This window comes from Miscanthus floridulus, chromosome 9, assembly GCF_019320115.1.
Source record: "Miscanthus floridulus cultivar M001 chromosome 9, ASM1932011v1, whole genome shotgun sequence".
NCBI classification, from domain to species: domain Eukaryota; kingdom Viridiplantae; phylum Streptophyta; class Magnoliopsida; order Poales; family Poaceae; genus Miscanthus; species Miscanthus floridulus.
Window position 1 is genome coordinate 135,136,854 of NC_089588.1, and position 72,089 is coordinate 135,208,942.

The following is a 72,089-nucleotide window of genomic DNA, read 5'->3' on the forward strand; positions in this document are numbered from 1 at the left end:
TGGCAGTGATGGGGTCTTCCTATCCCTGTCTGTTGCTCCAACCTAGCAGTGATATCAAACATCACTGTCAGTTAGTCTCCAACCGGTAGTGATATTCTAAAAATCACTGCTGGGTTAAGACTAGAACCGGCGGTGTGGATTTGAGCAACATCATTCAATGCTTCATCTATCTTCTTTGGTTCAATAGATGACACAAATGAGAAGTACTCATAAAATGAAGCCAATCTTGATCTTGTTTGTACACCTCTATAAATATCTTCAATTATAGTGTCCAAAGGATGATCCCTTGCAATATTAGTTGGTTGAAGTATTAAAACTTGATTGCTTGCACTTGTTTGATCATTTGGTTGAGATAATGCACTAGCCACTTGATCTTGTTCATTATCATGAGAGCCACTTGTACTAGTTTGATTTGTATCATCTTGCATATTTGAGTTAGAGAGCACTTGCACTTGATCATATTCATCATCATTCACTTACTTATAATTAGGTCTCAATTCACCAACATCCATGTTCTTCATGGCATTTAAAAGTTGAATGCCTCTAACATCTTTCAAGTTGTCATTTTCTTCTTGTGAACCATTGGTTTCATCAAATTCAACATCATGAACTTCCTCAAGAGTAACACTATCTAAATTCCAAACTCTATATGCTTTGTTAGTAGTTGAGTATCTAAGTAGGAATCCTTCATCATATTTCTTGTCAAACTTGCCCAATCTAGTGTTTTTCTTCAAGATATAGCATTTGCAACTAAAGACCCAAAAATATGTAATGTTGGGCTTTCTACCATTCAAGAGCTCATATGGTGTTTTCTCTTTCAATGGGTGACAATAGAGATGGTTGCTATAATAGCAAGCCGTGTTGATAGCTTCGGCCCAAAAAGATTGACTCACATTGTACTCATTAAGCATAAACCTTGCCATATCAATGAGTGTTCTAATCTTTATCTTAATAAGACCATTTGATTGTGAAGTGTACTTGGTCAAGAATTGATGTCTAATTCCAAATTCATTACACAACTCATCAATTCAAGTGTTCTTGAATTCACTACCATTGTCACTTCTAACTCTCTTGATGGTTGTTTCAAACTCATTGTGAATGTCTTTGACAAATGATTTGAATGTTGCAAACATATCACTTTTGTCCAATAGAAAGAATACCAAGTGTATCTAGTATAATCATCCACTATCACAAAGCTATATTTGTTACCACCAATGCTAGTGTATTGAGTTGGCCCAAATAAGTCCATGTGTAATAACTCAAATGCTTTACTAGTGCTCATCATGATTTTCTTAGGATGTGTGTTTCCATCTTGTTTTCTAGCTTGACAAGAGCTATAAAGTTTGTCTTTCTCAAACACTACATCTTCCAAGCCTCTAACCAAGTCATGCTTAACCAATCTATTCAATTATTTCATTTCAACATGACCAAGCCTTCTATACCATAACCAACCCATGCTAGACTTAGTGAATAAACATATAGATAGTTGAGCTTCACTAGCATTAAAATCAACCAAGTATAGATTCTCATATCTAAACCCTTTGAAGATCAATTTAGAACCATCTATACTTATGATCTCTACATCATCTACCCTAAATATATATTTGAATCCAAGATCACACAATTGAGCCACGGATAGCAAATTAAAGTCCAAGCTCTCTACAAGCAACACATTTGAAATGCTCATATTATTGGATATTGTAATCTTACCAAGCCCTTTGACCTTGCCTTTACCATTGTCATCAAATGTGATACTATCATAACCATCATTGTCATTGGTGTTGATTGAGTTGAACATTCTTGCATCATCGGTCATATGTTGAGTGCACCCACTATCAAGAATCCAATGCCTTCCTCTGGCTTTGTAATTGACCTACAAAAGAAGATAAATTCTTTTTAGGTACCCAAACTTGCTTGGGTCCTTGAAGGTTAGTCACTAAGCTCTTTGGTACCCAAATGGTTTTCTTATTTGAGCCCATCCATGGTGCACCAATGAACTTAGCATTCACACCATTTGTATCTTTAGTAAGCATATAGAAAGAATTAATCTTAATTGAGGATACATTAGCATTTTTGCTCTTGTTCTTGCATTCATGCTCTTTATGATCAACTTGCTTGCAACTAGTGCAAAACCGATCATTGTTCTACACAAAACTAGTCTTGTGAGGAGCAAAGACCGCCTTGCCTTTTTTGGGGGTATATCACAATCCCTCATTGTAGAGAGAAACTCTTTGGATACCCAAACACATAAGAAAGCGGTTCTCACCACCATAGGCCTTAGCCAAGGTGTGAGTGAGCTTATTGACCTCCTTCTTGAGGGTCTTATTCTCAACCATTAGTGAGGCATCACAAGTGAAACCATCACTACTAGATGAGATAAAAGTAAAAGTGCTACAAGAAGGGTTAGTGGGAGCAACAATGATAGACTTATAGAATGATTCATCAATTATATCACAAGTTAAGCCTACATCACATGTCTCAACATGCTTCTTCTCATTTTGTTCATTAAGCAAAGAGGAATGAACTTTTTCAAGCTTCTTGTGAGCCTTGCCAAGCTTCTCATGAGCTTCCTCTAGCCTCTCATGAGATGCATTGGGCTCATCAATGGCTTGCTTAAGGGCTTTTATTTTCTTATGCAAGCTTTTGCATTCTCTTCTCTTAATATCAAAGTGTTCTTTAGCATCATCTAGCATGTCATGTAGTTTATCCTTAATTGGTTTATCATCATTAGTATCACTTTCATTTTCATTTTCATTATCATGTTCTTCATCACTTCTATCATCATAAGTTTGTACCTTAGTGGCCTTAGCCATAAAGCATGATAGTGTCAAAGAGAAAAGGCTTCTTATTGATAGCAATACTTGCAAGTGCCTTCTTCTTGGTGGTCTTGTCATCATCACTATCATCATCATCACTTGAGGAAGCATCACTATCCCAAGTGACCACATATGAACCACCCTTCTTTTTTTAAAGGTCATCTTGTCCTTCACTTTCTTTTCCTTCTTGTCCTTCTTCTTGTTCTTCTTGTCATCATTATTATCACTATTGTATGGGCATTGATCAACAAGATGATCTTTGCTTCCGCAATTAAAGTACCTTCTTGACTCTTCCTTGTTCTTGGATGATGACTTCTTTCTTCTAGCATGGTAGCCCTTCTTCATTATAAACTTGCCAAATCTCTTGACAAAGAGAGCCATCTTCTCATCATCCATCTCATCAAAGCTCAAGTCTTCATCTTCACTTGATGATTCTTGCTTTGCTTTGTCCTTGAATGATGTGGCCTTGAATGCCACACTCTTCTTCTTGTCACCCTTCTTCTCCCTCTTTTCTTCCTTCTTATCATCATCTCTATAAGCATCATCGGTCATGATATCTTCCAAGATTTGGTTTGGTGTTATTGTGTCCAAACTGGTCCTCACTAGCAATGTGACCAACATGCCAAATCTTACGAGTAAGCATTTCAAGAACTTATGAGAGAAGTCCTTGCCCTCCACCTTCTCACCAAGTGCTTTGAGATCATTGACAAGCACTTCCATTCAATGGAACATGGCCGGCACACTCTCATCTTCTTTCATCTTGAAGCTAGCAAATTTCTCCTTGAGAATGTATGCCTTTGCACCCTTCATTATCTTGGTGTCCTCGAATGATTCTTCCAACTTCTTCCAAGCCTCATGAGCTATCTCAATGTTCTTAATTTGCTCAAATATTCTCTCATTAATTACATCTTGAATGGCACTTAGAGCAATATCATTGTTTTGAAGAAGCACTTCTTCGGCCATGGTGGGATTCTCTAGATCGGCAATCTCAATTTTGGTTTCCAACACCTTCCACACCCTTCTATTGATTGACTTGATATGTGTGATCATCTTTGACTTCCAATATGGAAAATCTGTGCCATCAAATTGGGGTGGCTTCTTGGTGTTGTTGATTTGAGCCATTTTTATATCGAAGGTTGTTAAGCCTCAAATCACGGTGACCTCGGCTCTGATACCACTTGAAAAGATCCTAATGGCTAGAGAGGGGTGAATAGCCTATTAAAAATTTTTACAATAACACTAAGACAAATGATTAGTCAATAAGATGGCGAAGCGAATTTTGCGCTAACACTATACTTGGGGTTGCAAGCCACCTACCCAATTCTATTTTCTATGATCTCTAGTATATCACACATAGCTATGTCACTAATATACACCTAGGTGATTAACCTAGTGAGAGTATTATAATTAAATGATACACTATCTAGTCTTAACTACCACTAGCTCTATCCAACTGAATGTATAATGAAATACAAGAGAGTGGTAGAGAGGTATACCACCGTGGCAGGTGACCAAAGAGTGAATACTAATGAATACCAAGGATACAATCAAGACACAATGATTTTTCTTCCGAGGTTCACTTGCTTGCCGGCAAGCTAGTTCCCGCTGTGGCGATTCACTAACTTGAAGGTTCATGTGCTAATTGGCATCATACGCTAAACCCTTAATAGGGTGCCGCACAACCAACACAAGATGAGGATCACACAAGCCACGAGCAATTTACTAGAGTATCTTTTGGCTCTCCACCGGGGAAAGGTCAAGAATCTCTCACAATCACCGCGATCGGAACCGGAGATAATCACCAATCTCTACTCGACGATCCTTGCTGCTCTAAGCCATCTAGGTGGCGGCAACCACCAAGAGTAACAAGTGAATCCCACAGCGAAACACGAACACCAAGTGTATCTAGATGCAAACTCTCAAGCAATGCACTTAGATTCTCTCCCAATCTCACAAAGATGAATCAATAATGGAGATGAGTGGGAGGGCTTTAGCTAAGCTCACAAGGTTGCTATGTCAATGCAAATGGCCAAGAGAGTGAGCTAGAGCCGGCCAAACGATATTTATAGACACCCCAAACAATAGAGCCGTTGGCTAAATTATTGGGCTGACTGTGGGACGATTGGACGCGCAGGTCGTGTGCATTGGACGCGTCCGGTGGGTGATCGGACACGTTCGGTCACTACGTCCGATCACAGCGTTTGATCGCAGCCAGACCGAGATGTATCCCTTTTCAAATGTTTAGCCATTGGCACCCAACGGCTTTCTCTGTGCACAGTAATACCACGTGATCGGACGCACTGTTAGAAAACGACCAGATGCGGGAGACGCAGTGGATGTGTCCGGTCACAGCGGACCAGATGCTCCCAGCGTCCGATCAATTATAGCACTAAAACCCGAGACTTGCTGGTTCACTCCGGACGCGTCCGATGTGGCGACCGGACACGTCTGGTCGCTCTCTACAATCCTGAATCAGGCTATATCACTTTGACGAGACACTGAATAGTAACTCGCCAGCGTCCGGTCACTCCGCTAAGCCAGAGTCTGGTCGCTCTCTACAATTACTATATTCTTTTATATATTTTGTTAAATTTGAGATTTATTGAATCGTGAGAGCGAGATGGATATTTTTTTGGATATAATAATGTAAAACCACGCACCTTTGCAGTTGCTTGGTCACGTGTGTCTTGGTAGTCCTCTAGCACGTCGGAGATGTCTAAGGCGACGTCCTTGAGCCGCTTCAGCAATAGCTGCACGAGTTTCTCCTTGACCGACCGCCTCTCGGCGTCCTTCATGCCCTCCAAGTCACCGCCGAAGTTCCACAGCAAATTAGCCTGCTCCGCGACGGCAGAGCCCAGCTTATCTTTCGCGATACTGACGAAAGCGGATGCGAGCAGTCCAGCTACTGCTTCCGCCATGGCTGCGGAGCTCTGAATCGCTCTCACAAGAAGACTTGTGTAGAATGATGGTGTGCGCAGGTCGTCTGCGACTGCGCGAAGGACAACGATGAAGTATAATAGTATGTAGGAGTAGTTAGTGGCATTACAGACAACAGTTTTTTTTTTTTTGGATGGAATTACAGACAACAGTTTAGTTGACTTAAGGCCATATTATTGTAGGAATCCCATATAAAAAAATTAGCACCGACAGCTGGGTACAGGTATGCCGACATATATATAGCATATAGTATATATACGTATTATATACACATTCATGTTCTGCATGGAGGGAAATCAGTAAGCCAGTATACAAAGTGCTTTATTTTTTTTTATTTTTTTTTCGTGACGAACCTTTGAAGATATTTTAATGATGTCATCATCTGCCTATTTAACACCGGCGAGGTCGATCCAAGTTGTACATTGGCCGCATGCCCAGCATGTTACCCTTGGATCAAATTCTGCTACTGGCAACATTATCATATCATATTACGATATGGTATTAGATTGGTACAGGATGCAATTTTGCTGGCTCACATGCACATGTACGCTTATATCAAATTTTACCATGCCACTAGTTAAACAAACAAAACTTTGCAAAAAAAAAAGAACACCAAAGGTACTGTATGTATGTATGTATGAAATTTAGGGGCTATTTCTAGATCTCAATTTTGTGCCATTCAATTGCAAGGTATATGTAAGATTGAATGACTATGTTGTTAACCAATTACCATAATCTCAATTCTTTCCAACAAATACAAGGACCATTCTCTTCTTTAGTACTGATGACAATAAAATCAAACAAACACAAAGAAGCCAAATTCAACAATCATCTCCCCTCCCAATAATGTTCGCTTCAATGCTTACCATTATCCAAGTTTCACTACCTCCCATGTTCGACCGTGTGCTTCCTACCTCTTTTTTATTTTCAGAAATGAAGTACTTTATTAAAATTTCAAGAGCATACATCAAGTTGATACATAGTCTTAAATAAAACTTCCGCCCTCTCACTACAACATACAGAACAGATAGTCCTTTTTAGAATCCTAATTTTTGAAATAAAAAATACCTTTCATCACATATCTGCTCTTCTTCTTTGGTGCCATCGTTGCACTTGCAGGCGGTCAGGCGGAGCCACACAGCCGCCGTCACCGCGTGGGCCGTGGCTGCGTCGAGTAGTTGCGCCGCCGTCCGCCGGCCACCACGTTGAGTCGTCCCGCCGCCGGGCACCGGTTCCGCGTCGAGTTTAGGTACGAAGAGTCCAAGAGACGGAGAGGCACGGTCGCAGGGAGCAGACGAGCGTGGATCCATATTCCACCAGGCCGAGCTTCCCTCCATTGTGGACTTCTGCTAACTGAGGCCCATCATTAACCGGAGCCCACCAGGCCACCAGCACAGGCGCCAAAAGGTCCAGCGGGCTTGCCATATGTATTGACGTATTACATATGTATTTACTGCTATATTTTCGTCAAAAAAACTACTGCTATATAATACATACATATATTTAGTATTTTGTACAGGTTTTAGGTATGGTAGCTGCCAAAATACCTGCCTCCGCCCTGGTCATGGAGATATATACGCATACATGTTTTGGAGGAAAGTCGGTATACGAAGCGATTAATAGCATGTTTCGTTTCGTTGCTGGTTCGAGAAGAAGTACTACTGGCTGGTTTGTATGAGAGAAAAATACTGTTCCAGCTGAAAATTTATGATCGTTTACGACAAGCCACAGCCAAACCAAGGCTGTAAACCTTTTATTTGAATATACTTTCATGAAATCATCAGCAAATTTTATACCGGCGTGGTCGATGCAACAGCTCATCCATATTTCCTCTATTGTTTTCCTGCACCAAATTCTGACGTGGAGCAAGATGTGCAAGTTGTATTGTATACTGAACACAATTACACCATGCCACCGGTAGAATATGAATACAGCTGGCCACTGCAGCCCACATGTGCATGTTACCTGCACCAAATTCTGATGCTGGCACGTGATCACAGTACAAAAAGCCAGTGGGTGGAATAGTGCTGGTGCACATGGAATTTTTTTTAGAAAATAGAATAATGGCCTCTACAACCGCAAACAGTTAATTCTTACAGAGTCGTTAGCTTACTTGCTGATCTATATAACATTAGAGAGCAAAATTTCTTTATTTGGTCTCTCATCCTATCACGTGTCCACATGTGTCTCACTCCTCTTCCATCGTCTCTCGCTCTAACCCTTCAGGCTTTGAATTTAGAGTTGTAAAAACCTTCATCAATACCACACTACTCATATTATGGTCTGTTAGTTGCCTGAGCACACACAAGCGGGTATGTGCTCGCCTTTCACCTTTTTTAACCTCACAACAAGTGCACGTAATAGTTACATATATTAAAGTTGAATCAATCTACTATTAATTTGCCATACATGATTAATCATTTATTAGACTGACCTGTATTGTGGGCATTGAAATTTTCTTTAAGGGTCGTTCGTTTCGCTGAAATTTAGCTTATACTGATTTGTTGTGAGAGAAACCACTCTGCTAAAGTAGTGCTACAAAACAGGGTACGAAACCAAGTGGGGGGCATACCACCATACCCACCCCCATCAAGTTTGAAATCCCCCACCCCAAGCACCCGCCCCATCACCCATGTTAGGTGCATCATATTCATATATATACTGAGAACTTAAGCCGTCAAACCCCTACACCCGTGCACTGGTGTCAGTATTTGACAACTAGAGTTCTCTGTGTATATAAGGGGGTGTTTGGTTCTTTAGCCGTTTCTAAAATTCATGTCACATCGAATGTTTAGGTATTAATAAAGAGCATTAAATATAGATTAATTATAAAACCAATTACATAGATGGAGGCTAATTTACGAGACGATTTTTTAAGCCTAATTAATCTATCATTAGCACATGTTACTGTAGCATAACGTTGCCAAATCATGGACTAATTAGGCTTAAAAGATTCGTCTCGTAAATTAGTCGCAAATTGTGTAATTAGTTTCGTAATTAGTCTATATTTAATACTTTATGCATGTGTCTAAATATTCGATGTGACGGGAATTTTAGGAGACCCTGTAGAAACCAAACAGGGCCTAAGGCACATAGCACACTACTACATTCTAGACCCATCTATTGTTTGCTACTAGGGCCTTGTTTAGTTTTCAAAAATTTTTGCCTCCTACAGTAAAAGAGCATGTTTGGACACATGCATAGAGTATTAAATGTAACAGAAAAAAACTAATTGCATAGTTCTCGGCAAAATCGCGAGATGAATCTTTTAAGCCTAATTAATCCATGAAAAGCCTTAAGTGCTACAGTAACCCACATGTGCTAATGACCGATTAATTAGTATCATTAGATTCGTCTCGCAGTTTCCTGATGAGTTCTGTAATTTATTTTTTTATTAATATCCAAAAACCCCTTCCGACATTCTTCCAGCACATCTAATATGACATCTAAAAATCACCTCAACTAAACACGCCCTAGGTCCCTCGTCGGATAGCAGGTATGGGGTACTAGGGAACGTACCGTACCCCCTCTACCTACCAGATGGAGGAATAAATGCCCCGGTTAGCATACCCATATTAGGGGGTAAAAGGCCATATACCTATGCCCTAATAGGGTTTTTACCCATTGGGTTTTTAGGTTTCGATATCCATTGCCATTTCTACCCGTGTTGCATGCATTCGGTTGGCAATCATGGGGCCCTACCGATCAGACATGAGTCGCCTGCCAACCAAACTCTCATGGGCTTCTATTGGGCTGCCAAGACGTATTTGCTAAGTTTTTAGAATACATTTAGACATTGATTACAAAGTTATGAAAATTTTCTAGATTTTTCTTGATATTTTTCCTCATTTTCCCAGAGCCAAATCTAATTTCTTTAAGCTTCTAGATAAATTTTCATGAACTCTAAATATTTTACTTGAATTCTTCATATCCCAATGTGTCTCTATAACTTTTTCAGAATTTTTAGAAGGTCAAAGACATTCCATGGTTTAAAACCCTTGTCAATTATTTACTATATTATTTTCGGAGCGACTAGCGTCCGGACGTCCGGACGCTGCTTCTGCATGGACGCTGCTCCTGCACGGGACGTTGTTCCTGTGCTAGCGCCCGACGCATGCCCACCCACGCCCAATGCACACTTCGCGCCCGTTGCACGCCCCGAGCTCATCCCCGCACCGAAGGCAGCAACTGTTTGGACCGACCTTCCCATGCCTGTGCCCAACGCACGTAGAATGGAGGCCCACGCGTCCCATCCCGCCCGATGCGCCATGTCCGCGCCCATCCTAGCCGCTCTCGTGTCCGCTGCCTCCATCTTTGCCACACCAGGATGCCACAACAGCTGGGCCATCAAGGGATTAGGCTTTCTCAACACCTACATCCAGATATAGTTTTGCAACACTCAGATGAAACAATTGCAATATACGCATGAAATAGAAGAAACATTCGGAACATACACTTGCAACATATGCAACATCCAGATAAAACATTGCAACATATGTCTGAAAATATATGAAACACTTGAAACATGCTCTTGAACATATGCGTGTATAGCCATAGCAACATATGCAACATCCATATCTAGTTTTGCAACATCGAGATCTAGTTTTGCAACATCCAGATGAAACACTTGCAACATAAGTCTGAAAACATCTGAAACATGTGAAACATACGTGTATAGTCATAGCAACATATACAACATATAGATGAAACACTTGAAACATACATCTGAAACTACTGAAACACTCGAAACATAGGCTTGCAATATGTCCAAAAATGCCTGAAACACGGCATCGCCGGCGGTCACGGCCTACCTGGTGGGGAACTGTGGTAGCGTAGGCCTTCCCTTCCTGCCGACGACGCGAGGTGGATGGGGCCACAGGCGCAGGCCTCCCCTGCCTCCTCTTCTGCAATGGGCAATGTGGATGAGGGCACGGGCGGGAGCGAGCAAGGGCGCACGGGCGGGCGAGGCGCGAGGCGCATGGACCCTGTGAGGTGCACGGAGGAGGTGCAGGTGACGCGACGGGGCACGTGGAGCAAGGGCCCAGGCGGTCCGTCGGATGCCCATGGCGTATCATTTCCATATTATTTTTTAACTAAAGAAAAATACAAACCCATCTTCAAAACCACTCTAAACTAAGCTCAAGAGATAGTTTGAACGGTTTTGAAAGTTCACGAAGGTAAGATATTTGGTTTCGGAATTTAAGAAGAAAAATCAGACTACAATGATACTTAAACTTTAAGAAAGTAAAAATGACTTTTTCCTATATACCTTTTTATCTTCTTTTTTAGACTTACACAGTACAACGTAGATGTCCACAATACGCATGCACACTCACCACTATGAACACACATATACCTTTTTATCTTTACGCACAACAGACCACAACAAAAGCCCATCCGTCCGTGCTCCCTTTCCTTTCTTGCGAATAAGCAAGGTATAGTCCCGCTCCTTCCAGCCCATGGGCCTTTGCCCTGTTCGTTTGGCCTTGTTTGACTGATAAGTCATGGCTGAAAGTAATGTTGGCTGATTTAGTGTAAGAGAAAAATATTGTTCGTTGGCTGAAAAAAGTACGGCTTATAAGCCAAACACGACCAAGCGAACAGGCTGCTTAAGCACTGCCTCCGTATGCTGGTAGCACGCACACTAGTCTTTATGTGAAAGGGCCTGTAGCCCCGTGGTTACAAGAGGCTCAATAACATCTTATGTCCTGGGTTTGACTCCGTGTGGGAGCGAATTTTCTAGAATTTTATTAAAAAAAGAATTTTTTAGGATTTAACGACGTTGTGCTTTCAGTGGCAGACGGTGCAGCGATACGTTTAGGATGACTTCATCAATCAAGAGAATTTATGGGCCTAGTCTTAAAGATACTCATAGGAGTAGTTTTTCGTAGAGATGAATATATGTGTGCGTTGTGGGTGTCTGGGTTATAAGGTGTAATTTGAAAGAAAAAAAAAACATACGAGTCTCTTCTTTTTTGACACGAGCAACATTCCCAAGCGTCCGATGGGCTGGGCTGCGTGCCCCGTACAGTTTAGCAGAATGTCGCAGTTCACAACTCATAAGCCGTTACAAACTCTCCTAAAAAAATACAAGCCGTTACAAACACTCCTCCGAACATCACAGAACAAATGGCAAGCACTATTTCTTCAGAATCTCTTTTTGTTTTGTTTAGTGTTTTCTTTTCACGATATTGAGGTGGAGCGCAATGGTTGTCTTCATAATTTTAGCAATGTTCACTCACATCTGCCTTTTCCTTCTTCTACCCACAATCCGGTAAAATACCGGTACTCGATTTCATAAGAGTCGAATAGAAAGGTGGGCTATCTTGACTCTTGAACCTGAGAGGCCTTCTTCAATGTATTTGGCAGTTTTCATAATTTAAGGGACGTAGCCCTTTTTCTCAGTCAAAATAAAATAAGTTAGATGCTGTTTTCCCAATGGTTAATGTAAACATGAGATTGTTGGTGTTAGTACGTGCAAGAGAGATGAACTTTGGTGAAGGTAAACAATGGGGTTGCTTGATTGCACAAAATTGAGTCTACGTTCCATTGTTTACCCAGACATTCCAGAAGTCAGTCTACCATTACATTTACATAGTCATTCTAACGACATTGTTTTGCTACAATCTGCATGTTCCAGAGCTGAACGTTTGTACCATATTCATGCCTTCGAGATTTTGTTGCGCCCATACTATGGAATATGGATCAGAGGGAGAAAGCAACAGTTTAGTCAATAAATTTTCTCACACTTTACCAACAGAGCTCCAGACATCCACGAACCATATATCCCCCTGTTAGTTGCTCCATGCTTTTTCTACACCTCAAAACAAATGGATGCATATACTTACACTGGATTACTGAATACGAGCTAGTTCATGAACATCTCAGCCCATTCAGGTTCTTGAAGCAGGCAATTGCCACCGCCTCAATAAAATCAGTGTTAGAGCTGACTTGTGGCAAGCATTTAGGGAGGCTTCATGCCCTGCCATAGACAACAAACAGTTGACATTTTATAATTTCCACATTTGCTAGCCAGTACATTGATTCTAAGTGTGCGTTGTCTTAACAAAGATCATGCTTCTATTTTCTGAAAAGCGAAAACAAAAGAAGAGAGGTACCTGGAGGCCGTGATTTAGTTAGGCAGCTATAACCATTCTGCTAGGGGTTCCTGGGCTCTGCGTTCTACTATGAGCAGATTTACCTACCAAGGACAAATGAAATGAAGTAAAGAGTTTTAGTAACCACACAGTTTAAGGAAACAACAAATTCATAGTACGGGTAAAAGATGGGACACATCAATTGAAGAAACTTCATGGGTACTAGACTTCCAATCAATATGAATCCTACAAAAGTTGATACCAAAACGATACTACTTGTGCTGCTAATCACAGCTATACTAATATTTGGTTTCACCAAAGCTAGCAGTATATTAATTCATTTTCCCAATTTCACTGATCTCAAAACTTCCTTTGCTTGTTTGTTTTAATTATTAAAATATCTATTCAACTAAAATTGTTGAGGTTATGTGCATCAGTATTTTCTCACCTCGTTTGTCTGGCCGCCTTCTGCTACGCCACAATAACCGAATAGGAGTGCCTGGAAATCCAGCATCTGACCGGAGTTTCTTTTCCATGTAACGGCGGTATGTATCAGGGAAGAGCTTCGCATCATTTACAAATAAAACAAATGTTGGTGGACCAATGGCAGCCTACAAATTAGCAATAACTTTCGGTCAGATCCAGAAGAATGCACAAGTGAGTTTAATGATATTAGTTTTGAAATATATCTGAAAGCAGTAAAAAGATTTCGAATCGCTAGCTTGAAAAGTTGAAATCTTCTCTACTGAGCTTCTAGTTATTTCTAGATACTGTTGTTCCTTTATGGTTGAATTAACAAGATATATAGGCCGATGAGCTGGATCAATTGTTATATTGGAATTATTTAAGAGAAATTCCTATAATTTTCATCTGAATATAACAAATCTTAGAAATACCATTAGAAATAATCTTTGATTCTTCCTGTACCACTCCTTTTCAAATGGTTGCCTTTATTTGCACAACCCAACTCAAAATCTCACAAGCTGCCACAACATGGACACCTCTCTCCTGTTTTAAATTAATTAAAAAGTTGCTCACTGTGGGGATCTCCCCCACAGTCTTTTCGGTAAAAAAAAAAAACATGGACACCTCGGTGGTGGGCCTGTGCCCTGTAGTCACACATTGCGTTCTCCCAAGATGCCCTTGCGACCTACAAACCATGGTCGGTAATATTACCGAGCACCATCTACCACCATGGCTTGTCTGACATGCATTGATGTTTCCTAGAGCCTCTGCCTCCAATAAGTTTCCCTAAAGAAGTAACCTCATCTACCTTTATCAACAACCACGAAAAGGAAGCTGGAAGAGGAGGAAGTGGTATCGTCTTCAGAGGAAAGTAACCTCCTTATCCTGTTCTATATGCAGGTAACTCTTTAAAAATTCATTGGGCAGATCTGCAACATTTTGGTCTATGAATCCTTGTCTGATACAACATATAGAGAGAAGAGCCATGATATGTGAACCCAGAAAGGGAAAGACCATTTTTTGTTAGGAAAAACTAAAAAGTTTTCAGATCTTAACAGTTGAGCCTAGAGGAGCTGGCAGCAATGCAAAACAGAGGTGTTCATTAGGAAAAAGTGTCACTGAAAAAGATTTAATTTTCAGCGGCATTTCAGGGATCTAATTATCTTTGGGTGGCAAAAGAAAGATGGTTCCTATATCTTCAAATACTCAGACATGTTTTGAGGATTCTTGTTTGATTGTTTTGTCAGCAAGCTGGGAACTGTAAACTTGATGGTAGAAAAAAATGAAGTAGCGGCAATTTCATCTTGTATTATGAAGATGGTATCATATACACAGTAGCTTATTAAAAACAAGTTTGTTCTCTTGAGAACGAAGTTAGGAAGTTACCTGTGTTGTATAATAGACACGACCTCTTTTGCCACCTCTTGTTCTTGGAGGTGGTTTGAATGCTATAGCTTCTCTAATAACTTGATTAAGAATGGAGGTGCCGAGTCTTCTAGACCTTTCCTTCTCAACCAAAGCAGCAGCAGAAATTATCCTGAAGACAATTTAGTACAGCATATTATAGAATATGAACACAGGGAGCGATATCTTGGGAAGCTAACCATCATAAAGGGGTTATACAAAGCAGGTGTTTATAGATCACAGGTAACAGTAATGTGCAACTAAGAATGTTGAGGGGAAACAAAAGTTATCAGATTTAACAAAAATTTCACAAGTCTAAAAGAAACAGAGATACAGGTAGATTAGGGTATATGAAAATGAAGAGTTTACTTTTCAACACTGGCGCCACTAGTCGCAGAACAGTAGACAATAGGTGCCCAATCAAGTATGCGAAGCTTTTCTCTTACATCTTGTTCATAATGTGTTGTACTCTCATGGTTCTTGTTTGGGATTGTATCCCATTTGTTCACAACAATGACACAAGCCTTTCCTTCTTTCTCAATCCTCTCTGCAATTTTGTAATCCTTGATACAACAAGAGTTCATTGTGTTAAAATGAACATACAAGACAATCATGTCTCTTCGTGGGTCTAAATATACATGTGTTCGTAGTTAACATACCTGCTCTGTAACACAGGACATTGCTTCAATAACAAGGGCAACCACATCAGAGCGCCGAATTGCTCGAAATGAGCGCTTTACCGAAAGTGATTCTGTTGTGCTGCCAGCAGAAATAACTGCTGCCCTGCGCCGGATCCCAGCAGTATCAATGAGTTTGTACTTCTGCAGCATATTTGAGCAAATTATTGTTATATTCCTGTGAAAGAATCAAGCTTTCTAAGTCACAATTTTATTCTGTTAAGTGACCATAATTAGTGTGGTCAATGGAACATTGTAAAAGCAATAGAATTAATTAAACATTAACAGAAGTGTTGGGAACAGACCTCCCCATCTGCTGTAGTAAACTCAGTGTCAATGGCATCACGTGTTGTCCCACTAACTGGGCTCACAATTGTTCTATCTTCTCCAACCAAAGCATTTAGAATGCTACTTTTCCCCACATTTGGTCTTCCCACAATGGCAATAGCAGGAACCTTATTTTTCTCTTCTTCAACTGCTTCCAATCCCTGCAATACCCATGAGTTACTTTAGCTATGAAATTGACAAAGTATTAAAGTATCTTCACATAGAAAATAAAAAGGAAAGAAAAGTCAGATATTCAAGAGTTTTAAAGATATAAATTTCTGAAGCAAGGTTAAGGCTTAGTCAAATAGGACAATTCCTCACAAGCCAATGGGTAAAACCTAAATCCGTAATATGTCACTCTCAGTTAGTGTGGGGGTCCCACATGTCGTAGGCACATGAATAGCATATGACTCTATGAGGGAGTATGAGTTTTTCCGTTTGCATATAAGAAAATTCCCTTGATATACTTGATAAATCCATGTGGGGTTTCCACTCTGGTGCATTTTCTACTTTCTAGAAGCTTTATCTTGTTTTCCGATATTGTGGGATTAAGCTAATCAGCACACCGAACAGTACCAAGCCTTCAATTATTCTAAAATCTTCTATATCAATTAGCCTTTTAGTAAGTAACTATACTTGTTTTGCTTCGATTGTCAAGTGCCATGTAGCTGCGCCACTATGGTCATATTGTCCAATCTTTATTCATAAATATTTCATTAGCATTCAGTCATTAACAGAAAAAAGCATTAAGCAACAAGTGTTTGGGTAAACCAATTTCCATACCTCAAATTTTCTCAGCTCTGAACACACCTGGTCAAGGAGATCTCCAGTTCCTGTGCCAGTAATAGCAGAAATTGGCAGAGGAGAAAACCTAGCAGGAAACAGCAGAAAGATGAGATGAGCAGCTTGGCTGACTAATGGGCAGTAAAAGAAAAGGCAAACCATCAACAAAATACAGATGTCCCTGTTAATATGTCCAGTTGCTTTAAAATCACAGCACAATTGGAGAATTGCGTACAATAGATTCTAGAAACATTTTGACCTTAGAGGGTGTTCAAATGAGCTTACGATGTTAAATTCTCGAAACAGTTTATTTCTGATTCATAATTTACATGAAACAACAGCTACTAGTAAGTATTTTTACTTTTTCCATGCGTGTTGTTTGGCTTTTGTACTTGAGCAGTGCTGCAATAAGCCATATCTAGTGTCATGTTTTAACTACGATTATTGTACAAAGTATCACATAAAAGAACCCATACATTATTGTACATATTTTGAAATGAATAGAAAACAATACGTCATTTTAGAGAGGCAGAAATATGCTCACCCTAGTGACCAAAAGTCTAATGCTTGCATTTGCCCTTTCCGTGGGGATTCACACTTATTGACAGCAAGTATAACACACTTGTCAGAGTAGTTGCGTCGTAACCAATCAGAAATCTCTATATCAGCTGCCACAAGACCAGCCTGAAATATGTTTTCACACCATTATCCTAAAACTTACATAAGAAATTATAGATCAACAATATCTGGTCAAAAAATGTTTAAGGGAAGTATTAGAAGTAGATCTATTTAAGGTCGATGTGAATTCAAATATTAAGCAACCACTTCCAGAACTGAAAAGAAAAGGTAATTGCCTAAACCTGCCTGACCATCCACGATGAATAGTATGACGGATGCTTCATCAACAGCTGCAACTGCTTGTTTTTCAATCATTGATGGCATCCTTGCAATAGCAGCTTCTCTAGTAGCGAGAGGAATCCCATCCATACCAACAGTAGTGGTGACAGCAAGTTCTTCCATCACACCTGCTTGAGACTTCGACAAAGTAATTACCCCACCAGTATCAATAACCATAAACTCCTGATCACCCCAATAAGATCGTCCATACAAGCGATCCCTTGTCACACCAGGTTCATCAACAACTATAGCCCTATTGCCCTGAAAGAAATCATAATTCAGTTTACTTCTGCATTCTGGTCTGAAAGTTGTATGGTGATCAATAATGCAGGCACTACTCTGAGCAATGATTGACATACTCCGACAAGACGATTGAACAGCGCAGATTTACCAACATTCGGCCTCCCAATAATTGCCACCTTCGGAAGAAGATTATCTGGAATCTGAATCATGTATAGGCCAGTTACATCAAAGGAATACTTTTTCAGGATTTGAGTTCTTCATTCAGTAGAACAGCAATGTATATATACTGACATGTTTAGACACAGATGTCTTATCCCTGATGTTTCTTCGTTTCTCCCTGACATCATCATCTGAAATGTAATTATTGTATGGATTACTGAAAAATGAACTAGTGCACAAAACAGTGGCTCTTATGAAAAACAGACAGAACATTTCACTCTAAAGGTTCTGTAACAATAGGAGGCCAAACAGGGATTGTGATTTCGATGCTACTGTAATCAGAAACAGGACGAGCCGCGTCTCACGAGGAACTCACCGATGTGGAGCTCCCGAGCGAGGCGTTTCGCGAGGTCGGCGGCGGCGCCGCGGGCCTCCTCCTCCATCGCCTCCACGTCCATCTCCTCCTCATCTTCATCCACCTCCCACTCCTCCTCCTCCTCCTCCTCTTCGCCGTCGTATTCGTACTCCTCCTCCTCTTCATCGAACTGGTAATCAGCAGAGATTTTCTGCGCGGCTGAAGCGCGGAGTCCAGCGCCGCAGCGGCGTGCGGGCGCGGGGAAGGAGAGGAGCAGCGGGCGCGGGCGCGGCGCGGAGGCGGCGGGCGGGGACCTGTGGTGGAGCGGGCGGGAATGACGAGGCGCCAGGGTTTTGGAGGGTAGGCGAGGGGGGTGTGAGGAGGAGGCGGAGGAGAAGGGCGCCATGGCGGCCATGGCGCTGCGGCTGGCGGCGGCGGCGGCGGCGGGGAGCAGAGCAGCGCAAGCAGTGTGCGCGGGCGGGCGGATAAGGGAGTGAATGCGAATTGGGCGTGCCGTTATTAACGGACGGCAGGTAGGGTGAGCATGGCAGGTGGGGCCGGGATGTCAGGAAATAAGGGAGATGGGACCCAATCGAGGAGTGGCTGAGTTGTCTGTCTTCTGTCGTAGAGAAAGATGCGATTCTGGTGCCGTGTTTAGAAGAGCCATGATTTGTTCTTAAAAAATCCAAATTTATTAGCTTTCGTACATTTTTTTTTTAAAAACCGAACCGGCAGGAGTTCGAAGTTCGAGCAAAAAATTTTGGATCCAATCAAACACGTATGTATTATCTTGTGCTCAAGTATATCGTCGAATAGCGAACCAATTTAATTGTGATTTGTCAGCAATGCATGCAAGAAAACAGATAATTAAAGGGTTTTACGCAGCTGTTTATTCCACGGCGTATAAGCGCGTGTTTAGTTTTCACCCTAACTTCCAAAAAAAGTGCTACAGTACCCATCACATCGAATCTTGCGGTACGTGCATGGAGCATTAAATGTAGACGAAAAAAAACTAATTGCACAGTTTGGTTGGAAATTGCGAGACGAACGTTTTGAGCCTAATTAGTCCACGATTGAACACTATTTGTCAAATAAAAACGAAAGTGCTATAGTAGCCCAAATTCCAAAGTTTGGGCAACTAAACACGCGCTAAATTAATTAAAAGTTTTGCGCAGCTGTTTATTCGGCGGCGTAAAGGGATTCGGTGCAAGAGGTATAGAGTGGCTATACATGTTAGGTGTTTTCATATGGTTTTATGTAGATTATTAACTTATGGAGCGCATATACATTTTAGCTTTAGAAGTTAAGTTACTACGCCCAACCAAAAAATACTTGATTGATATTGATTATTCAAATTTTAGCTTCGATTATATATTGAACCAGTCTACAGTTCTTCTCATCTCGGTGCAGGGTAGTATAGCACGTTGTACAGTTTTTTTAGATTAATTAGGAGTTTGGTTAACGTCAACCCTCGCAAAGGGTACACATGCTGGCATGCATAATAATGGTGTACATGGTGCATTATCTTGTCTTGTATTCTTGTTTAGGTTAACAAATAAATACGCTTCCTCAGTGACAATATAGGACATGTTTTTGGAATGTAGGAATTTGCATAGGAATTTTACAGGAATCAATTCAACTTATTAGAAAAAAATGTGTGATTATGGAACAAAAAAAGTCCCAACTTTAAAATGGGGCCTAAAGTGTAACTCCCTCCGTCCAGAAAAGAATATAATTCTAGCACAGTATCATGGTTTAGTATCTTAAGTTTGATCAATTATAGATAAAAAGTATCAACATTTATGATATCAAATTAATATCAATAGATTGATTACGAAATGTATTTTCATAATAAATTATTTTGGAGCAAAAAATGTGAATAGTATTCACTAGAAATTTAATCCAACATGAACTACTTTTACTGGCACGCAACCCGTAGTTGTATTCTTTTCTAGACGAATGGAGTACTTGTCATTGTCAAGGAAAAAAACAGTTGATTAAATCTAGGGGCTAAAGTTTAGGAGTGTCACATCGAATGTCACATGGGAGTGTTCGGATAGTAATAATAAAACAAATTACACAAGTCCTCAGTAATCCGCGAGACGAATTTATTATGCTTAATTAATCAGTCATTAGCACATGTTTCCTGTAGCACCACATTGTCAAATCATGGACTAATTAGGTTTAAAAATTTATCTCGCAAATTAGTCGCAATCTGTGCAATTAGTTTTTTTAATCTATATTTAATACTCTATGCATGTGTCAAACATCCGATGTGATAAGGACTAAAATTTAGGAAGAAGAACTAAACAAGGCCGGTGGTGTTTAAATCCAAGCGTTAAAGTTTAGGGGTGTCACAGGGGAGTGTTTGGATAGTAATAATAAAACAAATTACACAAGTCCTCAGTAATCCATGAAACGAATTTATTTGGCCTAATTAATCAATCATTAGCACATGTTTACGTAACACCACATTGTCAAATTATGGACTAATTAGGCTTAAAAATTCGTCTCACAAATTAGTCGCAATCTATGTAATTAATTATTTTTTAGTCTATATTTAGGGCGCATTTGGCCGGGCTCCCGCCGGCTTTGGCTCCCACACCGTAGCGCAACTATAGCGCGCAGGAGCTGGAGCCGGAGGAGAAAAAAAAACGAGCATCTCCGGCTCTGACGTTGTCAGTGAGAGAGGAAAGGATGAGAGAGAAAAACGACTTCGATGAACAGTATCACTACAGAAGATGAACAGAAGAGGAGTCAGATGAGCCGGAGCCGCTCGGAGCCCAGCCAAACGGGCTCTTAATACTCTATGCTTGTGTCCACTAAACTTTAGAGGAGGCGCCGGAAGAAACAGTTGAACGGTCCTGACATATTGTGCTGGGATAGATGTGACGGCCTTGGTGTTCAGCATCACATCAGAGCAGATCGAGAAACTGGAATCATGTCATGGCCTGGGACTATAGTGCAATCACAGTTGCAAATGCAGTGATTCATTTGGGTACAAATGCATCCCATAATAGTCTCGACATATACACAATATAATATCAAAGCTGGCACATGACTGATTGCAGTAACAGATGGATGAGACGACATATAGATGATATACCCAAAAAAAAAACAGAGTATTACGTACTAGAACCACTACTTCCTCTAGCGACCGGGAGGATCCTGACGATGGCCGTCGTCGTCATCCACCTTCCCGTCGGCGTACACAAGAACCTCCTCAGGATTCCCTCCTCAGGATCTTGATAAGCGACTTGATCGCGGCCTCGCCGTCTCGGAGTTTGGGGAACGCGTGGAACAAGGATTCGGAGACGCGGGGCGGCTTTATCGGAGGAAGCCTCTGCTGCCTGTTGATGTGTAATCGTCCGACGCCTTGGCCACCTTCTCCTTCGCCGCCGCCATCTCCGACGACATCCTGCACGCCCGCACGTCGGCAGCCGAGGGGTCTAACGCGGGTCGCGACTCGCGAGGTCGTTTGTTTATTTGGCGGAGCCTGCGGGCCGGCCGGCCGGTCGTGTTGGCCCACAACAGTTCACGCAGCAGGAGCCAGGTTCTCCTCTATCATTCGCACCATCCGGCCCATCTTGTGAGAGAGGGCATCGATGGCCGTAGACGTGCGTGGGATCGATAAATCAGAGGTGTGGATGTTGGTGAAGCCATAGTGTTGGAAATCACAAGTCGATCCATCCACACGATGCCAACCAGCACGATGAACAATTATAAATTAGGGCTGAACTGAATTTGTGGTGGATTTGAGGCTTCTTGATACCAATTATCACGGTTCCAGACAGGCAAATCTCAACAATATGGATAGTTGGTAGTTGGGGGATACAATCTCTAAAGAGCTCGATGGAACTTAGATCCGGATGCTGAAATGGAACTCGTCCAATCACATACAAAAGCACAAATTTGAATCCGTTTCAACTTGTTTCAAAAGGGTGCACGGGAATACAAGGTAAACCTTAAATTACGCTTTCCCAATGAGAACACGTAAGACGTGGACACGTTGCATTATTCAAGCAAGTACTGTAAGCAACAAACAGTTGAACGGTTTGGATCTTGTCCTGGCATTGGATTGGAAGTCACAGCATTGGTGGTTATTAACAGGTAAACATCACGTCACATCACACAAGGAAGCTCTGAGCTTAGATGAACCTCCACACTAGCTCGACAACGACACTCGATCGAGAATATGGATGGCTGATGATCTACCTCCGTTGTACAACTACCTGTGAGGTGTGTCAATTAGTAGCTCGCATGAATACAGCTTGGACAAAGATTAATGCGCCGTCCAGCTTATAAGTCCTTCATAAAACGTTTTTAAAACCTTTTAAAACGTTGAGCAAAGCTTTGCTTCGACTATGGACACCCGCGCGCGGCCCAGCGTAATGAGCAATGGATGCTTTGCTTTAAAACGTTGAGCAGCAATGCTTTTAAAAAATTCCTGCGGGGTTCTAAACGGATCCAACAAAAAATTCAGGTGGTTAATTTGGTTCCAGCTGGTCATCCATGTGAGTATATGACAATCGATCAGTAGAGGTCAGCACGTGAGAAGTGGGAACTGCATATATATATCATGGGCATGATTGGTTCTCTGGCTCCAGCCCGGCCAGGCTCCACGGGGCCAAGTTGAACATGTTTGGTTGTCTGAACACGCCTCCTAGCCAGGCCTCCGTAAGCCAAACCGCCCTCTTAGCCAGGCTTCACAACACGGAAGAGGGTCATTTTTCTGGGGCCGGGCTTGGGCCAGCTCCTGCAGAGACTCCCGTCACCCCCTCGCGCAGCGCCCACCGTCGAACGGAGCTCAGAGGCGGAGCGAATCGCGCAGCTCCCATCGAGGCGGAGATCAGAGTTGGCGCTTGAGAAGCGGGACAGCTCAGGCTTGGGCCAGCGATCGAAGCAGGGGAGAACCGGCGCGGCCGATTCCGACCGGTGGGGCATGCGGCCGGCAGCAAGGATGGGCGGCAGCTTCTCCGTGGGCCGCGAGTCCAGCGCCCACATGAGGAGCTCCTCCTCGGCGCCGATGCGGCACGAGTTGAAGCCAGACCGCCCGCGCCTACGTCGTGTACATGTCGAGGTAGCCTCGGATGATGAAGAGTAGGCCGTGCCGCTGTACCTGTCGGAGATGGCGCCGGCCCGGCTCCGTGACGTGCTCAGCAACGGGTTCCAGCTCAGGGGCGGGTCGGGTGGTGGCTCCTCACCCTCGCTAATACTGGAGACCGATTCGCTCTCCTGCTTTGATTCCTCGTGGCTGATTTGCTCCCCTGCTTCGATTCCTTGTACCACTCTGAGCTCCACCTCGCTCGACGTGCGCCACGACATGGAGGCATTGGCCCGCTTCTCAGGCGGCAACTAGTGCAGCGGCGATGCTCGAACGTATGGGTGCGCGTTCCCGAAGGTGGCGCTCACCAACTGTTCGACAAATTGTCTCACAAGTGGTAACTTACCTATACAAGAAAAATGTGACACTATCCAAGCCAAACTAATCAACCAAACACACTAGTTGCTACCCAGGCTTAGATAGCACATGCAACTAAACAAGCCCAACTTAGCTTGCCAGGGGCAAGCTTCGACTAGCCTGCCTTATTTCCTAGCCAGACTAGAAGTAAGCCAGAAAATCAAACACACCGTGGAGGCCTATGCCTGGTGGCTGCTGGGGGTGGGGGGGGGGGGGGGGGGGGGGGGGTGGCTTTCATTCAAGTCATCCTCCAACTTTAGCTGTGAGCTGCTCAGCTGCGGCTCACCAACAAATAGCAGCCCAAATTGATGCGCAAATGAAGGCAACATTCACTCACCTGTCTGGAGTCACCTCCGTTTTCCTGACCAATGGAAGACCCCTGGGTCTGTTTCCTCCATCTGTTGGTTAAAACGTGCATCCAACCTGGATGTCAGTGTCCGTGGCAAATACTAGTAGCAGATACATAAAAAACATCCACTCGTACCAGCATTTCACTTTTCTAAACCAGCGGAAAAAAATATATTATAAGGAAGCTGCCTAAATCTCCCTAGAACAAGTCAACGTAGAGCCAATTGCACCATACGTCCATTTACTTTTATTTGTGTGTTACATGGGTCTATAAATTTGCAAAAATGTAGTTTGGGGTCCCCAAACTTTTTAGCCAAGGGGCTGGTTGCAATTTTTCACGCCACGTTGGAGGCTGACCGTTACACGTGCACGTAGGATGTATATACGGCGTGTTTGGATGATGGCATTAGAAATTTGCTTGGCTCGGACAGCAATCCTAGGCACCCGATTTCAGATGTGTCGGGGCAGGATCAAGCTATCTGGCCGCAACTCTCAGGCCCGAGTGGCAACCAAACACAGCCCATACTCTATGGACTTCTCGGAAACAAATAAAAAATAAAGAAATTCTAAAGGATGAAATCATATATAGAGAGAAACTTCCTATGAACCCAATTGGAACAACTGAATGGGTCCTTACAAATCCTTTGAAATTCCTATAGAATGTCTTGTTTCATAGAAATTTTATCAAGAGGTTAAACTTCGGGTGAAATTTCTCTTTGTGCCACTCTCTTATCGAATTCCTACGTTTTTCTCACGATTCATGCAAACGTTCAATTTCACAATTTTCTGTATTTTCTCGACCCATAGGATTCGAGGTTTTAGAGCATTTCTGTTCCTATGTTTTCTACTATATGTACCAAAAGATTACTCACATTGAGGGAATGCAAAGTTCTGTTTCCAGCATTGTAACAATTGAATGAGTATCTCGCATCATCTAAATTCATGCACTCTGACAAACAAGAAGGCCTAGCAGTACGTAATGATTCGTATGTAAACCAAGAGTGGAAACAACTGTGTACCAAACTAGAAACGCACAACTTTACTGATATAGATTATTTGTTTGAGAAAATAAAATGCAATGGATTAGGAGCACACGTTACGGTTCTGGCGGTGCCTGCTGACCACAACATGGACAGAGTTCTACACGTCTCGTCAAGCGTCCTGTTCACTTGGCTGATAAGTCATGGCTGAAAGTAATCGTTGGCTGATTTATTGTAAGAGAAAAACACTATAATTTTGCTTTCATAAGACGTTGTTTAACCGAATTTGGCACATCACGTAGCAGAAGAGATGCCCTCTTTTTTGTTTTTTCTGTACCATAGTTTTCTACTGTAGTTCAACTCATGAAACAATTTCCACGCTTCTAGTGCAAGTAGGTACATAAAAATTTCAAATAATGCAACGCTACTACGTACCACCGCATTTTATTCTACAGAAACTTTTCCTTCAGTGAACTGTCGAAAAACGTGTAGATTGCCATTGTCCCGTGGCTCAACACGATTTAATCCTGGTGACCATGTGTATGCTTTGAAAAAAAAAGATAGGTGGGTTATTAACTTGGCAAAGACTTCAATACGGCTGGCTGTATTTTCCGGCCGCCGCATGCCTACCTTCCCAATCTCCCACCCTAGCACTGCTCGCCGCAAGTGGTGGGTTCCATCACACTGTTCATCTTCCCCAACACACATGCCCGTGCCCGTCACACTTCCTTCTTGCCTGACTCCGGCGGGATTAGAAGAGAAAGGGTTTGGGGGAGGGAGAGAGGAAGGTCGGATGGTGGTTGGAATGGCGACATGGCGGTTTAGGGGCTTTGGCGGGCGTGTTAGGCCATGGCCGCAGAGCTCCGGCAAAATCCTAGCACGTCGCGGTGGGACGGTGGGAGGCGGCGGGAAGAGGGGCACGGAAGAGGAGGAGGGGCGCCGGAGAGAGAGCTAGTGGCACGAGGAAGAAGGCAGCCGTACGCGTCGCCTAACACACACGGTCGTCCGTTTTTTAGCCATGTCCTATTAACTTTAAAAAAAATCAATGAAATTAATGGGGATTGTTAGGATCGATGTGTGTACCTCTGTGACCGTAGGATCGGGTAAGCTCCTCGCCTTTCTCTGTTGCAGCGCATCAGCAGTGTTGACGCCGGTGCTGTCGGTGTAGAAGGTGTCCAGCGCCGCGGAGACGATCACCAATGGCCCGGTGTAGATCCAGTGGCGCTGTGGTGACCCTGCATAGGTGCGACGGCGGTGGTTGGGGCACATCCCGTCGCTGACAGCACGGTCTTTAGATCGGTTTAGGGTTACTGTAGGTGGGTGTGGCGGCTCACGGTCAACCTCGTAGTCCGAGCCCTCACCCCCACCTTCCTTTTATGTGTGCTATGCGACAGAGGCCCACCAACCGGATTAGGGTTGGGCTCCCCCGATCAGAGAGCAGAGATAAGGGCCCAATAGGCCGTTGGGCCTATTGGTGGAGATCAACTAATATTCTCTCCCTTGATCTCATTCCATCTTTCACTTTCATATCATTTACTTTTGTTCATTCCATTACAGATTAGCTCATAGAGCATGTCTCATCGTCACGGTCCATTGCCGATAGACTTAACAGCTACAACTCACTACTCTGTTCTAAAATAGATACTTATCTTTGGGCCTTCTTTTGTCCAGGAATATTTTAGGCTTTCCCTTAAACCCAAGCTAGCTACATGTTCTCTGAACACCATGTCCTCTGAACATGTTGGGTGGTAAGCCTTTTGTAGGCGGATCCACGAGCATCCTTTCTGTTCTTATATGCTCAAGACTTATGAATTGATCCCAGACTTTATCTTTCACAACATAATACTCTATGTCAACGTGTTTGGCAGCACCACTTGACTTATGTTGTGAGCATACTGTACTGCCAGATTATAGTCGTAGTATGACTTTAAGTGGTCTATAGATGTCGTCAACCACCTTCAAACCAGGTATGAACTTCGTTAGTTAGTTCACCTGCCCGTTGCCTCATAACACGCTACAAACTGTCATACATTGTGGACGATGTAGTGACAGTTTGCTTTGAGCTTTTCTATGAAATAGCTCCCCTTTGCGAGATGATAGAAAATTCACGTCTGGATATGTATTCACTCTCGCATAATCAGAATATGAATATCCCACCATGTGGAGTGAATCAGATCTTCTATATGTCATTATGAGGCCTTTCGTTCCTTGCAAATAATGCAAGACTTTCTTTACTAATTTCAGTGTTTTATTCCAGAATTGCTCTGGAATCTACCAAGTAAAACCTGGTAACAAATGCCAAGTCAGGGTGCGTACATACTTGAGCATGTTGCAAGCTTCCGACAGCTGAAGCATATGAAACCACTTTTACTTTATCGATTGAGCTCATATTGGTTCCTAGGGTATTGAAAATCCCTATATCTGTCGCCCTTGACTATAGGAGCAGGTGAGGAACTACATTTTGTGCATACTGAATTACTTTCTTTAAAATTCTTTCTATGTATGCCTTTTGTGACAATCCTTATACCCTTTTTCTTCTATCTCGGTGAATCTCGATCCCTAGAACGAATGAGTCTTCGTCAAGATCTTTCATATCAAGTTTTGAGGACAAAACTTCTTTGTCTCCTGTAGTAGACTGACATCACTACTAGCAAGTAAGATATCATCCACATACAGGACAAGGAAGATAAACTTCCTATTCTTAAACTTTGTATAGACACAATTGTCCTCTACATTCTCTTTTTAAAACCCAAAATTCTTTATTGACTGATCAAACTTCAAGTACCACTGTCTTGAAGCTTGCTTTAATCCATAAATGGATTTCTTTAGGCGGCATCCCATTCATTATTTTCCTTCCATGACAAAACCTTTCAGTTGTGCCATGTAACCATTTTCCTCCAAGTCTCTGTTGAGAAATGCCGTTTTTACATCCATCTGATGTAATTCTCAATTGTAATGTGCCACTAATGCCATTATGATTTTGAAGAAAACTTTACATGAGACTGGAGAAAATGTCTCATTGTAATCAATCCCTTCTTTTTACATAAAGCCTTTTGCCACAAGTCATGCTTTATATGTTTCTATATTCTCTTGAGAGTCAAGTTTTGTTCTGTAGATCCATTTACAGCCTACTGTTTTGGCTCCTTTAGGAATTATTTCCAAGTCCCAAACTCTATTGGCATTCATCGATTTCATTTCATCTTCCATGGCCTCGAGCCACTTTGATGAATGATCACTTCTCATGGCTTCTTCAAATGAGGTGGGATCATCCTCCATTTGAAATTCCTTAGTGTAATACACTTCATAATCAACAGAAATAGCTGATTTTCTAACTCTTTGAGACCTTCTAGGGGCCTCCACATTTGGCACATCTACTATTTGAGGCTGTTGTTGCTCCCCCTTATGTGTGGCAATAGGTTCTATAGGATCCTGAAGAACATGTTTCTCATTTTTATTCATTGTTGCCACATGTGGAATAACAACAGGTGCTGACACCATAGTATCTTGCACTATCGGTGCAGCGATAGCATATAGTGAGAAAATTGGCTCATGAATCATTGGAGTGGGCGCTTACACCCACTTCACTTCAAGGTCAATTTCTCGAGCTACCATGCTCCCCCTCATCAATTCATCCTCTAGGAAGACAGTGTGTCTCGTTTCCACAAACTTTGTGTGTCTCTCTGGACAGTAGAAAACGAAAACCTTTTGACTTTTCTAGGTAGCCAAATAAATGGCAACTTACTGTTTTGGGATCTAACTTCCCTATGTTTGGGTTAAATATTTTAGCCTCAGCAGGGCTCCCCCCCACACACGCAAGTGGTTTAGTGAGGGTACTCTTTCTGTCCACAACTCATACGGTGTTTTGGGCACCGACTTTCTTGATACTCTATTGAGAATATGAATGGCGGTTTTAACGCCTCCATTCATAGGCTCAACTATATTCTACTGAGGTTCGTCCGGTGTAGAATACTAGGCTACTATGCCATTCTATTAGGGTATGCCGACCGTAGTACTCCCCTATGGTCAGACCTGACTGTCTTTGTCTTTAAATTATGTTGGATTTCAACTTTTGCCTTAAATATCTACATTTATCCAATGCTCCTATTCTTTCTTTGATTGGATAAATGTAGACATAACGGGAGTAATCATCTGTGAATGTTATGAACGAATCATTACCATCCACACTCTTTATAGGAAACTGACCACAGATGTCTGTGTGAATAATCTGTAGAATTCCTGCGCTTCGTTTGTCATCTTTTCTTAATTCTTTTTACATACTTTACTTTTATGCATTCTCTGCATTGTTCTTAATCTGAGAGCTCTAATGAAGAATATCATTCTTAACTAGTCTTTCTATTCTCCCCCTCGAAATATGGCCTGAACGACAGTGCCATAATTTCGACAATGCATCGTGAGCTCTCTTATGCCACCATTATCAGAGTAACACTCTGTCACCAGCTGCTTTATCAGCTAGGTAGCATATGTCTTTGAAGAGCCAGTGAACTGACTCTTTATTCTATTGAGGTACTCGGTGACCGTGTCACACTCTGGGATTGAGCCCACAATTGCAGGTTCAATCATGTTCTTTATCATAGCTAAACATTTCTTGTTGGCAGTGACACACTTCCTATGTTCAACAGTCATAGGACATCTTTTGGGATTCAAAATCCCTTTCTTTAGTTGCCCAAATGGCATCATTCTCTTTTTGTCTCCCTCACCGGTGCCACAATCTCAGTGGAACACGGTGAGGTGACTACCCAGTCCACCTTAGACAAGATGAAAACCAGGTCAAAACTTTTCTTAACATAAAAATAACACCATTTGCATGCCTTGATTCCAACGTTGGTCAAAAACAAAACATACAATTATTCTTATACACTAATTCTACATCACCGTTGGGCAGAAATAGAATTAATGCATAAATCTTTAACTTTATCAACTTTTCTTATACACTAATTCTACATCACCGTTGGACAGAAGTAGAAATAATGCATAAATCATTAACATTATCAACTTTTCTTATACACTAATTCTACATCACCGTTGGGCAGAAGTAGAATCAATGCATAAATCATTAAAATTACGATATTGTTATTAACAACGTTGGTCAGAAAATAACAACATCATAATCATATCAAAACTCTTTTTCTCCAATTAAATACCACATTGGTTCAAAATAACTGGAGAATCAACAATTTCTTTAGCAGCAGAAAAACTTTCTTTTCTCCAATTAAATATCACGTTGGTACAAATTAACTGGAGAATAAACAATTTCTTTGGCTATGGAAAAACTCTCTTGTCCTTGAATTTTACCCACGGGGAAAATTGCTTTTTCTATTTCCATTAATCCATTAATCAATTTCCAGGAAATAAACATTTACTGGAAAAACTTTCCTATTCTCCAGTTAAATATCACGTCTGTTCAAAATCACTGGAGAATGTACTTACTCAATTTCTTGAATTTTACCCACAGGGAAAAATTACTTTTCTATTTTTCTTTTGAGCCAATTTGCATATTCAATTTCCCAGAAAAAGTAAAAAAAATAAAACTGGGCTCTTGCTCTTTACTGTTTCGGCCTGAAACGGCCCACGGCCCACAGCCGCACGCGCCTTCCCGCGCGTTCACCCGCGCCCAGGCCGCAACCTGGGCCTGGGCCGGGAAAGTGGCCTCACGCCCTCGCCCGCCTGGGCCGAAAGGCGGCCCAGTTGATCTGCGCCGTTCGTTCTGCATCCGACAGCTGCGCGTTCGTTTCGGGCGGTATAAAAACCGACGCCGCGCTGGTGCCCGAAACCCTAGCTCATTTCAGCGTTTGCTTTCTCTCTCTTCTTCGCCGCTCTCTCCTCTCTCTACCTTGCTCTCTCTTCTCAGCCGAGCACAACCGAGCGAGCGAGAGCGAGCGAAGGCATCCATGGCACCGCCGGCGGCCCCCTCGCGCAGCGTGCGCGCTCCCCAGCGGGTGAGCACGTCGCCGTCGAGCGGCTTGGCCACGGTGACCCCTTTGCCGAGCCCGGCTCAGTCTTCTTCTCCCGCTCCGGCAAAAGGCCGGTTCGATTTTCTGTTTTTTTTTATTTCTTTTCTTTTCGTTTGTTCACCCGAAAAGGGGATCTAGGGTTAGGGTTCGATTCCAGCCCTTGTTCTTCTTCCCTTCTTCTTTTCGAGTTTAACCTGATTTGGGGTACTAGGGTTAGGGTTTCATTTTCTTTTGATTTCTTTTCCTTTTCGGAGTTCATCCGAATCTCTTCCCTTCTTCCCCTTTTTCTTTCTCCGATTTGGATTGATCTCTGTTTTCTGAACCGAAGGTGGGGATTAGGGTTCGGGTTCATGTGCTGACCCCTGTTCTTTTCTTTCCTTCCTTCCTTTTCTTTGATTTCTTCTCTTTTGGATTCAAGATCGAGATGGGGATACTTTCTAGGTACTGTTTCTCTTCCCCGTTGAAGGCTTTTACTTGTTTAGGGTTCGTGAACCCGTTTGGTTCTTTTCTCCTTTTCTCTGATCCAAAGATGGATCTCTTCTGTTCTTGCCGTGCGTCGGTGTAGAACAGCGGTGCTATCATCTTTTCCCCCCACGCGGTGGCGGTGGTTTTTCTTTCTTCTTTTACCCGGTTAGGGTTAGGGATACAGAGGCAACCTAGCTCTAGTACCATTGTTAGGATCGATGTGTGTACCTCTGTGACCGTAGGATCGGGTAAGCTCCTCGCCTTTCTCTGTTGCAGCGCATCAGCAGTGTTGACGTCGATGCTGTCGGTGTAGAAGGCGTCCAGCGCCGCAGAGACGATCACCAGTGGCCCGGTGTAGATCCAGTGGCGCTGTGGTGACCCTGCATAGGTGCGACGGCGGTGGTTTGGGCACATCCCGTCGCTGGCAGCATGATCTTTAGATCGGTTTAGGGTTACTGTAGGTGGGTGTGGCGGCTCACGGTCAACCTCATAGTCCGAGCCCTCACCCTCACCTTCCTTTTATGTGTGCTGTACGACAGGGGCCCACCAACCGGATTAGGGTTGGGCTCCCCTGATCAGGGAGCAGAGATAAGGGCCCAATAGGTCGTTGGGCCTATTGGTGGAGATCAACTAACAGGGATCACATTGCACCATTATTAATCACCATTCTTCTGAAGCAGAGGTTCTTTCATGGTTCTACGTTACCAAAGTAAAAACGAAAAATGGGAGTCTCCGTTGTGAGCTAGAGGCGCTCTGCCTGTTCTTCTCCCTTCCCTTCCCTTTCCTAGCAACCCCAACATCCAGATCCCCTCCGGCACACCCGGTGGCGACTCATCTTGCGGCATTCAGGGTCATGCCTCTGGAGCCTTTAGCCTGGTGGCCTTGCCCTGAGCCGGCACTGTCCGAATCCAATTCTAGACCACCGGATCTAGGCACTGCTTGCCTGCGAGCGTCTACTGTAGACCAGCGACGATGTTGGCCCGCCGGTGGAGGCCAGGAGGCGAGCGGTGGTTTTTGGAGCAAGCCTTCAGCTCGTTCGGTTGGCTGGTTCATATCGTTGCTGGTTCGTGAGGAAGTACTGCTGGCTGGTTTGTGTGAGAGAAAAATACTATTCTGACTGGTTTGTTGTTTCGCTTGGGATTCCTTTCGGTTCTCCTGTACTCCAGGGTGGGTCCCAGCTACTGTGCTGTGGGGCCTGCAATTGCTACGTGCTCCACATGCAGCTGGTTCTGCTGTCCTTCTCGGCTCTGTTGTTGGCTAAAAAAACAGCTATTGTCGATGCTGATTTGCTATGAGAGAAAACATTATTGTTTTGCTAAAATGGTACGACTGATAAGTTTAAGAAAACAGGGCCAAGCCAGGGCCTCTACGTCTCTGTTGTTGGCTAGAAAAATAGCTATTGTTGATGCTGATTTACTATGAGAGAAAAACATTATTGTTTTGCTAAAATAGTACGACTGATAAGTTTAAGAAAACAGGGCCAAGCCAGGGCCTCTACATCTCTCGCTCTCTTTCAATTTGGATGGCATGTAATGCGGCATGCAGAGCATCTTTTCGTTTTTCATCTTCCTGCTTTTTTGTTCCTCTACAGACATGGAGGTGGTGAAGCAGCTAGTAGTGTTTTGGTTGACCGCCAATGTCAGTTGATGATGTGGATCTATTTTCTTGAGTCCGGTGAAGTCTCCATTCTATCTACGGCTCAAGACTAATTATCCTCGAAGACACAGGCCGATCAGACAGTCGAGAGGAGCATCGACTGTTCTATCGAAGTGCGAGAACGAGGACCCTTGATGTTTCTGTCGTGGGCACTTCTCGTGGGCCCTATGGCCCTGACGGGCCCCACGCCCCTGACAGAATCATCACCCTACAGAAGCAATTCAGCAGTAGTTTTTTCTCTAATCTGGGAATTCTTTTCTCACACCGGTGTAATGTGCTTTAACGTTGTATATTAAGAGTTGTTGTTGTAAAAAAAGTAAAAACGAAAAATTTCTAAAAAAAGTAAAAACGAAAAAAGAGACGAATACATTTCATCCGAAACATAGAAAATGCGTTGTCCGACGTGGCACTGGCGCACCATCCTCCCATGCTACTAATGCCACCAACTTTTTTTTATTTTTGAGCCATTTTTTTAAAAAAATTCACAAATATGCCTCTGGAGGTATGATTTTAAAATCTGGACCCTTAGCTCGGCGCCATCGTTGGTGGCGCCGAGCTTACACGTCTTGGTGCTATTGTTGCTGGTGCCGAGGTCTTGGGCTCGACGCAGATGTGGCAGTGACTTGGCAGGCAGCTTGGCGCCGTAGATCCTGGCGCCGAGCTTGGTGCTGTAGATCTTGACGCCGAGCCTAATGCCAATATCTATGGCGCCGAGGTGGTGTTTTAACCCGGCCCCCAACCTTCCTGCCCGAGCCTTCTTCCTCTTCTTTCTCCTCTCTCTCGAGTTTTTTCTCTCCCCACTTCGCCCTACCTCACGAATCAGCATATTGGATCTTAGAAACTTTGATTTGATCCGTAGATCTTCGAGAGCAAGGTATCCTCGCTCCCTTCCTAGTTTTTTTTCGCATCGATTCGATATATATTAGTCGGATTTTTCAACCTAAGAATCGTCGTTACTTAGGGTTTCATGCAGTTTTTAATATTTGTATTATACAACCGTAGGATGCCAAGACGTAGAAAAGCTAGCAAACGAAGGTAACCTCAGCGCATGTTATTATGTTATGGGTTCATTGTTGTGCATCAAATGGGAAACCCTAGGTTTAGGGTTTAATGTTAATTGCTTTCGGTTCTTAGAATAAAATTGGCTAAATTGTAGTTATGTCTAGATGACCAAAAATGTCTTCGACCCATTGCCCTCTGCCTAGTGGTGTTCTAGTGCCCATGTGCTTGTGCGGCGATCCTTGTAAGGTAGCCAAATCCGATAAAGAGGATACGTATAGGCAGAGGTATTGGATGTGTTTTAATTTTGCGTTTGAGCCTACACTTCGTCAGCGCACGCATTAACAAGATGGTGAGGAATTGATGTTTGTGTCATATGATATCTTGCATGATTTTTTTGTTTTGTAACAATTATATTTTTTGCAGACCCCTCCACCGCTCTGTGATTTTGAGCAGTGGATCGACTCTGAGATCAAGCCTGAAGACAAGGAATGGATGCAGAAACTATTGCGGTGGGAGGCAGAGGACAAGGAGATAATGGAGAAGAGACGCGAAGGGAAGGCTGCAAAAAAGGAGCACAAGGAAGAGGAAAAAAGGAGGCATGTTGCTGCGTACAGGGAGGAGCGGGAGAAGAAGCTTGAGCGTGCACGCCGAGTGAAAGCAGCGATGGAGGAGAATCCCGATGCCCTAAGAAAAGGAAAGTGATCTTGTTGCACTCAGTAGTCTCCATGACTTGTTAGTTCTATGGTTTATTCATAAACAATGTTGTCTACTGTCGGCACGTACTTCTTATATTATTATGTTGTTTAATATGGCATAGTATTGGACTTTTCATTATATAGTTGTTTTCATTATTTATGGTCATAATATTCAGTATAATATTACGGACGTAGTGAAATGTGATCACGTGCTGCAAACAAAACCTAATGAAGTAGGGCATTATATAATTCAACATACAAAACACATGAAATGGCATGTGAGGACATGTACCGAACTAGGGTATAGAGTTCCTTCAACTAAACCTAACATGCCTTAGGTAATTAAACCAAACAACAAAAACATGGATGTGCCATGTGAATAAAATAGGGTCATCCTAGTAGTGTGGCCACATAGCAAATTGTATTGCACCTTCTCCATAGTAGTCTCCCATTGTTGGTGGTGGTGGCGGCGGGGGTGGCGGTGGAGGCCCCTTGTTCTTGTGGTTAGGGCAGGTGCAATGTGGATCATTGCAGAGTACCTCCTGTGAATCGGCACTATTATTGTTGTCGCCCTGTTCGTCGTCCTTGTAACCGCTGCCAACTTCCCTTTCTAGATCAAAGATATGGTTCTGCAGGTAGCATATGTACTCCGCATGCGGATAAATAGGTAAATGATCGACCCACCTAGTGAACCCATAGTTTTCTTCGGCCAAGGAAGACTGTAACAAGTATGCCATGTAAGTTGTATAGAAGAGGAACATATTGAAGAAACAAATAGTAATATCAATTACCTATGCTTGCGGGCATTTGAAGAAACGACGACCTCAATCTATTCCCTCGGTGAACATCTGCACTAGGCAGCCCTCACCATACATGCATTTTGGCCACTCTTCTTTTCGTTCATCGTATCCTCTTAGTGGTGCCTCTTTGATGAAATCACTTTTGCTCTAAACTGGGAACATCTCATAAAGAGCTTTCTTAAAGAAATCAGAATCAAGAGAACCCTTCCACACAATGGTAGTTCCCTTCCCCTTTCTTCTCACTTTGGACGACCCTCTAGACATTGGTACTGCAACGAAAGAAAATACTAGTTAGGAAGTAAGTAGCAATGCATCCAGCATTGCGTATATATAGGCAGAGGCATGTTTAGTTGTCGTTTCAATGTGTTATAACTGGTCATAAGAAGCCTAATTAGTTTCATTGAAGAGCCTATTTCAATGGACTCTGTAAAGCCTAGATTCGTTTTCTAAAAAGTCTATTCGTCATTAACATGATAAATCACTGAAAACCTAGATGCTATATGTGTACTATGTAAGTGAAGTGATAAATCACTGCTGCCATCGTACTCCCCGGAGCAGGGGCCGTGTCGCGCCCGGGGTCACCGGAGAGAGCGCCCATGCGCGCGGCGGACGCGGCGAGCCAGGACGGATGAGGCGGCGCGGGCCGAGAGGGGCGGCGTGCGGCAGGTGCTCCGCGCGGCGAGGCGACGCGAGCGGGCTGGGGCGGGCGGTGCGCTGGTTCGGTGCGGCGGTTCGGTGCGGCGGGGGCCGGCACGAGCGGGCGGGTGCGGCGGTGCGCTGGTTCGGTGCACGCGCGAGAGAGGAATAGAGAAAGGAAAGGAGAGACCATACGTAAGACAGAGCTTAGCGCCGATAACCATGGTGCCAAGCTCGGCGTTAAAATCTACGGCGCCAGGATCTACGGCGCCAAACTTGGCGCCAAGTCACCGCCACGTCTGCGTCGAGCCCAAGACCTCGGCGCCAGCAGCGATGGCAGCGACGTGTACCGAGCTAGGGGTCATGAAAAATTTTCAAAAAAAGGGCTTAAAAAAAATTTCGGCCAATGCCACCCATGGACGCATCCATCCGCTTCACTCCTCCACCTCCTCCGTCCCTCCCTTCCTCCCACCAGCGCACATCCATCCACCGCCTCCCTACAATAAAAAAACCTCCGAATCAGCCTCGCGTGCCCCGTCGTCCTCGTCGCCGGCGGAGCCGCCCGCCACCTCGCACCGCCGCCGAGCCACCTATCGCCGGAGAAGGAGCGCCGCGGGGAGCTATTCCACTGCCGCCTCCCATCTGAGCGACCCCTCCGAGATCGGAAGCGCCGGCGCCGGCGCCGGGGGGCCATGGCGGTCCCGCTCGTGCTCGTCGTGCTCCCGCTTGGCCTGCTCTTCCTCCTGTCCGGCCTCATAGTCAACACCATCCAGGTACCCGCGCCCTCCCTCCCTCCCCACCGGGGCCCGCCCAGCTCGATTTGTGTTCCTTTTTCGGCGGCGCCTGGGGTGATCTGATGCGGCGGCTGAGCAAAAGATTCTATTTTGTTTCCTTTCCTTCGAAGGTGTCGCCACGGACATTTTAGTTTGTTCGCTTCATGAATGATGATTGTCGCGCGGTGTAGGGTAATTCCAGCTGATGTGCGTTAAAGATTTACAGTTTCCCCATGTGATTTATTTTGTCCCGATGGTTCCAGGCGAATTTTACTCAAAGATGTGTCTTTTAGATGGAAATTTTCATGTCGATTTGTTAAATTTCGTTATAATTGCCGCTTTTGTAAAATAAATTTACTACTTCCATTTGACTGCGGCCACGAACGGGGTACTATACACCCATAACTTCCAAATGTGTTAAGCTTTCTTTGATCCGTTTGTATGTGCGCGTGGAAATTTCAGGCCATCCTATTTGTGACAATAAGGCCCTTTTCGAAGAGCTTCTACCGCCGGATCAACAGATTCTTGGCCGAGCTGCTGTGGCTTCAGCTTGTCTGGGTGGTGGACTGGTGGGCAGGTGTTAAGGTACACACAGATATGACCAGCACCAAAGCAATTTTATTTTCGCATTTCATTTCTAGTAGAAAGATTGATTTGTAACGTGTCCTCCTTCAGTATCAGAACTCAAACTTACATTTGTGCCTGCAAGTTGCAGCATTCTGTTGGTTTGCTATATTCAACCTTTCTTGTAGTGTCATACGATGTGTTTTTGAAATGTTCTTCAATGGAAGTACGTGGTACTAATGAACAAGCTGAGTTAAATAGCTGTTTTCAGTGTTGCATTGTAACTGAATCTGGTAGATGGATATTCCAAACTAAATAAAGTAAGCAAAGAAGTTTCAAGAGTTTAGGACCCACACATCACGTTCATAAAACGAAGTTGTAAAGGCAATGTCGGCAATACTAGTAGGGACACTGATAGAGATTGACAACCTTTGTTGGCTAGAGTTGAGTGTGATGTTTGTGAAGATTCTATTTGGAATATTTGCATGGATTGAATCATTGAAATGTTACTTTGGTGAGCTTTTTGTTGCATATGCACGAGAAATTAGAAAGTTAGTCATATAATCATATTGTGTATGAATTTCCAGTATTGTTGGGGTGGTTAATGGTCTGGCTTGTCAAACTAAGAAGGAAAGATAGTTAATTTTTTATCTTGCATAATTGTGGCAGTAAATTAGACGAACTATGGAAAAGAAACAAATTCTGATGAGTAACATTTTTTTTATATAAATGGCTTAAATGTGTATCAATTGAATTGCTAATTGAGGATGTTTTTTCTACCTTTTTCATCAGCAGATCTAAATGAACATACTTCTTAAGCACTTAGCATACAAACTTCATGTTTGAGTGATGTTTATGAAGCAAGCATTGTTTTTTTCCTCCTGATCCCAGAATAACTTCAGCTTATGTTCTGCAGGTACAACTGCATGCAGATGAGGAAACTTACCGGTCAATGGGTAAGGAGCCTTTTATTAATAGGTTCATTGTTTGCATTCACCTTCATGCAAGCTTAAGGAAAAAAGTTTGGATTACAAGCTTATCTGAATAATTTCACAGGTAAAGAGCATGCACTCATCATATCAAATCATCGGAGTGATATTGATTGGCTTATTGGATGGATATTGGCCCAGGTTGTTATCTCCCAACTTCTGGATAGTTGTTAGAAATTTAGTTTGCTCACAGTTCACACTGTTTAGGTTTATTTGGATTAACTGATGAATAATATGAGACTCCTGTTTTCTGGGCATGTGTTCAGCGCTCAGGGTGCCTTGGAAGTGCGCTTGCTGTGATGAAGAAGTCATCCAAGTTCCTTCCAGTGAGTTAGTTCATATGTATATTTCTGTAACATGTAGTTTTACAATTTATATTCACATCGGAGTTCTGTTGATTTAATGTAGGTTTAAAAAAAACTATTTGTGGCATAAGTAAGCAACATAAAAAAATATATTTTTGGGTATAGACTTGTTTATCTAGTTTCAAAAAATCATAATGCTACATTGCTTTGTCATGTTCTCACTGTAATAATTGCGGGCTTTGGCAATAGTGCCACGATCATGGGGGAACACACAGTGAGGGGCCTTTTTTTGTGAGAACAAGGGGGGTCAAGCCCTGGTTGGTAGCCTCACACCTGAGAAGTTTTACTACCACCATGCTATGAGCACCTTCTCAGAAAGTTGCCCAATATGGAGTGGTAGGTAGATCTGGAAATAGAATGACAGAGCAAGGACCACAACAATTAGGTAATGAAAAGGAAATAAATTGCCATGATTAGTTTCAGTTATGTGGAGCTTACCTGTTATTTATGTTATATAGTACTTATAAGGCTTTTGTGCGGTAGCAGCTAAAAGCAAACGTGCCAGTTTGCAGTCTGTGTGTTCAGTGTATTTAGGAGGGGCTTCTTTGGCCTCTCCTTTGTACATTTCTCTCTTATATATGAAATGACACACAGCTCTCCTGCGTTGTGAGAAAAAGAAAGGTCCCACTTGAATTGATGGAACCTGAGTTAACTATTACCCTTTCTTCTATAGTAGATGTTCTGGCACATGCTTTGGTATTCTATAAACCGCTTTGCTCATTTTTTGCAGGTTATTGGCTGGTCGATGTGGTTTGCAGAGTACCTCTTTTTGGAGAGGAGCTGGGCCAAGGATGAAAAGACACTAAAGGTAACTCCCCACCTTACCTGTACAATGCATCCTAGTTTTCCTTTTTCACATAGTGAGCTTTTTAATTTTGCATACAGTGGGGTCTCCAAAGGTTGAAAGACTTCCCTAGACCATTTTGGCTAGCTCTTTTCGTTGAGGGTACTCGCTTTACTCCAGCAAAGCTTCTCGCAGCTCAGGAGTATGCAGCTTCCCAGGGCTTACCGGCTCCTAGAAATGTACTTATTCCACGTACCAAGGTACTTCATTGTTCCCTCACTTGCATGATTCTGACATTGCAAATGTTCAGTATCTTTTCCTATGCTATACTTTTGTTTTACTGATTTAGTCTAGATGAGATTCTAATTTTTAAGTATAACTTGGCATACCCTGGAAAACTATACTGTTCACATGATTTTACTTTACTTTTTATTAGTTTGTTCACAAAATACACCTGTTGAACATAATGTTCATCGTGATTTGTATAAAGTGATAACTTTTAGCAATTTTCTGCATCATATATGTGCATGTGTGCATGTAGAAGTAATGACATTGGTGAAAACACTTCCATTTTCTTATATGTGCAAACCTGAAAGGAAAAATGCAGATTTTTTGTACCTTGATGACACAGTAACAATTTACAATCATAAAGTTAAATCACTAATCATGAGGTTCTAACACGACACTTCAGATTAGGAGTTATTGGGAATAAATGGCTGTATCACATAGAGTAACAAATACTGAGTACTTGTCTTGATTTTATGGAATGCCTGAGAGATCTGTTGATGACAATTTTGTATAATAACTACTGAGAAATTATGGTTATATCATAGGTTTTACTCATGTACTCCCTCCATCCCAAATTATAAGACGTTTGACTTTTTTGACACCAAGTTTGACCACTCGTCTTATTCAAAAATTTGTGTAAAATATCACTTCTTTTGTCGTGGCTTGCTTTATTAATAAAAGTTCTTCAAGAATGACTTAAATTTGACTATGTTTGCACAAATTTTTTGAATAAGACGAGTGGTCAAACTTAAGGTCAAAAAAGTCATGTCTTATAATTTGGGATGGACCTAGTATTTCTGATGCCATTTTCACATGTTTGAGCAATAAAGTTATGTACTAATACCTCCTGTGAAAAAAAATCCCAGGGATTTGTATCTGCCGTAAGTATTATGCGAGATTTTGTTCCAGCCATTTATGATACAACTGTAATTGTTCCTAAAGATTCACCTCAACCAACAATGCTGCGAATTTTGAAAGGGCAATCATCAGTGGTAAGTTTTCTAACTTCATGAATAACTCAAGGCAGACCAATACAGAAAGAGTTGTGTCAACTGAGCACTGAAATGAATTGATTTTACTAAAGTGTCTTATCAAATTGGATACAAATATATAATATGGCGTGGAATTTCAGTGCCGAACTACTTACTGTTATGTCAACTAATGTACTACTTTTTTTCCTCTCTAGATACATGTCCGCATGAAACGCCATGCAATGAGTGAGATGCCAAAATCAGATGAGGATGTTTCAAAATGGTGCAAAGACATTTTTGTGGCAAAGGTACTGAACTATATAACACTATTTTTTAGATGTCTTCTGATTAGATCTTGTTGAAAAGTAAAATGCTCCATATATGGTTTGATCAATTAGTTTTTAAAGTAGAACTCACAAAAAAAATATTTTTTAAGTAAATACTATTTGCCCCGTTTTTCATTTCAGGATGCCTTACTGGACAAGCATTTGGCAACAGGCACTTTCGATGAGGAGATTAGACCTATTGGCCGTCCAGTGAAATCATTGCTGGTAAGACCCCACTAAAATTGCATGTTACTGCCTCAGTGGCAGTGGCACCCTCACAATCTATCGATGGTTATTGTCTTTGCTGAATAAGAAAAAGCTGGTCTTACTGTCATGGGCAATTGGTGTTTTTGTGTAAATCTTGTTAGAAAACAGAGTTGTACTAGTGTCCTTTTGCCAGTGAGCCAGGTTACATAAGTCAATCAAGTGTCATGTAGAATCTTGATGTTCTCAACTCATGATCTTGCAGAACCAAGCAAACAAAGTACCAGTATTAGGAATTTGTCGATTCCCCCAGCTTCGCTGGCCAATTTCTGAGATTGAAAATACTAAATATGAAGTGGGACATCTGTTTTGAGCTTCTGATGGGTTTCAACTCTAGCCTACCCCAACTTGTTTGGGACTTAAAGGCTTTGTTGTTGTTGTTATTGTTGTTGGACATCTGTTTTGAGTGAGCTGAAGAGAAGGTCGTGTGTTTGCATCAGAATGATCACATATTAGTTTGTGTCCCATACTCAATTGGCAGTTGTGGGGGACGGTGGTGGCCATGTTTTTGGGGTTAAGAACGCCGGAGTGGTCACTGTGCTGTGCTATATCTTATTTAGGAGTACTACCTTGTGAAACCTCTGGCTGTTGTTGCATTGCAGCAGGGAGCTCTTCCTTGGTACTTAAATAGTTGAATCTGTTGCCCATTCCATAGCTCAATGAATTTGTTTTTACCGAATGTGCATCCTAAATGTATTGATATGTCTTCTGGCTGCTGACTTTCTATTCCCGCTGATGGACCAGGTGACCCTGTTTTGGTCATTCCTCCTGTTGTTTGGTGCCATCAAGTTCTTCAAGTGGACACAGCTCCTATCGACATGGAGAGGTGCAGCATTCACTGCTGCAGGGATGGCACTTGTGACAGGGGTCATGCATGTCTTCATCATGTTCTCCCAGGCTGAGCGGTCGAGCTCAGCCAAGGCGGCACGGAACCGGGTCAAGAAGGAATGAAAATGGAGGTTGGAGATGAGATGCTGGGGTTTATTATGGCCGTCCTTCAAAAGGGTTGCAGATTGAATTCATATATTAATATATACAGCACCAAATTCCAGACATTGATATGCTCTCAAATAGGATGCCCTGCTCCTCTTGTATTTGTATGCAGGAAAGAATCGTAGGGAGTTTATTCCCCCCCCCCCCCCCCTCTTTTGGGCAGAGGAACATGAACTTGATGTTGGTACATTTGCCCTGTCAGACATATTCTGGAAGCCTTTAACTAGTTCATTTATCAGTAAAGCTTGCATCTTTAATCCATGTAGTTGTGCACCTTGTCTGTCACTCATCAGTCATCACAATGTGGTTGTGTGGGGATTGTAAGACGCACTGCTGCGTGTATTGAATGTTGTATCTGTGATGAAAAGCAAAGGATACAGGATGCTCTGTGTTCTGAAAAGCAATAGAAGTGTTTTGTGATGAAAAGCAGAGGATCCTCAAAGACGAGAAGAATCCTGAAAGACCCAAAAGTTTCTAGTTCCTATGTCAATATGTCATGCCTGCCAGATCAAGGAAAGAAAAAGAAAAAGCAGCTGCTGCAACGCTTTCCATTGCGAATTCAGCGATCGAGGCACACCATTGCAGATAAGTTTTCAGATATAGCGGTCCAACAAATGGATGCGAGGCTGCTGGAAGACTGAAACGGAGGAATCCCTCCACCCACCCGCTCCGGCTTGGCTGCCTTTGGTTGCTTAGTATTTTGTCAGCCCAATGTGGCGTACTATTTGAGAGCATATCAATGTGTACGATTGTTTCTTGAAAACAGTCTGTTTTACCTTTGTGAAAATCATGATCTGACTTTTCTGCTCATTAAACTCTAAAATCGAACATCTTTCTTCCTCAACTAGACGGTTTCATCATTTTTATAGTTAAAAAAATCCAGTAATACTTGATAGTGTTTTTTAAACCACGACAAATGGATCAAACCATATATGGGGACATGAAAAATCCAAAAGATTGATGGGGACATGACAAATCCAAATAAATATTTAGAGCTCATGAAAGTATATCAAAAAGTTTCTAAAAACTAGATTTAGCTCTAGGCAAATGGAAAAAATATCCAAACAATTTGGTAAATTCCCAAAACATTATAATCGATGTCTAAATGTTTTGAAAACCTTCTACAATAGAAAAATATGAGATGCAACCAGGATAAATGCATTGAGTGTTAAATGCATGTTTTGTTCTTGTTAGTTGCATATCATGTTTTTGTTGTGAAAAGTTTTTAAAAATAAAGGCGACCACATATCCATGAAAGAGGATCCATGTACGACTGCTTCATAGAAGACAGGGAGGGGTGAGAGGAGGAGTGGTGAGGATCCTGAGCTCGGACCTCTATGCTGCCTTACCATTGTCGATTTGAGGAAGGTGGCGCGTTGGGAAGGGAGGGATGAGCGACAAAGGGAGGGAGAGGGGCCGTGGAGAGACATGGATGGAGTGGAGATAGGAGAACTATGGAGAGAGCGTGGATGAGCACGAACGTGATTTGATAAGCTGCATACATGAATGGTTAAAAACTAACTTGAATAAAAATGTTGGGTCCAAACCCCATCTTTTAGTGCTATCACCACCACCAGTGTTTAATGATAACCAATAGTGACAATGAATTATCTTTGTGGTTTTTAAAGCAACCTACAGTAACAATGAGTTATCACTGCTAGTTTCAAATGAAAAGAAACGAGAACTTAGCACTTGCAGTTTTGAATCAACCGACAATGTTGTAGCTGGTAGTGATAGCCACTTATGTGGTAGTAAGACATGGTAGGTGGTTGTGGTGACAATCCAGCCCATCCTTTGCATTCCACCACATGGTACACTCTAGGCACTCTAGGCAATGTTGGACCTTCAATGTTTCCATGTTTGTTCCCCTTCCTCTGTTGTGAGCAAATCCATTGTTAGAGTCCTAAAGGAAGTAAAGTAGATTAGAGTTATCTTGCCTTTTTACTTTGGATGATACTAGCTCAGTATCCTTTGCTTAGTTTTAGTATTAAGAAGGATGATTTAGGAACCTAGTCTTGTCTGGCTGTCTTCCCAACTATCTATATCCTTTTTTGTGTTTATTGTCTCAACTAACCTCAACTATCTTCTATTTTTCCAACCATATGGTACAACTATCTGGGGTTGTTGTGCATCCAAATTCTAAGTCCCTTCTGTGTTATGCCTTAGGAATAACATTTTTTTTTCTTACAATGAGGGTGAGGAAATACTAAATCGCAAGGACTACAAGCATTCTTTCCATAAAGAATACCACCCATGGTTTTAAGTCCAACGTTACAAAGAGGCGGTGAGGGATGGCAACTAGCAAGCTCTATGGGAGGTGAATTATGGGAAAAAAGGGCAATGAAAGGGGAACCTCACACCATCCACTCTCCACTGCAAATGATAGAGATCTAAAATAGAAGCATCACATTGTCTAATTAGTGAATTACATAGAGGAATTATAATACCTAAATGTTCGATTACAATTGAAAAGTAGCCTAAAAAATTCATGGAAATGAACCGAAGTATATTATTATTATTATTATTATTATTATTATTATTATTATTATTATTATTATTATTATTATTATTATTATTATTATTATTATTATTATTATTATTATTATTATTTTACGAGGCCTAAAAAGGGACACCCCCTCAAAAGTAGAGAAAAAGCATAGACCAGACATTTGGTACATACACTTCAAGTAAGATAGGATTAAAAACTTGAGAAAAGGGTAAAAACTAATCATCCTTTGATACACATATACTAGACTAGCTTTCTCTACTATAGCAACAAAAGCCAACAGGGGGCTAGGTTCTATACGGGGTGAAACACTACCATACAAATGAACATTATTCTCTGCAAACTTAAACTGACATTATATCATCCCAAAAAAGTTGCATAAACCTAAGCTTTATCCTTGTAGGAAATCCACAATCCATAATCTTACATAAAACATAAATTCCCCTTAAAGAAAAGGGTCATCTAAGGATATATATTTCATCGCTTCGACTGATCCCCCTGCCTAGCTTTACATGTGAGGTTCAAAATTTGCACTTGAAGCACCTCCACTCCTCTCTTCAACTATTATGACAAATGTTATATGTGAAAGATTCCTTGGCATCATTATTCCTACACAAGGCAAAGATGTCATTATTAGTAAATAATACAAACCGCGTAGCATGATAAAGAGCACCCAAATAAAGTTGTGCTTCCTTGGTGTCAGTTACATGTGAACAACGAGCAATTGATATTTGCATATGAAATAAGCTTAAAGGAATAGTTGATCAAGTCTATAATGCAATAAGGGCAAAAGAGCATTATAAGTTGTAAAATCATTATAAGTTTAGACACATTAGAAGCCCACAATCCAGAAAAAGGCCAATTATTACCATCGCTTCCCAAAAGAACAAAATATAGGTCTATGTCCCATAAAGATAAAGGCCTCAAGCTGCCAAGTACTCCCACCGTTCCAAATTGGAAGTCATTTTGACTTTCTTAGATACAAAGGTTTACTATGTATCTAGACATAATGGATATCTAGGTGCATAGCAAAAGCTATGTACCTAGAAAAGCCAGATTGACTTACAATTTAGAATGGAGGAAGTAGCTAACAAACTGTATCAGTCAAAAGAGTGGGCAATCACAAAGTATTCTACATTCAAATCAGCAGGTTTCACATATACCACACATCATATTAGATTTACTCATTTACCAACTTCTGTAAGTAAACTCAATCAGTTCACACACCATCCTGTACCAAACAAAAGGGCAATCATATAACATAATTGAACAAACTCTTCTCATGGCACATATGCAAGGAATAATCTTAGAGAACATTTAACATGGTTAGTGATTTTGGAACCATAGGGAGGCCTAGGATCACAAAAGAAAAACAACACAAAAATTCCAAAACCAAATCTTGGATGCATTGAGTAAAGTCTGTTAAGTTCAATCGACATTGCACACTAACATTGTCAAGATGCTTGGATCTAATAATTGAAAACTATCAAAAATAAATTAATGAAGTGTTGAAAGCCGGATAATGATATCATGACATAAGAAACAAACTATCTAACCTTTATTAGTCAATGGCCCATGTAACCGGTTGAAACCATTTTTGTAACATCATGCTCAAAAGATCCAGATGTCGAAGTTGTGTCTCCATAGATGGAGCCACCACCTATTGATGAATCTCCAAAGTTCCTTGCATACCCATTGGTTGATTGGTTTAAGTTACTGACACCACTTGATCCAACATTCCTTCCATAAACACTAGAACCTTGATCAAAGTTGGTTTCACTGGACCCATAACCAAAGTTTCCAGTATAGTAAACAGAGCAATTATTGGCACCTAGAGTAGGCACATGATGAGGGTTTCCCCAATTCACATTATTGTTCCCAATTCCACTAAGCAGGTCCCCATTTCCAAATGGCACAAAGAAATTAGAGCTTGTGGAACTAGAAGAGTGATTAAGGCTAAAAATACCCCAAAGGTTACGAACTAGTGAGTCAAACAGTAAACCATTATTTTCATTGACTCCACCATAGCTAACATAGTTGTTGAATCCACCTGAATTTCCATTGTAATATGGATTAAGATGCCATCCACGCTGGATATCACTATTGAAGCTAGAGCCACTTTCAATACATGGGTTCATCCATGCATCAAAATTCATTCCAATTCCATAACTACCACCAAAAGATGGATAACCATTGTTCCCACCTGATAGAAGACCAAAACATTCATCCATCCTCATTCCATAGCCACCTAATGGACTCATATTGTAATGCTGGGTATATCCATTAAGGAAGCTATTGGTTCTACCAGTTACATAATTGAACCCATTGATAGGAGAGCACATGCCAGGTCTAGGAGACGGTTCCTTAGGAATAGCTCGCTTGACCTCAACCCTCTTACCTTTCAATTTATGGAATGTCTTAAATAATGCCCTATCCATGGCATCTTCTGAATCATACATGATGAACCCAAAGCCTCTAGGGCATTGTGTGTGGTGGTCATATATCACAACAACATCAGTGATTGTTCCGAATTGTTTAAAGTACTTTGTAATGTCTTCCTTTGTCACGGTGGAAGCTAGGCCACCGATGAATATTTTCTTTCTATGTCTGGGCCCTCGTGATCCATGAGCACTACCATGACTATTGTTGAGAGCATGCAGATCATCTCTAGGAATAGCTTTCTTTGCCTCTACCTAACAAAACAAACCCAAATATATTGCATTATTTGCAATCAGGTAATTAATACAAGCTATATATGAACTAACATAATCTAGAAACATGGATCTAGCATCATCTAATAAGCTTAGGATTTGTAAACAACAATAATTTACTCACCATCCGACCATCAATCATATGCTTCTCCATGATGACATGCTTGGCTATAGCAGGGTCAGCAAACACGATGAACCCGAAGCCTGATCACGCATGATGATAGCCTCCTCCACCTCCCCATACTTCCTAAAGTACTTCAGAAGGTGGTCCTCATTGGTGTCCCATGAGATTCCACCGATGAACAACTTCATAGCATCTGCCTCCATCTCTTGTTGGACCGCCGCCATGAACCACCTCGCACGCACTCACACACGAAGGAAACAACTTTTGGCACCAATTGCAACAAATTCTTATGCGATAGTATGCTTGTCAAGAGGGCACACATATTAATCTGAGACGGGGTAGGAAAGCTAGGATCTTGGTTCCTAGAGGAGCCATAACAACCTCAAAGGACACACAGCCGCCACCACTTCCTCCTCTAGTTCACTTCCTCTGCCTATTGTTCTCCCCCCTCTCTCTATCTCTCTTCCTCCCTCTCTCTCTCTCTCTCTAGCTTTACTTTTTATTTTCCCCACTATTCCTTGACTTTTTTAGAAGATGTCATCTAGAGCGTTATATGTAGTTGTACTATAGTTTTTGTGCCCCATTTCCTGCCTTCTTTTGATCCCTCACTCTTCTCTGGTTTAATGCTTACAAAATCATGCACATTTACTCCTAAAATATATTTCCATTTCATCCCATTATAGAATAAATTCTAAGTTAATTCCTGTAGTGCTGATTGAATCATTTTGTTACCTTTGTGAAAACATTAGATTATTGGGTGAAGGATGCACACAAATATTGTACTCCCCGAATAAGAGAAGAGTTAAGTTTAATTAAATCTACCATGGTATAAGATCCACAATTTCTTGCCCTTCTTTTCTCCTCTTTTTGTGGTAAGAATGAGCAACTAACAACTTTTTCCGAGGCTCCCTAGCAATGACGTACACGCTTCTTATGTGAAACGCATTTATCGCTCTTCTCACAAAAGTATACGCTCTTCTCATGCTGGCATTGTTTCTTTCGTAACAAAATGGTTTGTATTACTAATAATGCCACCTCCACGTATCATGCTCCATCCATCTCCATCTAAGAAGTTTGTTACATGCTCATGTGTTCCACCACCTTGTGGTCATGTGTTTTTTGTCATCATGCCACACCATTTTATGAAAGAAGTTGGGAGAAGTGTTCAACCACCATAGTGGCCCCATCTATGTGTTGATATAGTGCCTAGCTTGGCAAACAACTTGTTATAGATGTGATCCAACTCCGAAAGGTGTGACATGGTTTACAACAAAATGAATGAGAAAAACTTTCAATAGAACAACTACCCCCATGCCCTTATCAAGATCTAGTTTTGTTTACAACTTGCTTTGAAAGATGGAACACATATAAACATCTCTAATAGCCTCTTCATGTGGCAGAACTGCCTAATCTAATACCTCTCAGGAGTACTTGTCTTCCATTAGACGCTAAGTACTCAAGAGAGGACACTAAACTACGTAGTTCCATCGAGCACATCCCAAGGGAGAACTCGAAAATCCATATTTTTCCATCAGGATCATAAATGATAGAATAAAGCTTACAACATTCTTAAGTCATTTCTTACATCACTTTATTACAGTAATAGAATATTACCTCAATTGATTATAATAGCAGAATATAACAATGTTATCAGAGTTATAGAGGAAGCAAAGATTAATTTAATGACATGGTGGAGCATTAACGTAGTGGACATTTATATACAAGAGATGCTAGCAAATTTTACATCTTTTCTTATAAAAACCTTTGGTGAGGGTTATAAAGAAACACTACGGTCGTAGCATGAAAGAAATCCTCTCTGAGCCCACCAGGAGGTTTCCACACATAAGAATCAGCTCTATGTATCCTCCGATCACCTGCAACAGAGGGAATAAAACCCTGAGTACTCGATTGTACTCAGCAAGAGTTACCCGATAGGAGGAAAATAAAAGACTCCAAGGATATGCAAAGCTTTCTGGCTTGTGGGTTATTGCATCTGCAGGAAGCATTACTAAACATGCATCCTTATATTAAATTTTATTAGCAGTCATCATTAGTTCATTAACTATCCATTCTATGTAAGCACCTATGCTACTTTCAAGCAGGTGATAAGCAATCAGAACCATTTTATCACCTTTCAAGTTCCAGTTTTTACTACGGTGCTAGACCATAGCCAAGTCGGTACCGTCTCACAGAAACGGCGATTCGCGAATCAATGTATCCCAGCTAGGTACCCTGAAACACACGCCTCACTTGTACCCCAGGCACAAACAAGACCAACACGCTCCATTCCTGTCATGGGGTCCAGGTCCCCGTCCAAACTTGGACTCCAAGCCCCCACACTTGAGACCCGATCTCATTATGGTGCTTAGACCTCCATCTTTCCCCACCTCCAATTAGTTGGTCTGAAAAGAGCTGGAACCCACGACAAGAGCATAATGAGTCTTCCCGCTCCCATAAGCAAGTATGTGCTTAGGATAATAAGTTTGTGACCTGACTACCATCCACAGCAATGGACGGTCCTCAATCGACACAGGAGGAACAAGTGCAATCCGAGCCTCGCCCGAATGCCTAACCAAGTCCAAATCCAAGTACCATTCCACCCGGTTTCCAATTATCATTCATATATATTCCATGTGATAGTAATATAATAACAACAATAATATCTTTCCTATCTCTCGCGAGTAATAGGTAATCACTCGACTTCTACCGGGTTCTATAGCATAGCAACCTACACGATCTTGACATACTAGTAGGACTCATAGGATAAGGATATATATATGCAAGTGGGTTTTCATTCAACTCCTTAAAACTTAATGCACAAGCATAAAATAAAGTGTAGAATAATAGGGGTTATGCACCGGGGCTTGTCTGGGTAAGATATAACCAAAAGTTAGCATTCCATCATGGCGACACAATCATCAAGGCACCATCTTTTCCGCTACTCCGATCATCTCCATGATCCATCGTTGTTTCTATTATGATATATGTGGATACAACGTAGAGACGTAAATAATCAACGGCGACCGAAACTCTTAGAAATACGATTATGCTCCGCAAGCTAACGAGCTAGCTTTAATGACTAACGTACTAGTCTACTTATCCCCATCATCAAGTAAGGCTTCACCTCCGAAAAAATGTTTTAGTTCTAAAATCCCAAGGTGTTTCGGCATTTTATTGATTAAACATATATTTTTGAACTAGGGCTCATTTAGATACCTTAGCAAACTAATTATTATGGAGCTACAAAAATTATAGTGACCACCTAATAATGTTAGAAATTTACTGTGAAAGTTTTAGAGCCAACACTATCACCAATTTATCATAAAAATTCCTTCAAGTTTATATCTTAACAACATTAAGCATCTCAAATTAATTAGATCACTTCTGAAAATATTATAAAACTATGTGAACAAAATATACTAGCAGGTAGATCATGATTTTTGGAACCTAACAAAATTAGTTTCATAATTTTCGGTTAACTACACAATTTTATATTGAATTTACAAGTTTACCTTAGAAACTAAATTAGAAAATGCTTAGAAAAGGAAAAGGGTCGGTGGAAACCATTCGGCCCAGCAGCCCGGGTTGGCCCAACGCGGAACAGGGGCGTGGCAACAGGCCGACCCAGCAATGGCCCAAGGCCGAGGGCTCCCGCGCACGACGGCGCTTTGCAGAGAAGCCCCCGTGCCTTTAGATAATAACATGACTACTTTGCGCACTATTCCTACCGTCAGTAATCTTACAACTAAACCTTCGGATGTTTTCACCTTTACCACGGGGAGGTCCCTGGGGATCCCTGCGCGCGCTGGCCGATGGCATAAGGCGGTTACGCCGGGCAACTTAGGCATGCTACGACGGAAGTAAGGGGCCGACCACCATCTACAGCTAAACGTGCAAGGATGGGTGGCGGTTAGGGACTCGGAGGTGCACCGTCGTGGGCTATAGCGGCGAGCGGCTACCCACGGCGGTGGCATGACTATTCCGATGACCTAAGGTTCTATCAGGGTGGTAGGGATAGCGGGTAAGCACCAGTAGCTCACCAAAATTCATGCTGCGGTGGCGGTTGAGGCGGAGGAGTGTTGAGATGGCTTGGCCATGTGCGTGTAGTGATATTGATGGCGCTCCAAGGTTGACACCGACGCATCAGGTCATCACTCGCGTCGTTCCTGGTCAAACAAAGATGAGCAACAGCATGAGGGAACCAAGGTGAGCTCATAGGAACAACTAGTTGAACCCCTACCGAGGGGTAGGGCCTTACCCCCAAGTCATGCTTTGTTTTGGAGGCGTGATGATCGGCGGCCATGCAAACACTAAATTCATCCACGCCGAGGCGAGGCAAAGGCTCGATAGGGGTCACCTGGCTAGTCGACTCCATAGGCCACTTGTTGGTGCAAGGAATTGAACTGTGAAGCTTTGAGCTAAGCGAATCGAGAAGCAAAGCATGTGGTGCACCCGCTGTGGTCATGTCATGGAGAAAAGCATGCGGATGAGCTCGAGCGGTAGGGCGTGTTAAAGCGGGGCTCTAGTCAACGGTGGCAGAGCGAGCTCATGCACATAGGTGATGAGACCAGGCGGCTTAGCGTGACACGCTTGAATTGGAGTGGCCAGACCTGAGCCAGTCGCACCGGCGTCGGCTTGCGAGGGCAAGTGAGGCAGGGAGGCATCCCATCGCCACCCTGAAACTATGGTCGGCTAACCTAGACGCGGCGAGCGGTGACACGGACTCGTGGTAGGTGAATCACAGGGTAGGGCGATTGCCATGTAGCCATGTGTCACACCTGATTTTAAGGATAAAATGGGATGCATAATCTTATGTGCGCCTAGAGATCAGTCACACACACAAGCCGACAAATTATAGATAGTACCATCACAAGTGTTTATTACATCACGTATAATAAGACAGAGTCTTCACATAAATGTAGCGGAAGTATAAAGAAAAATCTCTCGCAGAAGCTCCATATCATAGGGACATCAACTGGTTGACCACAAGTCTAGTAATCCTCAGGAAAGTCATCATTACCATAGCCATCTGTTACCCATCCAGGATTTTTATCCAAATAATGAAAATAAACAAGCGTAAGTACGTGTCGTACTCAGCAAGTGTAACATGGGGTTCATGAGGCTCAAAAGGCTTGACACAGGTTTAACAACATTCAGCTTTTAGTTGTCACCATTTTAGCATAAGAGTAGTAACAAGTTGTTTTAATCCCAAAGTAAAACACATGATCAATATGAACATGAATAATGAATAGCATAAACGGATAATTCTTAGTGATCATCTATTCCATATGGATCCAAGGCCACTCATGACCATGAGCACGGCTGATATACCAGTTTTACACTCTGAAGAGGTTGCACACTTTCACCATGAGTCGTGATACCCATATGCCCGGGTTAATTACTCCCAAAACACTTCCAAGGTGAGCAGGCAGGGTTCACTATGAAGCCTTTCAAAGGTTCGTCTAACAAGTTAGGGCCATTAGATTCACTTGGCAAACAGATATAGGACCCCCTGTCGAATGGCACAATTCCATCATGGCTATACACATAAGAGTAGAGGCTGTCCTATACCCGATTCGTCAAGCCATTCTTACACCAATAAAGGTAACCACTAACAAGCTAGAAAAGGTCCTCATACTGAGCTAAAGCCTGAGCCATGTAGCCCTCTTAGCTATACTATAAGTCCCGGATGTTCGCTTACAGATAAGTCCTTAGAGAGAGGAATCTGAAGCATTTAGAAAGTAGCTAAACACTCCAACCCCCTGTTTCCATGTTGCAAAAAAGTCATGTTTTAATGTTTATTGCATATACCATTACTTAAGTTACAAGATCATGGTTTAGTTGAGCACTAGCAAAGCTACCCAATGCATATCCCATAGGAGACAAGGTATAAGTTCAATTCTAGGAAATCCTTATCAAGGTGACACATGCAATATGAATTAAATGTATTAAAGTTGATAGGAAACAAGGATGATCCCATGCTATACTTGCCTTGGACAAAGTGTTCCTGTTGATCCTGCTCATCAAAGTGGTACTCTTGATCACCGACGAGTGGCTCACCGTCTATACTCGATAATCACAGCAACATACAAGCATACAAAAGCAATCATGCATAGCAAACAAAGGCTATAGATTAGAATAGTATACCAATCAGCATAAAATCAAGATGAAAAGTTTGTAAAACGAATCTATGTCTCACTATGAACACACAGACGCGAAGATCACAAAAATCGGAGCTAAAACGGAGAAGTTATGAATTAAACAAGATTTCCTTTAATAAAATAATAGATTAAATCTAACATCGAATTTTAAAAGTTGAAAACATACTTAACAGTAGTATGAACATGTAGATTATGCAATTACGAACCTAACGCAACTTGAACGGACCAAATCAGAGTTAAAACGAAGATTTTATGGCTAAAACAAGATTAGTGGCAAAACTGTAAATAGCTGAAAGCGTATTTTAGATCTAACCGAAAAACCAAAGGAAAATATGTTTTTGAAAATAGAAAACATATTCTAGGGAATACATCAAGGACCACGGGTTAGAACTTATAAAATTGCGGGGGTTCTTTTGCAAATAGACCGGCCAAAGGGGTATCGTGAATTCTGGACCGTTGGATTAAGATCAGATGGTCCAAAATAGATCGGCAGGGAAAGCTCACTGGCTCACTGTGTGCGGTGGTGGCGCCATGGCCGGTCATGAAGAACTTATCGACGATCTTGAAGAAGGGCCTATGGGCCGCGGAATAGCAAACCAAGGGCACTAGGAGATAGGGGAAGAAGCAGCGAGCTCGATGAGTGAAAGGTCCTAATGGCTAGAGGAGGGGTGAATAGCCTATTAAAAATTTCTACAACAACACTAAGACAAATGATTAGTCAATAAGATGGCAAAGCGAATTTTGTGCTAGCACTATACTTGGGGTTGCAAGCCACCTACCCAATTCTATTTTCTATGATCTCTAGCATATCACAACAATGCTATGTCACTAATATACACCGAGGTGATCGTCATAGTGAGAGTAATACAATTAAATGTACACTATCTAGTCTTAACTACCACTAGCTCTATCCAAATGAATGTATAATGAAATACAAGAGAGTGGTAGAGAGGTATAACGCCGTGGTCAAGTGACCAATGAGTGAATACCAAGGAGACAATCAAGACACATTGATTTTTCCTCCAAGGTTCACTTGCTTGCCGGCAAGCTAGTCCCCGTTGTGGCGATTCACTCACTTAGAGGTTCACGTGCTAATTGACATCACATGCCAAACCCTCAATAGGGTGCCACACAACCAACACAAGTTGAGGATCACACAAGCCACGAGCAATTTACTAGAGTACCTTTTGGCTCTCCGCCGGGGAAAGGTCAAGAACCCCTCACAATCACCATGATCAGAGCCGGAGACAATCACCAACCTCCGCTCGATGATCCTCGCTGCTCCAAGCCATCTAGGTGGCGGCAACCACCAAGAGTAACAAGCCAAACCCGCAGCGAAACACGAATACCAAGTGCCTCTAGATGCAAACACTCAAGCAATGCACTTGGATTCTCTCCCAATCTCACAAAGATGATGAATCAAAGATAAAGATGAGTGGGAGGGCTTTGGCTAAGCTAACAAGGTTGCTATGTCAATGCAAATGGCCAAGAGAGTGAGCTAGAGCCGGCCAAACAATATTTATAGACACCCCAAACAATAGAGCCATTGGCTCAATTATTGGGCGGACTGTGGGATGACCGGACGCGTCTGGTGTGGTGAATGGACACGTCCGGTCACTGCGTCCAGTTGTAGCCTGACCGCCACGTGTCCCTTTCAAATTGTTTAGCCATTGGCGCCCAATGGCTATCTCTATGCATAGTAATACTACGTGATCGGACGCGTTGTTAGAAAATGACCGGATCTAGAAGATGCAGCGTCAGGTCGAGTCCAGAGAGCTTCTAGAGCCGCTTTGGGCCGACCAGACGCGTCCGATCACACCGAACCAGACGCTCCCAGTGTCTAATGAATTATTGTGCTGAAAACCTGAGACTTGCTGGTTCATACCGGATGCGTCTGGTGTCCGGTCGCTCTCTACAATCCTGCATCGGGCTATATCACTTTGACCTGACGCTGAACAGTAACTCGTCAGCGTCCGGTCACTACACTGAGCCAGAGTCCGGTCACTTTCACTTAGTCGCTCACCTCAGGTCCAAATATCGGACGCGTCTGGTCCTAATTCTGGACGTGTCCGGTCACTTCTGTCTGACTACCCCAAGACTGGATAAAATACCAGACGTGTTCGGTCCCAATTTCAGACGTGTCCGGTCACTCTGTGACTAGCGCGACTAACTTCTTTTCAACTCTATCTTCTTTACCCTTTCTTAAATGTGCCAACCACCAAGTGTATCACCTTGTGCACATGTGTTAGCATATTTCCACAACTGTTTTCAAGGGTGTTAGCACTCCACTAGATTCTAAATGCATATGCAATGAGTTAGAGCATCTAGTGGCACTTTGATAATCGCATTTCGATACGAGTTTCACCCCTCTTAATAGTACGGCTATCGATCCTAAATGTGATCATACTCACTAAGTTTCTCGATCACCAAAACAAAAAAGCTCTTATCAAGTTTCACCTTTGCCGTGAGCTTTTTGTTTTTCTCTTTCTTCTCTTCCAACTCCAAGCATTTGATCATCACCATGCCATCACCATCGTCATGATTTTCACCATTGTTTCATCACTTAGAGTAGTACTACCTATCTCATAATCATTTTGATAAACTAGGTTAGCACTTAGGGTTTCATCAATTCACCAAAACCAAACTAGAGCTTTCAGCGAGGTAGTTTACTGAGGCGCAGAGCGACGGAGGGTGGTGCGCGGCTCGGCGGTGAAGTGGGCGGTGATGGCGGCTAGGGTTTGGCGGATGCCGCCCTAGAGTCCACTCCGCCTACACCTTGATCATTGCCGTGTAGCCCAAGGCTCTCCGAGCCTTAAATACTAGCTGCCCGTGCCCATGCCTCCCCATCCCAAGCCTCAGAGCCACCGCATCCGCCAAACCCTAGCCGCCATCACCGCCCACTTCACCGCCGAGCCACGCACCACCCTCCGTCGCTCTACGCCTCAGTAAACTACCTCGCTAAAAGCTCTAGTTTGGTTTTGGTGAATTGATGAAACCCTAAGTGCTAACCTAGTTTATCAAAGTGATTATGAGATAGGTAGCACTACTCCAAGTGGTGAAGCAAATGAAGATCATGATATGATGATGGCAATGCCATGGTGATGATCAAGTGCTTGGACTTGGAAAAGAAGAAAGAGAAAATCAAAAAGCTCAAGGCAAAGGTGAAAATTGTTAGGAGCTTTTCGGTTTAGTGATCGAGACACTTAGAGAGTGTGATCACATTAAGGATTGATAGTCGTACTATTAAGAGGGGTGAAACTTGTATCAAAATGCGGTTATCAAAGTGCCACTAGATGCTCTAACTCATTACATATGCATTTAGGATCTAGTGGAGTGCTAACACCCTTGAAAACATTTTTGAAAATATGCTAACACACATGCGAAAGGTGATACACATTGTGTTTAGCACGTGGGAGTAAGGGTTCAAAACTTCACCGGTGGAGTGTCCGGCCGTAGAGTGTGGACAGTTCGACGATGCCACCAGCGCCCTATATAGAAAAGACATGGTTTCACAAAGTACACCGGACGTTGGTCATGCAGTGACCGGACGTTGGGTCCTACGTCTGGTCAGTGGAAGCAGTGAAGACGCTGACGTCGGTCTTCGACCGGATGCTGGGTCACTTTGTGACCGAACACATGATGGCTGCATCCGGTCCCGCTGACGTGGCAGCAAAGAGAAGAGGAGCAAAGAGAAGAGGAGAAAGGACTAGACACTGATGCTGCGTCTGATCGTGACCGACCGGACATGTTCGATCATGAGTGAAACCTTACTGGAAACGACCGGACACTGGTGTTGGTGCGCCCGATCACTTCGAGCAGCGCGTTCGGTCACAACTTAAGTGCACTGATGACCGTTGAGATCAGACGATCAGCATTTGAACCAGGGGCCACATGGCATGCATCGCGCGACCGAACGCTGGAGTCCTACGTCCGGTCACCCCGAGCAGTGCCCAGTGAAAGGGTACAACGGCTCTATTTTGTGGGGGCTTCTATTTAAGCCCCATTGTAAGCTCCAGCTCACTCTCTTGGCCATTTGCATTGACATAGCAACCTTGTGAGCTTAGCCAAAGCCCTCCCACTCATCTCCATCATTGATTCATCATTTTTGTGAGATTGGGAGTGAATCCAAGTGCATTTCTTGAGTGTTTGCATCTAGAGACACTTGGTGTTCGTGTTTTGCTACGGGATTCGCTTGCTACTCTTGGTGGTTGCAGCCACCTAGATGGCTTGGAGCAGCGAGGATCGTCGAGCGGGGGTTGCTAATTGTCTTTGGCTCTGATCGTGGTGATTGTGAGGGGTTCTTGACCTTTCCCCCATAGAGGTTTGGTGTGTGATGCCAATTAGCGCGTGAACCTCCAAGTGAGTGAATCACCACAACAAGGACTAGCTTGCCGGCAAGCAAGTGAACCTCGGTAAAAAATCATTGTATCATCATTTGATTCCGAGGTGATTGGTATTCATCCTTGTAATTGATTGGTATATTCCTTAACTTGGCGGTATATCAATCTTGCTCTATCTCTTTACATTACCGCAAACTAGTTGTTAAGCTCTTTAGTGTAACTAGTCGTGAGAGCTTGTTAGTTTGGTTAGTGTGGCTCTTTAGTTAGCTTTTAAGAGCACACTAACTTAGTGTAGCAACATAGCCATTGTGTGGATAGAGACTATACAAAATAGAATTGGGTAGGTGGCTTGCAACCCCAAGTATAGTGCTAGCACAAAATTCGCTTCGCCATCTTATTGACTAATCATTTGTCTTAGTGTTGTTGTAGAAATTTTTAATAGGCTATTCACCCCCCTCTAGCCATTAGGACCTTTCAAGTGGTATCAGAGCCAAGGTCACCGTGATTTGAGGCTTAACAACCTTCAGTGTAAAAATGGCTCAAATCAACAACACTAAGAAGCCACCCTAATTTGATGGCTCAAACTATCCCTATTGAAAGGCTAAGATGACAACTTATATCAAGTCAATCAATAGGAAGGTTTGAAAGGTGGTGGAGACCAAGATTGAGATTGATGATGAAGAGGCTCCCACTGCCGCCGAAGAAATGCTTCTCCAAAATAATGATATTGCTCTTAGTGCCATCCATAATGCTTTGGATGAGAGAACATTTGAGCAAATCAAGAACATTGAGAGCTCATGAGGCATGGAAAAAGTTGGAGGAATCATTCGAGGGCACTCGAGCCATGAAGGGTTCAAGGGCATACATTCTCAAGGAGAAGTTTGCAAGCTTCAAGATGAAGGAGGATGAGAGTGTGCTGGAGATGTCCCATAGGCTTCAAGTGCTTGTCAATGATCTCAAAGCACTTGGAGAAGAGGTAAAGGACAAGGACTTTTCTCATATGTTCTTGAGATGCTTACCTTCAAGATTTGTGACATTGGTCACTATTCTAGTGAGGAGTGGTTTGGACACCATGACACTAAACCAAGTGTTGGGAGATATAATAACCAATGATACATATAGAGATGATGATGAGAAGGAAGAAAAGAAGGAGAAGAAAGATGAGAAGAAGGATGAGAAGAAGAAGATTGTGGCATTCAAGGCCACATCATCAAAGGGCAATGCAAAGCAAGAATCATCAAGTGAAGATGAAGACTTGAGCTTTGATGAGATGGATGATGAGAAAATGGCTGTCTTTGTCAAGAGATTTGGCAAGTTCATGATGAAGAAAGGCTACCATGCTAGAAGAAAGAAATCTTCATCCAAGAACAAGGAAGAGTCAAGAAGGTGCATCAAATATGGAAGCAAAGATCATCTTGTTGCTCAATGCCCAAACAATAGTGACAATGATGATGACAACAAGAAGAACAAGAAGGACAAAAAGGAAAAGAAAGAGAAGAAGGACAAGATGACCGTGAAGAAGAAGAAGAAGGGTGGTTCATATGTGGTTACTTGGGATAGTGATGCTTCCTCAAGTGATGATGATGATAGTGATGATGACAAGACCACCAAGATGAAGGCATTTGCAAGCATTGCTATCAATGAGAAGCCTTCTCTCTTCAACACTTCATCATGCTTCATGGCTAAGGCTACTAAGGTACAAACTTGTGTTGATAGTAGTGATGAGGAACATGATAATGAAAATGAAAATGAAAGTGATAGCGATGATGATGAACCAACTAAGGATGAACTACTTGACATACTAGATGATGCTAAAGAATACTTTGACATTAAGAGAAGGGAATGCAAAAGCTTATGATGCTAAAGAATACTTTGACATTAAGAGAAGGGAATGCAAAAGCTTACATAAGGAATTAAAAGCCCTTAAGCAAGCCTTTGATGAGCTTAATGCATCTCATGAGAGGCAAGAGAAAGCCCATGAGAAGCTTAGCAAGGCTCACAAGAAGCTTGAAAAAGCTCATTCCTCTTTGCTTGATGAGCAAAATAAGAAGTATGTTGAGACATTTAATGTAGGTTTAACTTGTGATATAATTGATGAATCTTTATATAAGCCTATCATTGTTGCTCCTACTAACCCTTCTTGTAGCATTTCTACTTCCACCTCATCTAGTAGTGATGGTTTCACTTGTGATGCCTCACTAATGGTTGAGAATGAGACCCTCAAGAAAGAGGTCAATGAGCTCACTCACACCTTGGCTAAGGCCTATGGTGGTGGGGACCGCTTCTTTATGTGCTTGGGTAGCCAAAGAGCTTCTCTCTACAAAGAGGGATTGGGCTATACCCACAAGAAAGGCAAGGCGGCCTTTGCTCCTCACAAGATAGGTTTTATAAAGAACAATGGTCGGTTTTGCACTAGTTGCAAGCAAGTTGGTCATAAAGAGCATAAGTGCAAGAACAAGAGCAAAAATGCTAATGTATCCTCCATTAAGCTTGATTCTTTCTATGTACTTACCAGGGGTGCAAATGGTGTAAAGGCTAAGTTCATTAGGTGCACCATGGATGGGCTCAAAGAAGAAAGCCATTTGGGTACCAAAGAGCTTAGTGACTAACCTTCAAGGACCCAAGCAAGTTTGGGTATCTAAAAAGAATTGATCTTCTTTTATAGGTCAATTACAACGCCAGAGGAAGACATTGGGTTCTTGATAGTGGGTGCACTCAACACATGATCGGTTATGCAAGAATGTTTAACTCAATCAACACCAATGGCAATGATGGTTATGATAGTATCACATTTGGTGACAATGGCAAAGGCAAGGTCAAAGGGGTTGGTAAGATTACAATATCCAATGACTATGAGCATTTCCAATGTGTTGCTTGTAGAGAGCTTGAACTTCAATTTACTATCCATGGCTCAATTGTATGATCTTAGATTCAAATGCATATTTGGGGTAGATGATGTAGAGATCATTGGTGTAGATGGCTCTAACTTGATCTTCAAAGGCTTTAGGTATGAAAATCTATACTTGGTTGATTTCAATGCTAGTAAAGCTAAATTATCTACATGTTTGTTCACTAAGTCTAATGAGGACATGACACCCACGCATATGACCATGTTTGGTGCATGGGATGGAGGGGAAGGTGGGCAGCAAGGGTGTCCAAGTCAAGAAGGAGTCCTGAGGCTAATTTGGTTTGAGTCCCCGAGGTGGAGGCCCAAAGCAACTCAAGTTCGAGTCTGCCTCGGCCTCCAGGACCAGTCTGCCTTAAACTGGTCACCCAGGACGCATCCGGACTCTGTTTTTGACGATCCACATATGGATGGAAAGCTAATTTGATAAGAAAGCTAATCCAAGTGGTCTCACATCAAAAGCTATTTGGAATCAAAGGAAATCATGGTCACAAGTTAGTGTCCAGAATCTGCCAGGGTGCTGTGACACCGTCTTTTGGTCCGTTGGACCGTGTATTGTGTTTGGGCCCATTAGGGGGCACGTCCAGGGTAGGCGACAACCCTAAGACCTTTATAATCATACGCTACCACCGTTATTAGGTTTTGGGTTTTGCTTAGATTATTCTATCAAGAACAGTTTCATCGTTCATCGATTTGTGAGACTCCAACTTTGAGAGATTAATCATTCATCTGCAATTTGGTTGTGTTCTTTCTTGTTCTTGCTTGTGTTCTTCGTTGCACAGGCAGGGATTAGCCTTCTTGGCGAGGTCAACCTGGTCCATGACTCGGTTGATAACCAGAGGAGCTGTGGTGCTAAGATTGCAGGGTTTGATCTTTTGATCTAAAGCCGGATCGGTGTGTCATTCTCCGCCACAACGATAGTTACCACCACCTGATGAAAGATCGGGATCCCCGTCTCCATCAAGTGGTAATCAGAGCTAAGGTATATCGTCAGGTTCACATTTATTCCCTAGTTTGAGTGTTTCACATTCGTCCCATAGTCTAGTGCCATATTTTTGTTCCTGTCCTAGAACCTTCCGCGCCATAGCCTTTGCATATTTTAGTTTCAGAGTCCGTCGTGTTGAGTTTGTGTCCTGGTCGAGGTCTTGTTGCTGGTTAGGTCATGTTAGAGTCCAGTTCGTGTGTTTTCCCCATCGTTTCCATCAAATCTTTGCTGTTGTGACTAGTTTTGTGCATATTGTTCCCGTTTTGTCCTCTAATTTGGAGCCAATTCTTAAAACTGGTCTAGTTTTCGCATACGAACTCCGAATTGCGACTGTTTCATATATCAAAATCGATCAGAAAAAAATTTCAGATCTGTCCATCCCCGGCAACGCCGGGGTCAGAAAATTTTAAATTGGTCAAAAAGTGGTCACAAGATCCTCTTTTCGTGGTCACAAGGTTTTTGTCGATTTTGAGCAAGTTTTCTGAAAATTCCACATGCCACGTCTTTCACTTGTTTAAGCTCATATTTTCTGTGGTTACTTCTTTTGTGCTCCTAAGTGAAGGAAAAATATCAAAAAAATAAAATAAAAAAGTCGAAATTTCCCCAAAAAAACAACGACAAGCCCAAACAAATAGAAAAAAGAGAGGGGACAAAAGAGGAACAATATCTAGAAGAGCACATAGAGAAGACCAAAGTGAGCTGTGTTAGCGTATGCTATCTGGTTCCTTGTTTGTTTGCTATTTGCCATCCACCATACTTGTTTTTCACACACCTGTCATCTTGCTATCCACCATACTTTTGTTACACACCTAGTACTTAGAACATTTTAGACCAGCAATGAGAACAAGTACTTTGGACTATAATTCAGCATTACTTTCTGTTACTGACTTATGTGCCAGATATACATATTACTCTTTGTTTGCCTTCCAAGCTCCACATATATACTTCAGATCAGTACAGAAAAAGGTCCTTGCAATCTCGGTGCCACTGCCTCACAGGTATCATAAACCAGCCGCCGGTTGTACCATCCACTGCTTGTGTTGGTAAGAACTTTGTAAGAGATTGGTAAGACACTTCCACTTGCTATGAAAAGTGACACCACAACCTAAGTAGTTGATAGGGATAATACTTTTGTGTTGTCTTTTGCTATCTTCTAACAATGACAGGTTGTTCGTATCCACCGACTTATGATGGCATGGGTGCTGATGAGTACATGGAGTGGGAAATTGCCATCGACAACATATTTGCTACTCGCTTTATGTGTCCAAGGAGGAAGGTAAAAAATGCAGCTAGTGTTTTATGACATTCTGCTTTATCTTGGTGGGAGTCTTTAGATCCTTCTGATAAACCTCAAACTTGGAATGATATGAAATTTCTTATGCGAGAAACCTTTGTTAATCCACCTCCTGTTTTGATTTCATATGATGAGGTGCACCATTTAGAGGAAGAGTCTATTGTTATTCCTCTTGCTATGACTAACCTTCTACAGGATAATGTACATAAGCGAGAGGATGACATGGAAGAAAATGAGGAGCTCACAACCTCATATGCAAATTTAGAACCATCACTTCATAATGCACCTATTACTCCTGCTGAGAACACAAGTAATGCCCATGGTGCTACACTCACGGAAGGTGAGAATTGTTTTAAGGTACTAAATTTTCCACAAACCATGCTATCATAGAGCAATTGTTAGTGGAACCCTCTCTTGATTTATCTCTGTCCCATGATAATTTGCTTGAAGTTCCTTGTGATAAAGATGCATTGGTTGATGATATTTTAGTTTTACATGTTTTGGAACCAGTCACTTGTGCTGAAAATAAACATGTTATTCATATTGCTACTAAAACTGATGAGTTCAAACTGTTGTCTTCTTTACATACTTTGGGTTACATTGAATTTGATGTTTTGTGTAACCTAGATTGTTTGGAGGAGAGCCTTTTTAAATATGCTGATTTGCCTTGGTTTTCTAAACACACATATCATGTTATTGGCAAATATAACAATAAAGGACAATATATGATACATCGAGTATACGTTCATAGTAATATGAATTCTCCTTTTGTTGTACAAGATTATGATCGTTTAGAGGGCAGCCATAACAATTCAAATATTTTCTTATGTTGCTCAAAGAAACAAGTTCACTTCCAAGAAGGGGAGCATTGTTGGTTGCTACCTATGTCTGCTAGACCATCTATTCCTGCATTGTCTTTGGTTAGTTCTAATCTTTTACAGGAATATTATTGATATACATCCTGTGCATTCAGGATCATGGAGTCTACATGCTTGCTTAAAATTTTTATAGCGAGATGACATGCTAGAAACTTGGAAACATGGTCACATTCCTTCTCACAATTATTTCAGTTTTCTTTGTCCTTGCAATCCCGTTCTCCTTTATATTGTGCAGGATCAGTTTCAAGCACAATCGACGCCGATGACGGCTTTTCATCAAGAAGGGGAGGATGATGAGGACATGACACCCATGCATATGACCATGTTTGGTGCATGGTATGGAGGGGAAGGAGGCCAGCAAGGGTGTCCAAGTCAAGAAGAAGGCCCGAGGCTAATTCAGTTTGAGTCCCCGAGGTGGAGGCCTAAAGCAACTCAAGTTCGAGTCTGCCTCGGCCTCTAGGACCAGTCTGCCTTAAAATGGTCACCCAGGACACATTCGGACTCCGTTTCTGATGATCCACATATGGATGGAAACCTAATTTGATAAGGAAGCCAATCCAAGTGGTCTCACATCAAAAGCTATTCGGAATCAATAGGAATCGTGGTCACAAGTCAGCATCTAGAATCTGTCAGGGTGCTGTAACACCGTCTTTTGGTCCGTTGGACCGTGTATCATGTTTGGGCCCATTAGGGGGCGCGTCTAGGGTAGGCGACGACCCTAAGACCTTTATAATCATACGCCGCCGCCGTCATTAGGTTTTGGGTTTTGCTTAGATTATTCTGTTAAGAACAGTTTCACCATTTATCGGTTTGTGAGACCCCAACTTTGAGAGATTAATCATTCATCTATAATTTGGTTGTGTTCTTTCTTGTTCTTGCTTGTGTTCTTCATTGCGCAGGCAGGGATTAGCCTTCTTGGTGAGGTCAACCTGGTCTGTGACTCGGTTGATAACTAGAGGAGCTAGTGGTGCTAAGATTGCAGGGTTCAATCTTTTGATCTGAAGCCAGATCGGTGTGTCATTCTCTGCCACAACGATAGTTACCAGCACCTGACAGGAAGATCGGGATCCCCAGTCTCCATTAAAGTCTAGCATGGGTTGATTATGGCATAGAAGGCTTGGTCATGTTGGAATAAAACAATTGAATAGATTGGTTAAGCATGACTTGGCTAGGTGCTTGAAAGATGTAGTGTTTGAGAAAGATAAGCTTTGTAGCCTTGTCAAGCTAGAAAACAAGTTGGAAACACCCATCCTAAGAAAAGTATGATGAGCACTAGTAAAGCATTTGAGTTATTACATATGGATTTGCTTGGGCCAACACAATACACTACTATCAATGGAAACAAATATGGCTTTGTGATAGTGGGTGATTATACTAGATACACTTGGGTATTCTTTCTAGTGGACAAAAGTGATGTGTTTGCAACATTCAAATCATTTGTCAAAGGCATTCACAATGAGTTTGAAACAACCATCAAGAGAGTTAGAAGTAATAATGGTAATGAGTTCAAGAACACTAGAATTGATGAGTTGTGTGATGAATTTAGAATTAGACATCAATTCTTGGCCAAGTACACTCCACAATCAAATGGCCTTGTTGAGAGGAAGAATAGAATACTCATTGATAGGGCAAGGTCTATGCTTAGTGAGTATAATGTGAGTCAATCTTTTTGGGCAGAAGCTATCAACACGGCTTGCTATTATAGCAACCGCCTCTATTGTCACCCTTTGAAAGAGAAGACACCATATGAGCTCTTCAATGGTAGAAAGCCCAACATTGCATATTTTTGGGTCTTTGGTTGCAAATGCTATATCTTGAAGAAATGCACTAGATTGGGCAAGTTTGACAAGAAATATGATGAAGGATTCCTACTTGGATACTCAACTACTAGCAAAGCATATAGAGTTTGGAATTTGGATAGTGGTACTCTTGAGGAAGTTCATGATGTTGAATTTGATGAAACCAAGGGTTCATAAGATGAGAATGAGAACTTGAAAGATGTAAGAGGCATTCAACTTTCAAATGCCATGAAGAACATAGATGTTGGTTAATTGAGGCCTAGGCAAGTGAGTGATGATGAAGATGATCAAGTGCAAGTGCTCTCTAACTCAAATGTGCAAGATGATATAAATCAAGCTAGTACAAGTGGCTCTCATGACAATGAACAAAATCAAGTGACTAGTACATCATCTCAATCCAATGATCAAGAAAGTGCAAGCAATCAAGTTCCAATCCTCCAACCAACCAATATTGCAAGGGATCATCCATTGGACATTATCATTGGTGATATTTCAAAAGGTGTGCAAACTAGATCAAGATTAGCTTCATTTTGTGAGCATTTATCATTTATGTCATCCATTGAACCAAAGAAGATAGATGAAGCATTGAAGAATGTTGATTGGGTGAATGCTATGCATGAAGAATTGAATAACTTCATAAGAAATCAAGTATGTGATTTAGTAGAGAGACCAAAGGGACACAATGTGATTGAAACCAAATGGGTCTTTAGAAACAAGCAAGATCAAGATGAGACAGTAGTAAGGAACAAAGCAAGATTGGTAGCACAAGGATATACACAAGTTGAAGGTCTTGACTTTAGAGAAACATATGCCCCGGTTGCTAGATTGGAAGCAATTAGAATCTTGCTAGCCTATGCTTGTGCTCACAATGTCAAGCTTTATCAAATGGATGTTAAGAGTGCATTTCTCAATGGTTACATCCCTGAAGAAGTATATGTTGAGCAACCTCCCAGTTTTGAAGATGACAAGAAGCCCGGCCATGTGTACAAGTTGAAGAAGGCATTATATGGCTTGAAGCAAGGACCTAGAGAATGGTATGAGAGATTGAGGGACTTTCTACTCTCTAAAGGGTTCATGATGGGCAAGGTTGACACCACTCTTTGCATCAATAAGATTGAAAATGACTTATTTATGTTGCAAATCTATGTTGATGATATCATATTTGGATCAACCAATCAAGACTTTTGTGAAGAATTTAGAAAGATGATGGCTAATGAGTTTGAGATGTCCATGAGTGGAAAGTTAAGTTACTTCCTTAGTCTTCAAATCAAGCAATTGAAGAATGGTACATTTGTGAGTCAAGGCAAGTATATCAAGGACATGATCAAGAAGTTTGGCATGAGTGATAGCAAAGCCATTAGTACACCAATGGAAACAAATGGCAACTTGGATAGTAATGCAAGTGGCAATATGGTGGATCAAAAATTATATCGGTCTATGATTGGAAGCGTACTCTATGTGACCGCATCAAGGCCGGATGTCATGTTTAGTGTATGCATGTGTGCAAGATCTCAAGCCTCACCAAGAGAAAGTCATTTGAAGGCTACAAAGAGAATATTGAGGTACTTGAAGCATACACAAATATTAGTTTGTGGTATCCTAAAGGGGCAAAGTTTGAGCTAGTTGGTTACTCCGACTCGGATTATGCAGGATGCAAGGTTGAAAGGAAGAGCACCTCGGACACATGTCAATTGTTGGGAAGATTGCTTGTTTCATGGTCATCAAAGAAGCAAAATAGTGTTGCATTATCAACCGCCGAAGCCAAATACATATCCGCCGGTAGTTGTTGTGCACAAATACTTTGGATGAAGGCCACCTTGAATGACTTTGGAATCAAGTTCAAAAAGGTGCCATTGCTATGTGACAATGAGAGTGCAATCAAGTTAACCAACAATCCGGTCCAATATGCAAGAACAAAGCACATTGATGTCCGCCATCATTTCATAAGAGATCACCAACAAAAAGGGGATTTTTGCATTGAGGGTGTAGGCACCGAAGATCAACTTGCTGATATATTCACCAAGCCATTGGATGAGAAAAGGTTTTACAAGCTAAGGAATAAGTTGAACATATTGTATTTCTCAAATATGTGTTGATGCACCCCCTCACTCATATGACATGCCTCTCCTTCAAGCAATCCAAGGTAAAAGTTGATTGGCATGGCATACATCCTTGCTAAGGACATATTTAGTGCATCTAGACATCTTTCACATTTATTAGGCTCATTCATGAAAATCAAATGAATTTGATGATTGTATGGTATCACTAATGCTTCTATGCTTGACTTGTTCTAGTGGTAGCATATGACATGTTTGTGGGCTTGTAAACCTAGTGTTTGATCTAGAAAATAAGCTCTAAGTGTTTAACTCAACATGGTACAAGATAACCCTTATTTGGAGGTGTGAAGAAGCTTGTCCTTGGATCAAACTGAGTTAAATTTCTTTGGCAAGTATTCTAGTTTGAACCAAATTTGGGAAAATGATGCTCACCCCATTGATTGACCTTGATAATCTCAACCTATCTATATTTTGAACCTTTGTGGTCATTGATGACAAAGGGGGAGAAAATAGTGTACAAAGATAGTGACAAGGCAACAAAGGGGGAGAGAAACAAAGATATATGTGATAGGGGGAGAATTTGACATAGGGGGAGAGATATGGCAAAGGAAGGGGATCAATTAAAATTTTGAGCACACAAGTAGGGGGAGCAAGCTCATAAACTTGGTGGATGCATTTGATAGCGCATTTCATATGTTTGCTTGCATGACACAAGTTTTTAAATTTCAATATCCATGCTTGTGTGGTGTATGCTAGTTGTAGGTTTGAATGATGAAATGAAAAACTAGCACTACTCCAAGTGGTGAAAGCTCTAGTTTGGTGTTGGTGAATTTATAAAACCCTGAGTGCTAACCTAGTTTATCAAAGTAATTATGAGATAGGTAGCACTACTCTAAGTGGTGAAGCAAATGAAGATCATGACATGATGATGGCGATGCCATGGTGATGATCAAGTGCTTGGACTTGGAAAAGAAGAAAGAGAAAATAAAAAAGCTCAAGGAAAAGGTGAAAATTGTTAGGAGCTTTTCGGTTTAGTGATCGAGACACTTAGAGAGTGTGATCACATTTAGGATTGATAGCTGTACTATTAAGAGGGGTAAAACTCATATCAAAATGCAGTTATCAAAGTTCCACTAGATGCTCTAACTCATTACATATGCATTTAGGATCTAGTGGAGTTCTTACACCCTTGAAAACAATTTTGAAAATATGCTAACACACATGTGAAAGGTGATACACAATGTGTTTAGCACTTGGGAGCAAGGGTTCAAAACTTCACCGGTGGAGTATCCGGCCGTAGAGTGCGGACAGTCCGACAGTGCCACCAGCGCCCTATACAGAAAAGACATGGTTTCACAGAGTGCACCGGACGTTGGTCACATAGTGATCGAATGCTGGGTCCTGTGTCTGGTCAGTGGAAGCAGTGAAGACGCTGGCGTTGGTCTTCGACCGGATGCTGGGTCACTTTGTGATCGGACACGTGATGGGTGCGTCCGGTCCCGCTAACGTGGCAGCAAAGAGAAGATGAGAAAGGACCGGAAGCAGATGCTGCGTCTGATCGTGACCGACCGGACGCATTTGGTCGTCAGTGAAACCTTACTGGAAATGACCGAACACTGGTGTTGGTGCATCTAGTCACTTTGAGCAGCGCGTCCGGTCACAACTTAAGTGCGCTGATGACCATTGAGATCAGACAATCAGCATTTGAAGCAGGGGCCACGCGGCATGCATCGCGCGACTGGACACTGGAGTCCTATGTCCGGTTCATTTGACCGACGCATTCGGTCACCCCGAGCAGTGCCCAGTGAAGGGGTACAACAACTCTATTTCATGGGGGCTTCTATTTAAGCCCCATTGTCGGCTCTAGCTCACTCTCTTAGCCATTTGCATTGACATAGCAACCTTGTGAGCTTAGCCAAAGCCCTCCCACTCATCTCCATCGTAGATTCAACATCTTTGTGAGATTGGGAGAGAATCCAAGTGCATTGCTTGAGTGTTTGTATCTAGAGGCACTTAGAGTTCGAGCAAGTTGCGATGTCAGATGCATAAAACCCAGACATCTCCACATGAATTGAGAATGTTTCGAGCAAGTTGCGACGTCAGATGCATAAAACCCAGACATCTCCACATGATCACATGTGGAGATGTCTGGGTTTTATGCATCTGACATCGCAACTTGCTCGAAACATTCTCAATTTTTTTACCACAGCCTACACATGCGATAACATGACACCTCGACAAGTTTCGTGATTTTCGGACTTTGTATGGACTTTATATAATTTTAAAACACTTTTCCGGCAAGTGGCTCGTCATGTTACGTGAAGAAGATGCGCGAAATTTGATGCGAGTTCGTGGATAGAGACTCAACATACACCAAATATCATGAATACCATTTTTTTGAAGCACTAGATTACAATATTCCATGCACTTGCAGTTCAAATTTGAATTATATATAAAAATTCAACATAATCAAATTAATCAACCAAATATAACAAAAAAACTAGAAAAAGCACCAAATTTGAACATGAAGTTGTAAACAATGTAGGCGGGCCCAACAAAAAATTTGCGATAAAAAAAACAAAAAAAATGAAAATTTGCCGAGTGCCAGCTTGGCACTTGGCAAAGACTGTCTTTGCCGAGTGCTGGGCCAGGGGCACTCGGCAAAGATTTTTTAAAAAAAAATAAAAACATCTTTGCCGAGGGCCCTGGATCTGGGCCTTCGGCAAAGGCCCAAAACCTAAAAACCCGATGTCGGCCCAAAATCCCTCTTTTTCCCTCTGGCCCGCGCCCGCGCTCGGTTCTTTACCCCCGCCACCGCTCACCTCGCCGCCCGCCCACCACGCCACTGGCCGCCCCGCCACCCCGCCTACGCGCCGCCCCACGCCTGGCCGCCCCTCCCTCGACCTCAGCTCCCACCGGCGGCCGCCCCGCGCCCCACGTCAGCCTCCCTCTTCCACCCCAGCCACCACCGCCGGTAGCCGCGCCCGGCCGCCCCGGCTCCACCGGCGGCCGCCTCGTGCCCGGTCGGCCCTCCTCCCCCCGCGCCGGCCACCATCGGCGGCCCCCTGCGCCCGGCCGGCCCTCCTCCCCCGTGCGTGGTGTCGGCCATCCACGGCGCCCAACTGAGGTAGCCGTTCGACTTTGCCGACGCCAGCTCCGACGGCAACGCGGAGGAGGATGAGGACTTCATCCGCGTCGTGGAATACATTGAGCAGGGCCCCGCTGTGTGTCTACGGGCAGCGGCCCGCTGCGCGGTGGAGTGGGACGAGCAGCGCGGCCGGTGGGTGTACGTCTGCCCGTCGCAGCCGGTGAGCCTCCACAGTCCACACTCACCTCAGTTGCTATTGCTTTATAAATCTCTTTCAAATGGTAACTGTTCTTGTAACTACATCTCAGTTTTTTTAATAATGTATTAATGCTGAGGGAGAGAGGGACGTAGGGGCATCAACATTTATTTGTTTGCTTTGCAAGCTTCTAACAACCTCATCCTTTGAGTGACCTATTTGTATTCAGTCTGCATATCTGTTTCCATATAACAAGCTTAATAAAGGAATAAAAGAATGAGACTCCCGTTGCTTCGTTTTGGGGCACAATTTGCAGTAGCTTTTTCCTTAGGAATGCAACTACTTCTGGGAAAAGCAGTACTGTTGAGGAGGGCAACTATTAATATTTGGGGAGACAAACTATGTGCTTTTATGGGCACAACAGTTACCAGTTCAGAAATGGAACTGCTAGTTGAGTGGCTACTTTGTGTTTGGGTTAATAACCCTGCAAGTTGCCAATTGGCTGCTGTCCCCCACCAAGTGATAATTTCTTTTCAACACCACATTGTTCCAC

The 72,089-nt window shown here is 42.4% G+C and overlaps 2 protein-coding genes and 1 pseudogene across 3 annotated transcripts; 1 reads left to right on the plus strand and 2 right to left on the minus strand.

Annotated features, from left to right (window-relative positions):
* Positions 1 to 12,018: 12,018 nt before the first annotated feature.
* On the minus strand, positions 12,019 to 18,627 carry LOC136483014 (uncharacterized). 2 transcript variants are annotated; one of them, XM_066480143.1, is made up of 13 exons: positions 18,182 to 18,627; positions 17,938 to 17,996; positions 17,763 to 17,846; positions 17,371 to 17,664; positions 17,051 to 17,190; positions 16,507 to 16,594; positions 15,702 to 15,884; positions 15,379 to 15,540; positions 15,089 to 15,282; positions 14,702 to 14,852; positions 13,299 to 13,461; positions 12,872 to 12,954; positions 12,019 to 12,735 (listed from the first exon to the last, which is right to left on the minus strand). In XM_066480143.1, the coding sequence occupies exons 1-12, from the start codon at positions 18,573 to 18,575 to the stop codon at positions 12,890 to 12,892; spliced, it is 1,977 nt and encodes a 658-aa protein (XP_066336240.1). In that variant the 5' UTR covers positions 18,576 to 18,627; the 3' UTR covers positions 12,019 to 12,735; positions 12,872 to 12,889. The 2 variants fall into 2 exon arrangements, 1 of the variants encoding a protein (XP_066336240.1); XR_010765280.1 differs by lacking the exons at positions 12,019 to 12,735; positions 12,872 to 12,954 and having other exon boundaries at positions 13,327 to 13,461; positions 15,166 to 15,282.
* Positions 18,628 to 36,604: 17,977 nt separating this feature from the next.
* LOC136483016 (1-acyl-sn-glycerol-3-phosphate acyltransferase PLS1) lies at positions 36,605 to 42,505 on the plus strand. The gene is made up of 11 exons (XM_066480145.1): positions 36,605 to 36,948; positions 37,411 to 37,533; positions 38,429 to 38,468; positions 38,569 to 38,642; positions 38,768 to 38,827; positions 39,597 to 39,674; positions 39,752 to 39,910; positions 40,805 to 40,930; positions 41,125 to 41,217; positions 41,377 to 41,460; positions 42,244 to 42,505. Exons 1-11 carry the CDS (start codon positions 36,868 to 36,870, stop codon positions 42,448 to 42,450), a joined length of 1,125 nt encoding a protein of 374 aa, XP_066336242.1. The 5' UTR covers positions 36,605 to 36,867; the 3' UTR covers positions 42,451 to 42,505.
* A 4,058-nt stretch (positions 42,506 to 46,563) lies between these two features.
* LOC136481020 (heterogeneous nuclear ribonucleoprotein 1-like) lies at positions 46,564 to 48,036 on the minus strand (annotated as a pseudogene).
* Between the last annotated feature and the right edge of the window lie 24,053 nt (positions 48,037 to 72,089).

Excerpts from the sequence above, each read along its gene's own strand:
- LOC136483016 (XM_066480145.1), top strand. The coding sequence starts at position 36,868 with ATGGCGGTCCCGCTCGTGCTCGTCGTGCTCCCGCTTGGCCTGCTCTTC. Across the intron at positions 38,643-38,767 it reads TTGGATGGATATTGGCCCAG|CGCTCAGGGTGCCTTGGAAG; the intron begins GTTGTTATCTCC and ends GCATGTGTTCAG. Across the intron at positions 39,911-40,804 it reads TACTTATTCCACGTACCAAG|GGATTTGTATCTGCCGTAAG; the intron begins GTACTTCATTGT and ends AAAAAATCCCAG.
- LOC136483014 (XM_066480143.1), bottom strand. The coding sequence starts at position 18,575 with ATGGCCGCCATGGCGCCCTTCTCCTCCGCCTCCTCCTCACACCCCCCT. Across the intron at positions 17,665-17,762 it reads TGTTCAATCGTCTTGTCGGA|GGCAATAGGGCTATAGTTGT; the intron begins GTATGTCAATCA and ends GATTTCTTTCAG. Across the intron at positions 16,595-17,050 it reads TTAGACTTTTGGTCACTAGG|GTTTTCTCCTCTGCCAATTT; the intron begins GTGAGCATATTT and ends GTTTCCTGCTAG.